Source organism: Bombina bombina, chromosome 8, assembly GCF_027579735.1.
Source record: "Bombina bombina isolate aBomBom1 chromosome 8, aBomBom1.pri, whole genome shotgun sequence".
Classification (NCBI taxonomy): domain Eukaryota; kingdom Metazoa; phylum Chordata; class Amphibia; order Anura; family Bombinatoridae; genus Bombina; species Bombina bombina.
The window spans coordinates 281,740,225-281,812,313 of record NC_069506.1 but is presented as its reverse complement, the minus strand read 5'-3'; the positions used below and the strand labels follow the sequence as shown (position 1 = coordinate 281,812,313).

Sequence of the window (72,089 nt, the reverse complement as noted above, 5' to 3'; positions counted from 1 at the left end):
TTCCGTAGAGGGGTCATTGTGTGAGCTAGCTGTGGTGAAATTTTAGTGGCACAATGGGTGATTTCTTTTTTATTCTAAGTGAATTTGCTGAAAAGGGCCAATTTATGCAATTCGAGGGACATTTGGGGCCCAATATTTTTTAAATTCCACAGTAAAAAGTCTCCAAACTTTGTGTTATCGTAGAGGGGTCATTGTGTGAGCTAGCTGTGGTGAAATTTTAGTGGAAGAATGGGAGATTTCTTTTTTATTCCTAAGTGAATTTGCTAAAAAGGGCCGATTTATGAAATTCAAGGGACATTTGGGGCCCAATATTTTTAAAATTCCACAGTTAAAATGGTCCAAACTTAGTGATACCGTAGAGGGGTCATTGTGTGAGCTAGCTGTGGTGAAATTTTAGTGGAACAATGGGAGATTTCTTTTTTATTCTAAGTGAATTTGCTGAAAAGGGCCGATTTATGAAATTCAAGGCACATTTGGGGCCCTATATTTTTAAAATTCCACAGTAAAAACTCTCCAAAATGTGTGATATCGTAGAGGGGTCATTATGTGAGCTAGCTGTGGTGAAATTTTAGTGGAACAATGGGAGATTTCTTTTTTTATTCCTAAGTGATTTTGCTGAAAAGGGCCGATTTATGAAATTCAAGGGACATTTGGGCCCAATATTTTTAAAATTCCACAGTATAAATGGTCCAAACTTAGTGATACCATAGAGGGGTCATTGTGTGAGCAAGTTGTGGGGAAATTTTAGTGGAACAATGGGAGATTTCTTTTTTATTCCTAAGTTAATTTGCTGAAAAGGGCCTATTTATGCAATTCGAGGGACATATGGGTCCCAATATTTTTAAAATTCCACAGTAAAAAGTCTCCAAACTTTGTGATATCATAGAGGGGTCATTGTGTGAGCTAGCTGTGGTGAAATTTTAGTGGAACAATGGGAGATTTCATTTTTTTTCCTAAGTGAATTTGCTGAAAAGGGCCGATTTATGAAATTCAAGGGACATTTGGGGCCCAATATTTTTAAAATTCCACAGTAAAAATGGTCTAAACTTAATGATACCATAGAGTGGTCATTGTGTGAGCTAGCTGTGGTGAAATTTTAGTGGAACAATGGGAGATTTCTTTTTTATTCTAAGTGAATTTGCTGAAAAGGGTCAATTTATGCAATTCGAGGGACATTTGGGGCCCAATATTTTTTAAATTCCACAGTAAAAAGTCTCCAAACTTTGTGTTATCGTAGAGGGGTCATTGTGTGAGCTAGCTGTGGTGAAATTTTAGTGGAAGAATGGGAGATTTCTTTTTTATTCCTAAGTGAATTTGCTAAAAAGGGCCGATTTATGAAATTCAAGGGACATTTGGGGCCCAATACTTTTAAAATTCCACAGTTAAAATGGTCCAAACTTAGTGATACCGTAGAGGGGTCATTGTGTGAGCTAGCTGTGGTGAAATTTTAGTGGAACAATGGGAGATTTCTTTTTTATCCCAAAGTGAATTTGCTGAAAAGGGCTGATTTATGAAATTCAAGGCACATTTGGGGCCCTATATTTTTAAAATTCCACAGTAAAAACTCTCCAAAATGTGTGATATCGTAGAGGGGTCATTATGTGAGCTAGCTGTGGGGAAATTTTAGTGGAACAATGGGAGATTTCTTTTTTTATTCCTAAGTGATTTTGCTGAAAAGGGCCGATTTATGAAATTCAAGGGACATTTGGGGCCCAATATTTTTAAAATTCCACAGTAAAAATGGTCCAAACTTAATGATACCATAGAGTGGTCATTGTGTGAGCTAGCTGTGGTGAAATTTTAGTGGAACAATGGGAGATTTCTTTTTTATTCCTAAGTGAATTTGCTGAAAAGGGCCGATTTATGAAATTCAAAGGACATTTGGGGCCCAATATTTTTAAAATTCCACAGTAAAAGTGGTCCAAACTTAGTGATACCATAGATGGGTCATGGTGTGAGCTAGCTGTGGTGAAATTTTAGTGGAACAATGGGAGATTTCTTTTTTATTCCTAAATTAATTTGCTGAAAAGGGCCTATTTATGCAATTCGAGGGACATATGGGTCCCAATATTTTAAAAATTCCACAGTAAAAAGTCTCCAAACTTTGTGATATCGTAGAGGGGTCATTGTGTGAGCTAGCTGTGTTGAAATTTTAGTGGAACAATGGGAGATTTCTTTTTTATTCCTAAGTGAATTTGCAGAAAAGGGCCAATTTATGAAATTCAAGGGACATTTGGGGCCCAATATTTTTAAAATTCCACAGTAAAAATGGTCCAAACTTAGTGATACCGTAGAGGGGTCATTGTGTGAGCTAGCTGTGGTGAAATTTTAGTGGAACAATGGGAGATTTCTTTTTTATTCCTAAGTGAATTTGCTGAAAAGGGCCGATTTATGAAATTCAAGGCACATTTGGGGCCCTATATTTTTAAAATTCCACAGTAAAAAATCTCCAAAATGTGTGAAATCGTAGAGGGGTCATTGTGTGAGCTAGCTGTGGTGAAACTTTAGTGGAACAATGGGAGATTTCTTTTTTATTCCTAAGTGAATTTGCTGAAATGGACCGATTTATGAAATTCAAGGGACATTTGGGGACCAATATTTTTAAAATTCCACAGTAAAAATGGTCCACACTTAGTGATACTGTAGAGGGGTCATTGTGTGAGCTAGCTGTGGTGAAATTTTAGTGGAACAATGGGAGATTTCTTTTTTATTCCTAAGTGAATTTGCTGAAAAGGGCCGATTTATGAAATTCAAGGGACATTTGGGGCCCTATATTTTTAAAATTCCACAGTAAAAATGGTCCAAACTTAGTGATACCATAGAGGGGTCATTATGTGAGCTAGCTGTGGTGAAATTTTGGTGGAACAATGGGAGATTTCATTTTTATTCCTAAGTGAATTTGCTGAAAAGCGCCGATTTATGAAATTCAAGGGACATTTGGGGCCCAATATTTTTAAAATTCCACAGTAAAAGTGGTCCAAACTTAGTGATACCATAGAGGGGTCATGGTGTGAGCTAGCTGTGGTGAAATTTTAGTGGAACAATGGGAGATTTCTTTTTTATTCCTAAATTAATTTGCTGAAAAGGGCCTATTTATGCAATTCGAGGGACATATGGGTCCCAATATTTTAAAAATTCCACAGTAAAAATGGTCCAAACTTAGTGATACCGTAGAGGGGTCATTGTGTGAGCTAGCTGTGGTGAAATTTTAGTGGAACAATGGGAGATTTCTTTTTTATTCCTAAGTGAATTTGCTGAAAAGGGCCGATTTATGAAATTCAAGGCACATTTGGGGCCCTATATTTTTAAAATTCCACAGTAAAAATGGTCCAAACTTAGTGATACCATAGAGGGGTCATTATGTGAGCTAGCTGTCGTGAAATTTTAGTGGAACAATGGGAGATTTCTTTTTTATTCCTAAGTGAATTTGCTGAAAAGGGCCGATTTATGAAATTCAAGGCACATTTGGGGCCCTATATTTTTAAAATTCCACAGTAAAAATGGTCCAAACTTAGTGATACCATAGAGGGGTCATTATGTGAGCTAGCTGTGGTGAAATTTTAGTGGAACAATGGGAGATTTCTTTTTTATTCCTAAGTGAATTTGCTGAAAAGGGCCGATTTATGCAATTCGAGGGACATATGGGTCCCAATATTTTTAAAATTCCACAGTAAAAAGTCTCCAAACTTTGTGATATCATAGAGGGGTCATTGTGTGAGCTAGCTGTTTGAAATTTTAGTGGAACAATGGGAGATTTCATTTTTATTCCTAAGTGAATTTGCTGAAAAGCGCCGATTTATGAAATTCAAGGGACATTTGGGGCCCAATATTTTTAAAATTCCACAGTAAAAATGGTCCAAACTTAATGATACCATAGAGTGGTCATTGTGTGAGCTAGCTGTGGTGAAATTTTAGTGGAACAATGGGAGATTTCTTTTTTATTCCTAAGTGAATTTGCTGAAAAGGGCCGATTTATGAAATTCAAAGGACATTTGGGGCCCAATATTTTTAAAATTCCACAGTAAAAGTGGTCCAAACTTAGTGATACCATAGAGGGGTCATTGTGTGAGCAAGTTGTGGGGAAATTTTAGTGGAACAATGGGAGATTTCTTTTTTATTCCTAAGTTAATTTGCTGAAAAGGGCCTATTTATGCAATTCGAGGGACATATGGGTCCCAATATTTTTAAAATTCCACAGTAAAAAGTCTCCAAACTTTGTGATATCATAGAGGGGTCATTGTGTGAGCTAGCTGTGGTGAAATTTTAGTGGAACAATGGGAGATTTCATTTTTTTTCCTAAGTGAATTTGCTGAAAAGGGCCGATTTATGAAATTCAAGGGACATTTGGGGCCCAATATTTTTAAAATTCCACAGTAAAAATGGTCCAAACTTAATGATACCATAGAGTGGTCATTGTGTGAGCTAGCTGTGGTGAAATTTTAGTGGAACAATGGGAGATTTCTTTTTTATTCTAAGTGAATTTGCTGAAAAGGGCCAATTTATGCAATTCGAGGGACATTTGGGGCCCAATATTTTTTAAATTCCACAGTAAAAAGTCTCCAAACTTTGTGTTATCGTAGAGGGGTCATTGTGTGAGCTAGCTGTGGTGAAATTTTAGTGGAAGAATGGGAGATTTCTTTTTTATTCCTAAGTGAATTTGCTAAAAAGGGCCGATTTATGAAATTCAAGGGACATTTGGGGCCCAATATTTTTAAAATTCCACAGTAAAAGTGGTCCAAACTTAGTGATACCATAGAGGGGTCATGGTGTGAGCTAGCTGTGGTGAAATTTTAGTGGAACAATGGGAGATTTCTTTTTTATCCCAAAGTGAATTTGCTGAAAAGGGCTGATTTATGAAATTCAAGGCACATTTGGGGCCCTATATTTTTAAAATTCCACAGTAAAAACTCTCCAAAATGTGTGATATCGTAGAGGGGTCATTATGTGAGCTAGCTGTGGGGAAATTTTAGTGGAACAATGGGAGATTTCTTTTTTTATTCCTAAGTGATTTTGCTGAAAAGGGCCGATTTATTAAATTCAAGGGACATTTGGGGCCCAATATTTTTAAAATTCCACAGTAAAAATGGTCCAAACTTAATGATACCATAGAGTGGTCATTGTGTGAGCTAGCTGTGGTGAAATTTTAGTGGAACAATGGGAGATTTCTTTTTTATTCCTAAGTGAATTTGCTGAAAAGGGCCGATTTATGAAATTCAAAGGACATTTGGGGCCCAATATTTTTAAAATTCCACAGTAAAAGTGGTCCAAACTTAGTGATACCATAGAGGGGTCATGGTGTGAGCTAGCTGTGGTGAAATTTTAGTGGAACAATGGGAGATTTCTTTTTTATTCCTAAATTAATTTGCTGAAAAGGGCCTATTTATGCAATTCGAGGGACATATGGGTCCCAATATTTTAAAAATTCCACAGTAAAAAGTCTCCAAACTTTGTGATATCGTAGAGGGGTCATTGTGTGAGCTAGCTGTGTTGAAATTTTAGTGGAACAATGGGAGATTTCTTTTTTATTCCTAAGTGAATTTGCAGAAAAGGGCCAATTTATGAAATTCAAGGGACATTTGGGGCCCAATATTTTTAAAATTCCACAGTAAAAATGGTCCAAACTTAGTGATACCGTAGAGGGGTCATTGTGTGAGCTAGCTGTGGTGAAATTTTAGTGGAACAATGGGAGATTTCTTTTTTATTCCTAAGTGAATTTGCTGAAAAGGGCCGATTTATGAAATTCAAGGCACATTTGGGGCCCTATATTTTTAAAATTCCACAGTAAAAAATCTCCAAAATGTGTGAAATCGTAGAGGGGTCATTGTGTGAGCTAGCTGTGGTGAAACTTTAGTGGAACAATGGGAGATTTCTTTTTTATTCCTAAGTGAATTTGCTGAAATGGACCGATTTATGAAATTCAAGGGACATTTGGGGACCAATATTTTTAAAATTCCACAGTAAAAATGGTCCAAACTTAGTGATACTGTAGAGGGGTCATTGTGTGAGCTAGCTGTGGTGAAATTTTAGTGGAACAATGGGAGATTTCTTTTTTATTCCTAAGTGAATTTGCTGAAAAGGGCCGATTTATGAAATTCAAGGGACATTTGGGGCCCTATATTTTTAAAATTCCACAGTAAAAATGGTCCAAACTTAGTGATACCATAGAGGGGTCATTATGTGAGCTAGCTGTGGTGAAATTTTGGTGGAACAATGGGAGATTTCATTTTTATTCCTAAGTGAATTTGCTGAAAAGCGCCGATTTATGAAATTCAAGGGACATTTGGGGCCCAATATTTTTAAAATTCCACAGTAAAAGTGGTCCAAACTTAGTGATACCATAGAGGGGTCATGGTGTGAGCTAGCTGTGGTGAAATTTTAGTGGAACAATGGGAGATTTCTTTTTTATTCCTAAATTAATTTGCTGAAAAGGGCCTATTTATGCAATTCGAGGGACATATGGGTCCCAATATTTTAAAAATTCCACAGTAAAAATGGTCCAAACTTAGTGATACCGTAGAGGGGTCATTGTGTGAGCTAGCTGTGGTGAAATTTTAGTGGAACAATGGGAGATTTCTTTTTTATTCCTAAGTGAATTTGCTGAAAAGGGCCGATTTATGAAATTCAAGGCACATTTGGGGCCCTATATTTTTAAAATTCCACAGTAAAAAATCTCCAAAATGTGTGAAATCGTAGAGGGGTCATTGTGTGAGCTAGCTGTGGTGAAACTTTAGTGGAACAATGGGAGATTTCTTTTTTATTCCTAAGTGAATTTGCTGAAAAGGGCCGATTTATGAAATTCAAGGGACATTTGGGGCCCTATATTTTTAAAATTCCACAGTAAAAATGGTCCAAACTTAGTGATACCATAGAGGGGTCATTATGTGAGCTAGCTGTGGTGAAATTTTAGTGGAACACTGGGAGATTTCTTTTTTATTCCTAAGTGAATTTGCTGAAAAGGGCCGATTTATGCAATTCGAGGGACATATGGGTCCCAATATTTTTAAAATTCCACAGTAAAAAGTCTCCAAACTTTGTGATATCATAGAGGGGTCATTGTGTGAGCTAGCTGTTTGAAATTTTAGTGGAACAATGGGAGATTTCATTTTTATTCCTAAGTGAATTTGCTGAAAAGCGCCGATTTATGAAATTCAAGGGACATTTGGGGCCCAATATTTTTAAAATTCCACAGTAAAAATGGTCCAAACTTAATGATACCATAGAGTGGTCATTGTGTGAGCTAGCTGTGGTGAAATTTTAGTGGAACAATGGGAGATTTCTTTTTTATTCCTAAGTGAATTTGCTGAAAAGGGCCGATTTATGAAATTCAAAGGACATTTGGGGCCCAATATTTTTAAAATTCCACAGTAAAAGTGGTCCAAACTTAGTGATACCATAGAGGGGTCATGGTGTGAGCTAGCTGTGGTGAAATTTTAGTGGAACAATGGGAGATTTCTTTTTTATTCCTAAATTAATTTGCTGAAAAGGGCCTATTTATGCAATTCGAGGGACATATGGGTCCCAATATTTTTAAAATTCCACAGTAAAAAGTCTCCAAACTTTGTGATATCATAGAGGGGTCATTGTGTGAGCTAGCTGTGGTGAAATTTTAGTGGAACAATGGGAGATTTCATTTTTATTCCTAAGTGAATTTGCTGAAAAGCGCCGATTTATGAAATTCAAGGGACATTTGGGGCCCAATATTTTTAAAATTCCACAGTAAAAATGGTCCAAACTTAGTGATACCGTAGAGGGGTCATTGTGTGAGCTAGCTGTGGTGAAATTTTAGTGGAACAATAGGAGATTTCTTTTTTATCCCAAAGTGAAATTTTTGGAAAGTGACTATTTTTGCAATTTGAGGGACATTTGGTGCCCAATATTTTTAAAATTCCACAGTAAAAATAGTCCAAACTTAGTGATACTGTAGAGGGGTCATTGTGTGAGCTAGCTGTGGTGAAATTTTAGTGGAACAATGGGAGATTTCTTTTTTATTCCTAAGTGAATTTGCTGAAAAGGGCCGATTTATGAAATTCAAGGCACATTTGGGGCCCTATATTTTTAAAATTCCACAGTAAAAAATCTCCAAAATGGGTGAAATCGTACAGGGGTCATTGTGTGAGCTAGCTGTGGTGAAACTTTAGTGGAACAATGGGAGATTTCTTTTTTATTCCTAAGTGAATTTGCTGAAATGGGCCGATTTATGAAATTCAAGGGACATTTGGGGACCAATATTTTTAAAATTCCACAGTAAAAATGGTCCAAACTTAGTGATACTGTAGAGGGGTCATTGTGTGAGCTATCTGTGGTAAAATTTTAGTGGAACAATGGGAGATTTATATTTTATCCCAAATTGAAATTTTTTGAAAGTGACTATTTTTGCAATTTGAGGGACATTTGGGGCCCAATATTTTTAAAATTCCACAGTAAAAATAGTCCAAACTTAGTGATACCGTAGAGGGGTCATTGTGTGAGCTAGCTGTGGTGAAATTTTAGTGGAACAATGGGAGATATCTTTTTTATTCCTAAGTGAATTTGCTGAAAAGGGCCGATTTATGAAATTCAAGGGACATTTGGGGCCCTATATTTTTAAAATTCCACAGTAAAAATGGTCCAAACTTAGTGATACCATAGAGGTGTCATTGTGTGAGCTAGCTGTGGTGAAATTTTAGTGGAACAATGGGAGATTTCTTTTTTATTCCTAAGTTAATTTGCTGAAAAGGGCCTATTTATGCAATTCGAGGGACATTTGGGGCCCAATATTTTTAAAATTCCACAGTAAAATGTCTCCAAACTTTGTGATATCGTAGAGGGTCATTGTGTGAGCTAGCTGTGGTGAAATTTTAGTGGAACAATGGGAGATTTCTTTTTTATTCCTAAGTGAATTTGCTGAAAAGGGCCGATTTATGAAATTCAAGGGACATTTGGGGCCCAATATTTTTAAAATTCCACAGTTAAAATGGTCCAAACTTAGTGATACCGTAGAGGGGTCATTGTGTGAGCTAGCTGTGGTGAAATTTTAGTGGAACAATGGGAGATTTCTTTTTTATTCCTAAGTGAATTTGCTGATAAGGGCCTATTTATGCAATTCGAGGGACATATAGGTCCCAATATTTTTAAAATTCCACAGTAAAAAGTCTCCAAACTTTGTGATATCATAGAGGGGTCATTGTGTGAGCTAGCTGTGGTGAAATTTTAGTGGAACAATGGGAGATTTCATTTTTTTTCCTAAGTGAATTTGCTGAAAAGGGCTGATTTATGAAATTCAAGGGACATTTGGGGCCCAATATTTTTAAAATTCCACAGTAAAAATGGTCCAAACTTAATGATACCATAGAGTGGTCATTGTGTGAGCTAGCTGTGGTGAAATTTTAGTGGAACAATGGGAGATTTCTTTTTTATTCTAAGTGAATTTGCTGAAAAGGGCCAATTTATGCAATTCGAGGGACATTTGGGGCCCAATATTTTTTAAATTCCACTGTAAAAAGTCTCCAACCTTTGTGTTATCGTAGAGGGGTCATTGTGTGAGCTAGCTGTGGTGAAATTTTAGTGGAACAATGGGAGATTTCTTTTTTATTCCTAAGTGAATTTGCTGAAAAGGGCCGATTTATGAAATTCAAGGGACATTTGGGGCCCAATATTTTTAAAATTCCACAGTAAAAATGGTCCAAACTTAGTGATACCGTAGAGGGGTCATTGTGTGAGCTAGCTGTGGTGAAATTTTAGTGGAACAATGGGAGATTTCTTTTTTATTCCTAAGTGAATTTGCTGAAAAGGGCCTATTTATGCAATTCGAGGGACATATAGGTCCCAATATTTTTAAAATTCCATAGTAAAAAGTCTCCAAACTTTGTGATATCATAGAGGGGTCATTGTGTGAGCTAGCTGTGGTGAAATTTTAGTGGAACAATGGGAAATTTCATTTTTATTCCTAAGTGAATTTGCTGAAAAGGGCCGATTTATGAAATTCAAGGGACATTTGGGGCCCAATATTTTTAAAATTCCACAGTAAAAATGGTCCAAACTTAGTGATACTGTAGAGGGGTCATTGTGTGAGCTAGCTGTGGTGAAATTTTGGTGGAACAATGGGAGATTTCTTTTTTACTCCTAAGTGAATTTGCTGAAAAGGGCCTATTTATGCAATTCGAGGGACATATGGGTCCCAATATTTTTAAAATTCCACAGTAAAAAGTCTCCAAACTTTGTGATATCGTAGAGGGGTCATTGTGTGAGCTAGCTGTGGTGAAATTTTAGTGGAACAATGGGAGATTTCTTTTTTATTCCTAAGTGAATTTGCTGAAAAGGGCAGATTTATGAAATTCAAGGGACATTTGGGGCCAAATATTTTTAAAATTCCACAGTAAAAATGGTCCAAACTTAGTGATACCGTAGAGGGGTCAATGTGTGAGCTAGCTGTGGTGAAATTTTAGTGGAACAATGGGAGATTTCTTTTTTATCCCAAAGTGAAATTTTTGGAAAGTGACTATTTTTGCAATTTGAGGGACATTTGGGGCCCAATATTTTTAAAATTCCACAGTAAAAATAGTCCAAACTTAGTGATACCATAGAGGGGTCATTGTGTGAGCTAGCTGTGGTGAAATTTTAGTGGAACAATGGGAGATTTCTTTTTTATTCCTAAGTGAATTTGCTGAAAAGGGCCGATTTATGAAATTCAACGCACATTTGGGGCCCTATATTTTTAAAATTCCACAGTAAAAACTCTCCAAAATGTGTGATATTGTAGAGGGGTCATTGTGTGAGCTAGCTGTGGTGAAACTGTAGTGGAACAATGGGAGATTTCTTTTTTATTCCTAAGTGAATTTGCTGAAAAGGGCCAATTTATGAAATTCAAGGGACATTTGGGGCCCAATATTTTTAAAATTCCACAGTAAAAATGGTCCAATCTTAGTGATACCGTAGAGGGGTCATTGTGTGAGCTAGCTGTGGTGAAATTTTAGTGGAACAATGGGAGATTTCTTTTTTATCCCAAAGTGAAATTTTTGGAAAGTGACTATTTCTTTCATGTAATTAACAAGAGTCCATGAGCTAGTGACGTATGGGATATACATTCCTACCAGGAGGGGCAAAGTTTCCCAAACCTTAAAATGCCTATAAATACACCCCTCACCACACCCACAAATCAGTTTTACAAACTTTGCCTCCAAGGGAGGTGGTGAAGTAAGTTTGTGCTAGATTCTACGTTGATATGCGCTCCGCAGCAAGTTGGAGCCCGGTTTTCCTCTCAGCGTGCAGTGAATGTCAGAGGGATGTGAGGAGAGTATTGCCTATTGAATGCAGTGATCTCCTTCTACGGGGTCTATTTCATAAGGTTCTCTGTTATCGGTCGTAGAGATTCATCTCTTACCTCCCTTTTCAGATCGACGATATACTCTTATATTTACCATTTCCTCTACTGATTCTCGTTTCAGTACTGGTTTGGCTTTCTACAAACATGTAGATGAGTGTCCTGGGGTAAGTAAGTCTTATTTTCTGTGACACTCTAAGCTATGGTTGGGCACTTTATTTATAAAGTTCTAAATATATGTATTCAAACATTTATTTGCCTTGACTCAGAATGTTCAACTTTCCTTATTTCCAGACAGTCAGTTTCATATTTGGGATTATGCTTTAATTATCATATTTTTTCTTACCTCAAAAATTTGACTTTTTCCCTGTGGGCTGTTAGGCTCGCGGGGGCTGAAAATGCTTCATTTTATTGCGTCATTTTTGGCGCGGACTTTTTTGGCGCAAAAATTCATTTCCGTTTCCGGCGTCATACGTGTCGCCGGAAGTTGCGTCATTTTTTGACGTTATTTTGCGCCAAAAATGTCGGCGTTCCGGATGTTGCGTCATTTTTGGCGCAAAAAAGCATTTAGGCGCCAAATAATGTGGGCGTCTTTTTTGGCGCCAAAAAATATGGGCGTCGCTTTTGTCTCCACATTATTTCAGTCTCATTTTTCATTTGCTTCTGGTTGCTAGAAGCTTGATGTTTGGCATTTTTTTCCCATTCCTGAAACTGTCTTATAAGGAATTTGATCTATTTTGCTTTATATGTTGTTTTTTCTCTTACATATTGCAAGATGTCTCACGTTGCATCTGAGCCAGAAGATACTACAGGAAAACCTCTGCCTGCTGGATCTACCAAAGCTAAGTGTATCTGCTGTAAACTTTTGGTAGCTATTCCTCCAGCTGTTGTTTGTATTAAATGTCATGACAAACTTGTTAATGCAGATAATATTTCCTTTAGTGATGTACCATTGCCTGTTGCAGTTCCCTCAACATCTAAGGTGCAGAATGTTCCTGATAACATAAGAGATTTTGTTTCTGAATCCATAAAGAAGGCTTTGTCTGTTATTTCTCCTTCTAGTAAACGTAAAAAGTCTTTTAAATCTTCTCTTTCTACAGATGAATTTTTAAATGAACACCATCATTCTGATTCTTTGGACTCTTCTGGTTCAGAGGATTCTGTCTCAGAGATTGATGCTGATAAATCTTCATATTTATTTAAGATGGAATTTATTCGCTCTTTACTTAAAGAAGTACTAATTGCTTTAGAAATAGAGGATTCTAGTCCTCTTGATACTAATTCTATACGTTTAGATAAGGTTTTTAAAGCTCCTGCGGTTATTCCAGAAGTCTTTCCTGTTCCTAATGCTATTTCTACTTTCAAGGTTAGTGTAGACCAATGGTAGAATAACCAGACTTGCCTACCTCCTAATTGCACCTCTCACAATTGTGCAATTGATTTAAAAAGATTTAAAAGAAACAAGGGGTGGAGGCGGCGCCAAAAGAGGCGATCTAGCACTTTGAAAATTTTTTTTTTTTTTTTTTTTTTTTTTTTTTTTTTTTTTTTTTTTTTAAAAACCTGGGTAGGTATCGAATCTAAATAGTCTAATAATAACTATATCTGTTATACATATCCCCAATAAATCAGACTGAATACAATTAGACCTTATGATTAAAATAATTCAATATGTATTTCTCTGGACTAACCCAAACCACTTTTATCAGATTTTGAACTTCTTAGGAAATTCTTAAAAAATTCTTAAAAAAATTCTTAAAAAAAATGCAAGGTGCTGCAGGTTTCAATATCAAATAACAAATTTTATTACACAAAATCCTGATAATTCTAGAAAAATTCAGAATATTCAAATAAGTATAAAATCACTTAAATACTGTGACACCGGTGTCCATTAATCTAAAAAATGAAAAATAAAAAAATAAATGAGAATTTAAAATTACTAATGTCCTTAAAAGACTTTCGAGCAAACTTTAAACAAATAAATAAATGTAACGCTCTAATCAGGTTCTAGAACAGTTTCCAACCACTATGTATAGCTGTTAGCAAAAAACCAGTATTTGGAACTCTGTGCATTAATACTCAATGTTGACTGTGAAAAAAAGCCTTAAATAAAGCTATTGTGTTGTTATAAAAACAACCAGACTGGTTAACAATTGCGGTAACTTCTTATGGCAGTAACACAGTTCTTTATATATAAAAGCGCTATTGGGAGTCTGTTTGCAGCAATGTTAGTTTGATCATATAAGTGCTGTTTTATAACATTCTTCCGTGAGGGCTTTTAAAATCTCCTAGGTGGCAATGGCTGTAATAGCTTCCACAGGTGCAAACCAGTGCTTCAGCACCTCAACGGCAATCAGTGAGTCTTTTGAAAATACATTCAGAGTACCTTTAATAAGTGCTGGTAGTCTTCTCTTGGTATCCTTAGTGTGCACACTAGTAGAAGAAACGGTTGATCTGTACTCCTACCGTATAGCCAGGTCCTCCAAGTCTTACTGGCGTGACGGTTCTGGGAGTGAATGTGAATGTGTCTCTGTAGTCTTTTTCCTTTCTGCAGGGCTGGATAATAGACAAGTCTACGCGTTTCAGCTCACCAGGGAGCCTTTGTCAAGGCTTGACAAAGGCTCCCTGGTGAGCTGAAACGCGTAGACTTGTCTATTATCCAGCCCTGCAGAAAGGAAAAAGACTACAGAGACACATTCACATTCACTCCCAGAACCGTCACGCCAGTAAGACTTGGAGGACCTGGCTATACGGTAGGAGTACAGATCAACCGTTTCTTCTACTAGTGTGCACACTAAGGATACCAAGAGAAGACTACCAGCACTTATTAAAGGTACTCTGAATGTATTTTCAAAAGACTCACTGATTGCCGTTGAGGTGCTGAAGCACTGGTTTGCACCTGTGGAAGCTATTACAGCCATTGCCACCTAGGAGATTTTAAAAGCCCTCACGGAAGAATGTTATAAAACAGCACTTATATGATCAAACTAACATTGCTGCAAACAGACTCCCAATAGCGCTTTTATATATAAAGAACTGTGTTACTGCCATAAGAAGTTACCGCAATTGTTAACCAGTCTGGTTGTTTTTATAACAACACAATAGCTTTATTTAAGGCTTTTTTTCACAGTCAACATTGAGTATTAATGCACAGAGTTCCAAATACTGGTTTTTTGCTAACAGCTATACATAGTGGTTGGAAACTGTTCTAGAACCTGATTAGAGCGTTACATTTATTTATTTGTTTAAAGTTTGCTCGAAAGTCTTTTAAGGACATTAGTAATTTTAAATTCTCATTTATTTTTTTATTTTTCATTTTTTAGATTAATGGACACCGGTGTCACAGTATTTAAGTGATTTTATACTTATTTGAATATTCTGAATTTTTCTAGAATTATCAGGATTTTGTGTAATAAAATTTGTTATTTGATATTGAAACCTGCAGCACCTTGCATTTTTTTTAAGAATTTTTTTAAGAATTTTTTAAGAATTTCCTAAGAAGTTCAAAATCTGATAAAAGTGGTTTGGGTTAGTCCAGAGAAATACATATTGAATTATTTTAATCATAAGGCCTAATGCTATTTCTGCAGTAATTGCTAAGGAATGGGATAGATTGGGTAATTCATTTACTCCTTCTAAACGTTTTAAGCAATTATATCCTGTTCCGCCTGACAGGTTAGAATTTTGGGACAAAATCCCTAAAGTTGATGGGGCTATTTCTACCCTTGCTAAACGTACTACCATTCCTACATCAGATGGTACCTCGTTTAAGGATCCTTTAGTTAGAAAAATTGAATCTTTTCTAAGAAAAGCTTATCTATGTTCAGGTAATCTTCTTAGACCTGCTATATCATTGGCTGATGTTGCTGCAGCTTCAACTTTTTGGTTGGAAACTCTAGCGCAACAAGTAACAAATCGTGATTCTCATGATATTATTATTCTTCTCCAGCATGCTAATAATTTCATCTGTGATGCCATTTTTGATATTATTAGAGTTGATGTTAGATTTATGTCTCTGGCTATCTTAGCCAGAAGAGCTTTATGGCTTAAGACTTGGAATGCTGATATGGCTTCTAAATCAACTCTACTTTCCATTTCTTTCCAGGGAAACAAATTATTTGGTTCTCAGTTGGATTCTATTATTTCAACTGTTACTGGTGGGAAAGGAACTTTTTTACCACAGGATAAAAAGTCTAAAGGTAAAAACAGGGCTAACAATCGTTTTCGATCCTTTCGTTTCAACAAAGAACAAAAGCCTGATCCTTCGTCCTCAGGAGCAGTTTCAGTTTGGAAACCATCTCCAGTCTGGAATAAATCCAAGCCTGCTAGAAAGGCAAAGCCTGCTTCTAAGTTCACATGAAGGTACGGCCCTCATTCCAGTTCCGCTGGTAGGGGGCAGGTTACGTTTTTTCAAAGAAATTTGGATCAATTCTGTTCACAATCTTTGGATTCAGAACATTGTTTCAGAAGGGTACAGAATTGGTTTCAAGATGAGACCTCCTGCAAAGAGATTTTTTCTTTCCCATGTCCCAGTAAATCCAGTGAAAGCTCAAGCATTTCTGAATTGTGTTTCAGATCTAGAGTTGGCTGGAGTAATTATGCCAGTTCCAGTTCCGGAACAGGGGATGGGGTTTTATTCAAATCTCTTCATTGTACCAAAGAAGGAGAATTCCTTCAGACCAGTTCTGGATCTAAAATTATTGAATCGCTATGTAAGGATACCAACGTTCAAGATGGTAACTGTAAGGACTATATTGCCTTTTGTTCAGCAAGGGAATTATATGTCCACAATAGATTTACAGGATGCATATCTGCATATTCCGATTCATCCAGATCATTATCAGTTCCTGAGATTCTCTTTTCTAGACAAGCATTACCAATTTGTGGCTCTACCGTTTGGCCTTGCTACAGCTCCAAGAATTTTCACAAAGATTCTCGGTGCCCTTCTGTCTGTAATCAGAGAACAGGGTATTGTGGTATTTCCTTATTTGGACGATATCTTGGTACTTGCTCCGTCTTTACATTTAGCAGAGTCTCATACGAATCGACTTGTGTTGTTTCTTCAAGATCATGGTTGGAGGATCAATTTACTAAAAAGTTCTTTGATTCCTCAAACAAGGGTAACCTTTCTGGGTTTCCAGATAGATTCAGTGTCCATGACTCTGTCTTTAACAGACAAGAGACGTCTAAAATTGATTACAGCTTGTCGAAACCTTCAGTCACAATCATTCCCTTCGGTAGCCTTATGCATGGAAATTCTAGGTCTTATGACTGCTGCATCGGACGCGATCCCCTTTGCTCGTTTTCACATGCGACCTCTTCAGCTCTGTATGCTGAACCAATGGTGCAGGGATTACACGAAGATATCTCAATTAATATCTTTAAAACCGATTGTTCGACACTCTCTAACGTGGTGGACAGATCACCATCGTTTAATTCAGGGGGCTTCTTTTGTTCTTCCGACCTGGACTGTAATTTCAACAGATGCAAGTCTCACAGGTTGGGGAGCTGTGTGGGGATCTCTGACGGCACAAGGAGTTTGGGAATCTCAGGAGGTGAGATTACCGATCAATATTTTGGAACTCCGTGCAATTTTCAGAGCTCTTCAGTTTTGGCCTCTTCTGAAGAGAGAATCGTTCATTTGTTTTCAGACAGACAATGTCACAACTGTGGCATACATCAATCATCAAGGAGGGACTCACAGTCCTCTGGCTATGAAAGAAGTATCTCGAATTTTGGTTTGGGCGGAATCCAGCTCCTGTCTAATCTCTGCGGTTCATATCCCAGGTGTAGACAATTGGGAAGCGGATTATCTCAGTCGCCAAACGTTGCATCCGGGCGAATGGTCTCTTCACCCAGAGGTATTTCTTCAGATTGTTCAATTGTGGGGGCTCCCAGAGATAGATCTGATGGCCTCTCATCTAAACAAGAAACTTCCCAGGTATCTGTCCAGATCCCGGGATCCTCAGGCGGAGGCAGTGGATGCATTATCACTTCCTTGGAAGTATCATCCTGCCTATATCTTTCCGCCTCTAGTTCTTCTTCCAAGAGTAATCTCCAAGATTCTGAGGGAATGCTCGTTTGTTCTGCTAATAGCTCCGGCATGGCCTCACAGGTTTTGGTATGCGGATCTTGTCCGGATGGCATCTTGCCAGCCATGGACTCTTCCGTTAAGACCAGACCTTCTGTCACAAGGTCCTTTTTTCCATCCGGATCTGAAATCCTTAAATTTAAAGGTATGGAGATTGAACGCTTGATTCTTGGTCATAGAGGTTTCTCTGATTCCGTGATTAATACTATGTTACAGGCTCGTAAATCTGTATCTCGAGAGATATATTATAGAGTCTGGAAGACTTATATTTCTTGGTGTCTTTCTCATCATTTTTCTTGGCATTCTTTTAGAATACCGAGAATTTTACAATTTCTTCAGGATGGTTTGGATAAGGGTTTGTCCGCAAGTTCTTTGAAAGGACAAATCTCTGCTCTTTCTGTTCTTTTTCACAGAAAGATTGCTATTCTTCCTGATATTCATTGTTTTGTACAAGCTTTGGTTCGTATAAAACCTGTCATTAAGTCAATTTCTCCTCCTTGGAGTTTGAATTTGGTTCTGGGAGCTCTTCAAGCTCCTCCGTTTGAACCTATGCATTCATTGGACATTAAATTACTTTCTTGGAAAGTTTTGTTCCTTTTGGCTATCTCTTCTGCTAGAAGAGTTTCTGAATTATCTGCTCTTTCATGTGAGTCTCCTTTTCTGATTTTTCATCAGGATAAGGCGGTGTTGCGAACTTCTTTTGAATTTTTACCTAAAGTTGTGAATTCCAACAACATTAGTAGAGAAATTGTGGTTCCTTCATTATGTCCTAATCCTAAGAATTCTAAGGAGAAATCATTGCATTCTTTGGATGTTGTTAGAGCTTTGAAATATTATGTTGAAGCTACGAAATCTTTCCGTAAGACTTCTAGTCTATTTGTTATCTTTTCCGGTTCTAGGAAAGGCCAGAAAGCTTCTGCCATTTCTTTGGCATCTTGGTTGAAATCTTTAATTCATCTTGCCTATGTTGAGTCGGGTAAAACTCCGCCTCAAAGAATTACAGCTCATTCTACTAGGTCAGTATCTACTTCCTGGGCGTTTAGGAATGAAGCTTCGGTTGACCAGATCTGCAAAGCAGCAACTTGGTCTTCTTTGCATACTTTTACTAAATTCTACCATTTTGATGTATTTTCTTCTTCTGAAGCAGTTTTTGGTAGAAAAGTTCTTCAGGCAGCGGTTTCAGTTTGAATCTTCTGCTTATGTTTTTTGTTAAACTTTATTTTGGGTGTGGATTATTTTCAGCAGGAATTGGCTGTCTTTATTTTATCCCTCCCTCTCTAGTGACTCTTGTGTGGAAAGATCCACATCTTGGGTAGTCATTATCCCATACGTCACTAGCTCATGGACTCTTGTTAATTACATGAAAGAAAACATAATTTATGTAAGAACTTACCTGATAAATTCATTTCTTTCATATTAACAAGAGTCCATGAGGCCCACCCTTTTTTGTGGTGGTTATGATTTTTTTGTATAAAGCACAATTATTCCAATTCCTTATTTTATATGCTTCGCACTTTTTCTTATCACCCCACTTCTTGGCTATTCGTTAAACTGATTTGTGGGTGTGGTGAGGGGTGTATTTATAGGCATTTTAAGGTTTGGGAAACTTTGCCCCTCCTGGTAGGAATGTATATCCCATACGTCACTAGCTCATGGACTCTTGTTAATATGAAAGAAATGAATTTATCAGGTAAGTTCTTACATAAATTATGTTTTTTGCAATTTGAGGGACATTTGGGGCCCAATATTTTTAAAATTCCAAAGTAAAAATAGTCCAAACTTAGTGATACCGTAGAGGGGTCATTGTGTGAGCTAGCTGTGGTGAAATTTTAGTGGAACAATGGGAGATTTCTTTTTTATCCCAAAGTGAAATTTATTGGAAAGTGACTATTTTTGCAATTTGAGGGACATTTGGGGCCCAATATTTTTAAAATTCCACAGTAAAAATAGTCCAAACTTAGTGATACCGTAGAGGGGTCATTGTGTGAGCTAGCTGTGGTGAAATTTTAGTGGAACAATGGGAGATTTCTTTTTTATTCCTAAGTGAATTTGCTGAAAAGGGCCGATTTATGAAATTCAAGGGACATTTGGGGCCCTATATTTTTAAAATTCCACAGTAAAAATGGTCCAAACTTAGTGATACCATAGAGGGGTCATTGTGTGAGCTAGCTGTGGTGAAATTTTAGTGGAACAATGGGAGATTTCGTTTTTATTCCTAAGTTAATTTGCTGAAAAGGGCCTATTTATGCAATTCGAGGGACATATGGGGCCCAATATTTTTAAAATTCCACAGTAAAAAGTCTCCAAACTTTGTGATATCGTAGAGGGTCATTGTGTGAGCTAGCTGTGGTGAAATTTTAGTGGAACAATGGGAGATTTCTTTTTTATTCCTAAGTGAATTTGCTTAAAAGGGCCGATTTATGAAATTCAAGGGACATTTGGGGCCCAATATTTTTAAAATTCCACAGTAAAAATAGTCCAAACTTAATGATACCGTAGAGTGGTCATTGTGTGAGCTAGCTGTGGTTACATTTTAGTGGAACAATGGGAGATTTCTTTTTTATTCCTAAGTGAATTTGCTGAAAAGGGCCAATTTATGCAATTTGAGGGGCATTTGCGGCCCAATATTTTTAAAATTCCACAGTAAAAAGTCTCCAAACTTTGTGATATCGTAGAGGGGTCATTGTGTGAGCTAGCTGTTGTGAAATTTTAGTGGAACAATGGGAGATTTCTTTTTTATTCCTAAGTGAATTTGCTGAAAAGGGCCAATTTATGCAATTCGAGGGACATTTGGGGCCCAAAATTTTTAAAATTCCACAGTAAAAACTCTCCAAAATTTATGATATCGTAAAGGGGTCATTGTGTGAGCTAGCTGTGGTGAAAATGTAGTGGCACAATGGGAGATTTTGCTTTTTTCCCTAAGTGAAATTGCTTGAAAGTGATGATTTTTGCAATTTTAGGGAAGTTTGGGGCCCTATATTTTTAAAATTCCACACTAAAAAGTTTCCATACTTTGTTATATCTTAGTGGGGTCATTGTTTGAACTAGCTGTGGTGAAAATGTAGTGGCACAGTGGGGAATTTTGTTTTTAACGCTTAGAGAAATGCTGGAATATGACTTTTTTTTTACATTTGAGTGACATTTACAACAAAAATGCTTGTGGTATTCATTAAAACATTTCTTATTAGCATATATGTATGGTACAGCCTTTAATAGTCTTAAGAAAGTACTAACAAATAAGTGTCTGATAGCTTGACTACTGTTTTAAACCTGTCTGATAGCTCCAAAACAGTGTCTGATAGCTTGACTTGGATTTTTAAACTGTCTGATAGCTTGACTCCAGTCATATATTGCACATGTATCAAACACATTACACATGTATCAAACACATTACACATATATCACACACATATTGCACAGTATCACACGTATTGCACATGTATCAAACACATTACACATGTATCAAACACATTACACACATATTACACATATATCACACACATATTGCACAGTATCACACACGTATTACACATGTATCACACACATTTTTCACGTATCACACACATTACACATGTATCACACATATAATATGCATGTATGTCACACGTATTTTACCCATGTATCACACACACGTATAACACATATGTATCACACAATCACACATGTATCACACACACATCATAATACAATTTCTCAAGCAGCTGGTGTCAGTACCGGTTATCACCGCTAGGGGTCAGTACCAGATATTAACACTAGGGGGCAGTACCAGATATCACATGAAGCTCTTTCCCTCCCTGTCTATAGAGGTACGTGCTGTCGTCATTACGTTCGAGCGTGATGACGCATTTGGGTAGGCGGCATGTTTGGATTTGCCTGAGCGCGGGTACTGAACTGTGACTGCACGAGCAGCGCGTTACCTTATGCTGTAAGTCCCGTGCGCGCGCCAGGCCGCTTTTACCGGTTGTGTATGAGCGGTAGAGATTATCCGTAGTGCAGAGCGTGTGACAGGAGGAGCTTGTGCGGTAATGTAATTTTATTGTTATGTAGTGAGTGGCCCTTGACAGACCTTTGTACACCACGTCTGTTGTATGCATAGGATAACATAGGGACTAGTGAGGCCAGAGGAGCTTTAGTGAATCAGCTACACTGGATAACATAAGGACTGGAGAGTCTGGATAAGCTTTAGTGAATCATCTACATAGGATAACATAGGGACTGGAGAGCCTGGAGGAGCTTTAGTGAATCAGCTACATAGGATAACATAGGGACTGGTGAGACTGGAGGAGCTTTAGTGAATCAGCTATATAGGATAACATAGGGACTGGTGAGACTGGAGGAGCTTTAGTGAATCAGCTATATAGGATAACATAGGGGCTGGTGAGACTGGAGGAGCTTTAGTGAATCAGCTATATAGGATAACATAGGGACTGGTGAGACTGGAGGAGCTTTAGTGAATCAGCTATATAGGATAACATAGGGACTGGTGAGACTGGAGGAGCTTTAGTGAATCAGCTATATAGGATAACATAGGGGCTGGAGGAGCTTTAGTGAATCAGCTACATTGGATAACATAAGGACTGGAGAGGCCGGAGGAGCTTTAGTGAATCAGCTGTATAGGATAACATAGGGACTGGAGAGCCTGGAGGAGCTTTAGTGAATCAGCTATATAGGATAACATAGGGGCTGGAGGAGCTTTAGTGAATCAGCTACATTGGATAACATAAGGACTGGAGAGTCTGGATAAGCTTTAGTGAATCAGCTACATAAGATAACATAGGGACTGGTGAGGCTGGAGGAGCTTTAGTGAATCAACTACATAGGATAACATAGGGACTGGAGAGCCTGGAGGAGCTTTAGTGAATCAGCTGCATAGGATAAAATAGGGACTGGAGAGCCTGGAGGAGCTTTAGTGAATCAGCTGCATAGGATAACATAGGGACTGGAGAGCCTGGAGGAGCTTTAGTGAATCAGCTGCATAGGATAACATAGGGACTGGTGAGGCCGGAGGAGCTTTTGTGAATCAGCTGCATAGGATAACATAGGGACTGGAGAGGCTGATAGAGCTGGAGAGGTTGGAGGAGCTTTAGTGAATCAGCTATATAGGATAACATAGGGACTGGTGAGACTGGAGGAGCTTTAGTGAATCCGCTATATAGGATAACATAGGGGCTGGAGGAGCTTTAGTAAATCAATCCTTATGTTATCCTATGTAGCTGATTCACTAAAGCTCCTCCGGCCTCTCCAGCTTTATCAGTCTCTCCAGTCCCTATGTTATCCTATGCAACTGATTCACTAAAGCTCCTCCGGCCTCTCCAGTCCCTATGTTATCCTATGTAGCTGGAGAGGCCGGAGGAGCTTTAGTGAATCAGCTACATAGGATAACATAGGGACTGGGGAGACTGGAGGAGCTTTAGAGAATCAGCTACAAAGGATAACATAGGGACTTGTGAGGTCGGAGGAGCTTTAGTGAATCAACTGTATAGGATAACATAGGGACTGGTGAGGTCGGAGGAGCTTTAGTGAATCAATTGTATAGGATAACATAGGAACTGGTGAGGTCGGAGGAACTTTAGTGAATCAATTGTATAGGATAACATAGGAACTTGAGAAGCTGGAATGAGGTTTGGTACATGTTACTGGAGTGAGTCTAATGAAGATTTCCAGTTGCCCTTTTGTGTTGTGTATCCCATCATGCATTTTGATTTACACCATGTTATATTTTGTGTGCAGCACTATGGCGATTCCCTTTGTGGAGGACTGGGATTTGGTGCAGACGTTGGGAGAAGGGGCTTATGGAGAGTGAGTATTTAATAAATCATCCCTTATACGTTTCCTTGCGGTGAGTGCGTTACTTATTCTCGCTGCTTTCGGTTAGGGTCCAGCTGGCAGTAAACCGGATCACAGAGGAAGCTGTTGCAGTGAAGATTGTTGATATGACCCGAGCAGTTGATTGTCCGGAAAATATTAGGAAAGAAATTTGCATCAATAAAATGTTGAATCATGCAAACGTGGTGAAGTTTTACGGACATCGCAAGGAAGGCAACATTCAGTACCTGTTTCTAGAGTATTGTCGAGGGGGTGAGCTATTCGATCGAATTGGTAAGAATCTCACACCTTTTATTTAGGTTTTATAAATCTGTATGAGAAGTTCAGAAATTCTGACAATGCTGGGGGGGGTGTTTAGCGTGACAGTGCACGGAATGGGCGGGTGTTTAGCGTGACAGTGCACGGAGCCCCTGTGTACGCCCTAAACATAACACACACCACTCAGCCCTTATTGGGCTCCTTTTCCTGTGATTTCACTCTGTGTAACTCTGCTACATATCTGTCCCCAAGTGACTTCAGCAGAGGTAATAAGATACTAGCAAAATGAGTTCCAGCTGTGTCTGCTCTAGTAACAAGTTCAGATTTGTTTCTGCAGATAAGTCTAGTAGTGGGGTCAGTTTGACAGTTATAAAACAATTGTATCAAACAATTTATTTAATTCAAAATGTTTTCACACTCGCCTAGTTTGTTAATCTTTTGCAAGATTGTGATTACTGTAGTTTCTTGTGAGAGCATGACGGAGATGCAACCTCACATCTTGTGTGATTCAGTTTGAAAGGGATATTAAACAGTGCTCTCTCAGTGAAGCCGCCACCCTCATTGTGCTATGGGAGCTGAAAATCTGGATGTGACAGTGTGGCGGGGGTGTGTGGTTTGTTTAGCGTGACAGTGCGGGGGGGGGGGTTGTGTAGCGTGACAGTGCGGGGGGGGGGTTGTGTAGCGTGACAGTGCGGGGAGGGGGGTTGTGGGGCGTGACAGTGCGGGGAGGGGGGTTGTGGGGCGTGACAGTGCGGGGAGGGGGGTTGTGTGGCGTGACAGTGCGGGGAGCCCCTGTGTACGCCCTAAACATAACACACACCACTCAGCCCTTATTGTGCTCCTTTTCCTGTAATTTCACTCTATGTAACTCTGCTACATATCTGTCCCCAAGTGACTTCAGCAGAGGTAATAAGATACTAGCAAAATGAGTTCCAGCTGTATCTGCTCTAGTAACAGGTTCTAAGTCTAGTAGCGCGGTCAGTTTGACTGTTATAAAACAATTGCATCAAACAATTTAATTCAAAATGTTTTCACACTCGCCTTGTATGTTAATCTTATGCAAGATTGTGATTACTGTAGTTTCTTGTGAGAGCATGACGGAGATGCAACCTCACATCTTGTGTGATTCAGTTTGAAAGGGATATTAAACAGTGCTCCTTCAGTTAAATCAAAGTAAACCTAAAGAGATTGTGTAAAATAACAACTAACTTACTGGTTTTATTGCATAATTCTCAGTGAAGCCGCCGCTCTCATTGTGCTATGGGAGCTGACATCTTTGAAACTTAGAGACACTAAAGTCAAAACGATACTTTCATGATTCTGATAGAGCATACAGTTTTTTTAATAGACTTTACAATTTACTTCTATTATCAAATTGTGCACTTTTCTTTTTTTAAGACACGATGAGTCCACGGATCATCTTAATTACTAATGGGATATTCACCTCCTGGTCAGCAGGAGGAGGCAAAGAGCACCACATCAGAGCTGTTAAATAGCTTCTCTCTTCCCTCCCACCCCAGTCATTCTCTTTGCCTACATTAGTGATAGGAAGAGGTAAAGTGAGGTGTTAGTTTTAGATTCTTCAATCAAGAGTTTATATTATTTTAAAAGTAGTGCCAGAGTGTGCTGCTTTGTCCTAGGGTGTAGCCGTAGTCCAGATCAGTCTCTACAGGAGAGCTTTGGTGGCTTTAGAGCAATGGGAACTTGTGGGACATAATTCTCGCTGTGCCTCCCATACTAATGCTGCCCTTACCAAGAAAATCTGAGGGATAATTACTCAGGACTTTTGTTTTCCATTACAGGCCCATGTGAGGGAGAGGACCTCACAAACCTGGGAACTGCCTTACTGTCCGGCAGAAGATAATGAGGTAAGTGCTAACTTTATTCTGGGGGTTGCAGAAGGAGACTCAGAAGAAAGTTGGGCACTTCATTTTATTCCTCATCAGATGTAATTTCCTTTTTAGATTCCCTTAGAGTTTCAGAGGACACTTTGGGACAGTTAGACGCAGGCTCTCGGCCTGTTTGGCACATAGGCTCTCATTTCATAACTACAGAGCCATACATAGAAAGAGCTATACATCAGATGGGCTCAGTGGCATGTGACTGGTGTTATATCTCCCGGCGGTTTATTAATAGCCAACCGGGAGATCTTATATTGCCATGGTTGATGTTTTGACGTTCCATTGCGCTATGCATCAGATATAGAGCGCATGGTACTCGCATTCTTATCTCCCGGCGGTTTGATTATTGCCGACCGGGAGATCTCATTTTGACAAAATTGTTAAATTGGCATTTCCGTTTAGCTAGATATCAGAAGCTCAGTGTGAGGCAATGTACAGGATTTATGTTCTTATCTCCCGGCGGTTTAATAGCAGCCGACCGGGAGATCTCTTGTGGCCACAGTTGAGGAGCTATGCTTGAGCGAGCTCAGTATGGGTGATTCCACATTGGTTTATCAGTCCGTTGCTATACCCCCGAAGGCCTTTTTTTTTTTTTTTTTTTTGCGCTAATGGAAACCGGGAGAGGATTATCATAACACCCACGATGGGTGGAGTTATGTTTGGCGCCATTTTAGTTGCGCACATCTGTGTTTGTTCTTCCTGGTACCAGAAGATTTAGTAGAGAATGGTTCTCTCTTAGGGTGAAGGTATTGCACCGGACAGTGTTTTCAAAAGAGGCTTAGTCAGGAATATCTAACCCGTTTCTGCACACAAATAAAAAGTAGGAATTTCAGCTGTTTAATGCTTATTTCATCCTTGTGTCTTAGGATGGAACAAGAGCACACATAAAATAAAGTTACCTTTTTAAGATTTAAAGTGAAAGTAACGTTTTTTTAAGGTGTCAAATTTTTTCTTAAAAGATTGCACTCTTTTTCTGAACCTTATCCTTTTACAGCGTTTGCTGTTTAGGAGTCTGACAATGGTCACTTTATGCCACAAATTTTTCCTATAGGGTCCACAAAATGTTATGGCTCACATGCAGTGCCCTGCGTTTCCTCTCACACTCCATCCGGAGTTGCACTGCATTTCATGCATTATTTGTTTTTCCCAAGTGGAAGAAAACATTTCTAGAGGAATCATTTTCAATCGTTTAGTGCGATTGCTTCAGTTGTTGCTTTTCCGATTGGGTATTCCCTGTGCCTGACAGAGGAAGATACTTCGGGGTTATATATGAGAGAATTCTCAGTCTCAGAAAAATAGTATCTTTATTTGATCCTGAGGTTGTTTTTTATTTCAGTTTTTCAGCTTGAACACCTTCATTCGCATTCCCTATATTTCAATATATGTTTCCCATAGCCGACTCAGTTAAGGAGGCTGGGCAAACATTCCCTAGGGTAGAAGGAGTAGTTTCCAGCTTAGCTAAGAGACCTACTATGCCCTTAGAGGATAGTTGGTTTTTCTAAGGTCCTATGGACAAAAAAAATCAGAAATGGATGTACACCAGGGCTTACAATGACAACCAGCGTGTACTTTGCTACCGTCTCTAGTGCGATGACATATTGATTTGATGCGTGGTCTGATACTAAGTCAGAATCTCCCCTGGATATAATCCAGGATAGGATAAAAGCTTTCAGATTGGCTAATTCCTTTATTTAAATTTCTTCCCTTCAAGTTTTCAAACTGGGAGCATAGGTTTTAGGTTTCTCTGTTCCAGCTCACAGAGATTTATAGTTAGAGCCTTGCTCTTCGGATGTATGCTCTAAGTCTAAGCTTTTAGCGATTCCTTACAAGGAAAGGACAGAGACAGCATGAAGGATATGCCCCCGATCCGAGATCGGATCTTGTAGGGGGCAGACTTTCTGTCTTTGCTCTGGCTTGGATTCGAGATGTTCAGGCTCCCTGGGCAATAGAAAATAGTGCCCCAGGGATACAAATTAGAGTTCAAAAGTTTCCTCCCAGAGGCAGGTTTCTGCTTTCAGGAATTTCTGCAGATCAGACAAGAGGAGAGGCGTCCTTACACTACGTAGGAGACCTCTCAGACCTGGGAGTGATTGTTCCAGTTCCAATACAGGTACAGGTTTTTTTTTTATCCCAATCGGTTTCTAATTTCCAAAAAAGAGGGAGTTTTCAGACCACTTTTTAGATCTCACGAGTCTAAACAAAGTTCTTAGTGTACCATTCTTCTTGATGGAAACTATTCGTTCCATTCTTCCCTTGATCCAAGAGGGTCAATTTATGACAACAGTGGGTTTAAAGGACATGTACCTTCATGTGCCATTCTCAAGAATCGTCTCAAGTTCTAAGGTTTGCCTTTTTGGACAAACGCTTCCAGTTCGTGGCTCTTCCTTTTGGTCTTGCCACAGCTCTGAGTTTTCACAAGATTTCACACAGACATGGTGTTATCCTTTCCGCAATCTCACGGGTGGCAGGTTAATTTGGATGAAGTTCCTTAGTACCAAGCACAAGGGTAACTTTCTTTGGTACCATAATTTATTCCATGTCTATGAAGATTTTTCTGATAGAATGTCAGGACATCAGAGATCATCGATACTTGTCTAATCATTCAGTCCACTCCTCGGCCTTCAGTGGTTCAGTACATGGAGGTAATCGGGTTGATAATGGCGGCAATGGACATCTTCCCGTTTACTCGGTTCCATCTCAGACCTCTGCAGTTAAGCATGCTCTGGCAATGGATCGGAGATCCTACAGATTTGTCTCCTCAAATACTGCTGGAGCTGGAGACAAGGGATTCTCTTCAATGGTAGTTATCTCTGGATCATCTCTCCCAGTGAACCTGCTTTCGCATCTTGGGTGTTTGTGACAACAGCCGCCAACCTTTTAGGGTGGGGAGCAATCTGGGGCTCCCTAAGGGCTCAGGGGGTTTGGACTCGGTCTGTTTTTCCTATAAACATTCTGGAGCTGAGAGCGGTCTACAGGGTTCTTCTGTCCTAGGCCTCAGTTAGCCTCGGTCCAGTTTATCAGGTTGCAGTCGAACAATATAACGTCAGTGGCTTACGTCAATCATCAGGGAGGAACGAGGAGTTCCTTAGCGATGACAGAGGTATCCAAAATAATTCAGTGGGCGGAGGCTCATTCTTGCGGCCTGTCGACAATCCACATCCCAGGGGGGGTCAACTGGGAGGTGGATTTCCTGAAGCAGGGAGTCTTTTCATCCGGGGGAGTGGGAACTCCACCCGGAAGTGTTCTCCAGTTTTTCTTTCCCGGTCATTGCTCGAATCAAGTAGGAGAGGGCATTGGTGATCCTTATAGCACCAGCTTCACCTCGCAGGATTTGGTATGCAGACCTGGTGGACATGTCATCTCTTTTGCAAATAAGGTTTTTTGAGTGCGCCTGAGATATTTCTAAAATAGAAATTACTCAGTATAAATTTGCATAGCTTGTATATGAAGTTTATAAATTTACATATATTTATAAATTATAGAATGTATTGTGTGATTATATGTATTAAGTATATGATAAAATTGATGGAACAAACACTAGAAATAATATGAAAAAATAATTTTACTAATTGATTTAAAAAGACAATAATTAAAACATCATACATAAAAATATAAATAAAAATGGGTTATTCATTATTCTTAAGGAAATGATTGTTGCGCTATATCCTTGATGCAATTTGAATGTTTAAAACCAAAATACGGTAAATTATGGTAAAAATGGATCTGATGCTAAAACAATTTAATATGAATCGCATAAATTAACCTTTATAGCTGTATAAAAAACCCTCTTAAACAATTTCATATACACAACAGATGAACCTTTCTAAATTGACATGTATTTTTGTGATATAAATCTGTGTGTCTTAGTTGTAGTTACTGTTGCAAAATAAAAGAACAGGTAAACCTAAATACATAAACAAATAGATGTATCTCTTACAAATAGAGACAATGTATTTTAAATGCTTTATCAACAGTAGTTAGAAAACAAAGGGAAATGAGGGTTTTGTCTCTAGACTAGAGCATATGCGAGGGATTAAACACTGATTATATATAGAGCGCTCTATATTTCAGGCTTATCTGAATAACGATATTTTCCAAAAAATATATATATATAAAGTTATTTTGCCTGGGGCTTATGGACACTTAATGTTACCTCAAGTTAACGCAGAATGATATAGGCAGGAGAATCCTTCCCTCTATACCGGTATAGATCTCTTCTTTGTTGTTAGTGAAATTGGGTATTGCATTCCTTAGGAACCAGAGGTATTTTTCATGTGTTTTACCTCTGGCTATGATCCTCGTATTTTCTTTATAATTTTTCAAGTGGGAGAAAGGAAACCTTGGTGTAGAAATATGCAGACCAGGGTACGTCCTAGGGGCCAAACTGATATTCTCCTTGTATTTTTCTTTGGCTCACAATAGGCTTCGTTTCCTTTTTGGTTCCTGCAGTGCTCTGGATGTAATCCTGGTGTTTTTTGGTGTTTTTCCTAGCAGCTCCTCGGATAATGGGATATGCAGACCAGGGTACGTCCTAGGGCCAAACAAATATTCTCCTTTTACTTTTTTCCTTTTGGCTAACAGTGGACTACTTTCCCTTTTCGGTTCCTGCAGTGTTGTACAAGCTTTGTAATTAGGACACAGTAATATATGTCCACAATAGCAATATGAATGCGTTTCGGCTGTCACCTGCAGCCTTTTTCAAACATACTGCTTTTCTCTATTTTGGCGGTCTTATTTAAACTGTTAGATCATATTACATTGGTTGATGTGGAACAATGTCTCATTTGTTTAAAATTCAAATTTCAATCCATTTAGAGTGGTATAATATCCCTTTGCTAGATACTTTCGTTCATTTATTGTTGTCATTAAGATGAAGGAGAAAAGATGGAATATATCCCATGTGAAAGATTGTGTTATTTATATCTTGAGAATAAAAACCCATAATTAGGTATTTTCTATATATACAGTGGGGCAAAAAAGTATTTAGTCAGCCACCAATTGTGCAAGTTCTCCCACTTAAGAAGATGAGGCCTGTAATTTTCATCATAGGTATACCTCAACTATGAGAGACAAAATGTGGAAACAAATCCAGACAATCACATTGTCTGATTTGGAAAGAATTTATTTGCATATTATGGTGTAAAATAAGTATTTGGTCACCTACAAACAAGCAAGATTTCTGGCTCTCACAGACCTGTATCTTCTTCTTTAAGAGGCTCCTCTGTCCTCCACTCATTACCTGTATTAATGGCACCTGTTTGAACTTGTTATCAGTATAAAAGACACCTGTCCACAACCTCAAACAGTCACACTCCAAACTCCATTATGGTGAAGACCAAAGAGCTGTCGAAGGACACCAGAAACAAAATTGTAGACCTGCACCAGGCTGGGAAGACTGAATCTGCAATAGGTAAGCAGCTTGGTGTGAAGAAATCAACTGTGGGAGCAATAATTAGAAAATGGAAGACATACAAGACCACTGATAATCTCCCTCTAGCTGGGGCTCCACGCAAGATCTCACCCCGTGGGGTCAAAATGATCACAAGAACGGTGAGCAAACATCCCAGAACCACATGGGGGGACCTAGTGAATGACCTGCAGTGAGCTGGGACCAACGTAACAAAGGCTACCATCAGTAACACACTACGCCGCTAGGGACTCAGATCCTGCAGTGCCAGACGTGTCCCCCTGCTTAAGCCAGTACATGTCCGGGCCCGTCTGAAGTATGCTAGAGAGCATTTGGATGATCCAGAAGCGGATTGGAAGAATGTCATATGGTCAGATGAAACCAAAGTAGAACTGTTTGGTAGAAAAACAACTTGTCGTGTTTGGAGGAGAGAGAATGCTGAGTTGCAACCAAAGAACACCATACCTACTGTGAAGCATGGGGGTGGCAACATCATGCTTTGGGGCTGTTTCTCTGCAAAGGGAACAGGGCGACTGATCCATGTACATGAAAGAATGAATGGGGCCATGTATCGTGAGATTTTGAGTGCAAACCTCCTTCCATCAGCAAGGGCATTGAAGATGAAACGTGGCTGGGTCTTTCAGCATGACAATGATCCCAAACATACCGCCCGGGCAACGAAGGAGTGGCTTCGTAAGAAGCATTTCAAGGTCCTGGAGTGGCCTAGCCAGTTTCCAGATCTCAACCCCATAGAAAACCTTTGGAGGGAGTTGAAAGTCCGTGTTGCCCAGTGCCAGCCCCAAAAACATCACTGCTCTAGAGGAGATCTGCATGCAGGAATGGGCCAACATACCAGCAACAATGTGTGACAACCTTGTGAAGACTTACAGAAAACGTTTGACCTCTGTCATTGCCAACAAAGGATATATAACAAAGTATTGAGATGAACTTTAGATATTGACCAAATACTTATTTTCCACCATAATTTACAAATAAATTCTTTCCAAATCAGACAATGTGATTGTCTGGATTTGTTTCCACATTTTGTCTCTCATAGTTGAGGTATACCTATGATGAAAATTACAGGCCTCTCTCATCTTCTTAAGTGGGAGAACTTGCACAATTGGTGGCTGACTAAATACTTTTTTGCCCCACTGTATATATAAAACATATTTACACAAGTATTGGGAAATTGTTGTTGAACATTTGGGTACTTCGACATTAGATGGTTATTGTCACAGATCGAAAATTAGCATTAAGAGTTAAAAATTTAGAAATTTGAAATAAAAGGTGGATTGTTTTCGTTATTCTATAATCGAAATACCCTGTAACATATATCTGTTTTTTTGGGGGGGGATCATAATCTTCATTTATATTGTTTATTTTACTAAGTCCCCTTCGGTTTTGTAGAAGATATTATTTATTCGTATTACATATGCCAGATTAACTAATATGCTTGTCCTTTTTTAAATTATTTATCAATTGGCTTCAGAGGTATTTCATGATCTATTGGGATAATACATAGTAATAGGAGGGAGTCTGGGATTCCTTACTGTAATATTTGAAGATAAGGATATATCAAATTAAATAAATTCATTTAATTCACGGGTTTACTAAGATCATAAGGTGTAGTGTGTTTCAAATTAGAATTACAATATAATGTAGGATGTTATAAAGATCTATCTATGTGTAGTGTCCATATGTCAATAGTTGTACATGCATGACTAAATTATACTTCTACAAGTACCAGTGTATGTGCACATATGTATAGAAATTTTATTTAAATTTTTAATGATTGGTGAATGTAGTTATTATTTTATTAATATTAGTATTTTAGGAACGGTGGTATACTGAATTCAATATTTAGTCCTTTTGGAGTTTTTGTTTCTAATTCATATATCCATTTGTATTCTAATTTTAATAATTCGTTCTCCACATCTCCTCCTTTCCAATTTTGCTTAAAGGGACAGTCTACAACAGAATTTTTGTTTAAAAAGATAGATAATCCCTTTATTACCCATCCCCCGGTTTTGCATAACCAGCACTGTTATATTAATATATGTTTTACCTCTTTGATTAGCTTGTATCTAAGCCTCTGCAGACTGCCCCCTTATCTCAGTGCTTTTGACAGACATACAGTTTAGCCAATAAGTGCAGACTCCTAAATAACTCCACAGGAGTGAACACAATGTTATCTATATGATACACATGAACTGGTACTGTCTAACTGTGAAAAACTTTCAAAATGCTCTGAGCTAGGAGGCGGTTTTCAACGGTTTAGAAATCAGTTTGAGTCTACCTAGGTTTAGCTTTTCAAAAATACCACCAAGGGAACAAAGCAAATTTATTGATAAAAGTCAATTGGAAAGTTGTTTAAAATTGCATGCCCTGGGGGGGGGGGCGCGTCTAACCACGGCCATGAGAAGTTGCCTTTCTAATAAGCTCCTGCAGTTATATGAAGAACCCGTTAAATACTTGTTGATCCCATCAGAATTCTACACTACTGAAGATGTTTTTGGATGTCTAAGCATAGACAGATCAGATGTATATGAAAACTTTGCAGATCGGGGCTTCCTTGAACTGTGGGTAGCAGAATATATACTCGTGTGCGGCCTACAACATTTTTCAGAACCCCCCCCCCTGTGAACGGGGGTAACGTAGTTCAGTATGGCTATTCCTGAGAGAGGGAACCTAAGTAACGCTATGTATATCCTCCTGAATAATTATGAGAAACAGATGTGCTATAGACTGGACAAACTAATCAATCTCATACAAAATGGGGCCTGTGAAGAGCCCTATGAGGAAACAGCGCACTTGGCAGCTCCCGCAATACCCGGCACCCGAACGCAGCTGCTTACAGTGGAGACAACAGCGCAACCGTTGGAAGCCCCTATCGTGGGCCTTGAGCAAACACCTTGGTTGGAGGGGGTTCCGGAGGGGCCCAGACCTGTAGCTGGGTGCAGAGAGTCGGGAGCGGAGCGGACCGGATCGAACGTAGCCGCGACACAAGAGGAGGGCTTCCTGAAGCAGAGTGTTGTACTGCCGCAATCAATTATGAGCCCGATGGCTGGCCCTCACCTGGCCTGTTGTGACTGGCCGCGCTTGACTTGGTTTTCGGCCCCTCTGGAAAGATCCCATCTGTCAGCTGGGGGGCATCTCCTCCATCTTGGAGTCCTACTCTGTGATGGGGGGTTAGCCTTGTAATGGCGGTCTAAATGCTGGTCTTTTCTCTTCAACCCAATAGATGTGGGATGAATGTGTCATCCTAAGGCGAGCTGCTGACTATTTCTATGATCAGGTCCAGTTTTTTGGTTGCTTCGTTGATGATACTGCCTAGTTCCCCACAGCTATAATTAGGTTTTTTTTTGTTCTCCCTGTTTTTCTTTACCATGAGACTATAATCTATCAAGCAATCTAAAGACCTGTTAATAGTGTTTACTTAGATTTGTTTCCTTGTCTGTATTTCATATTTGATATCATGTCTTGGGTTCCACAATACAACTAGTAGTATATATTAATTCCAGGAGGTTTAACACAAACTGACACTGAATATATATGCCTGCATGCGTTATTATGTATTTACTATACGTTTAGCTTAATTTAGATTTACCAGGGGCATCACTGGGCTTGAAGTGGAGGAAGTCCAAATCTTTAGAAATTATTCACTAAGCTGCTCTGAAGTGATGGTATGCTTTTTACAGAGCCCTTGGATCATTACCTTATTTAAGCACCTTGTAAAATATCTTTGGATACACTCCCTCTTCCTCAATCTAGAGCTTATGACAGGATATATGCCTCTATAGACAGTATCCATGGCTAAGATGAGGTACTTGCGTAGTGTGCCATAGGAGTTCCTATTTTGATTAGGAGTGGGAGATGTTCCCTACCTCCCACATAAAGTAGAAAGTTATACCCACTTGCCCCCATGAGGTTTACATATTATATAGACTTCGCCCAAGCAACATAGCTAATGCAGGCCCCTAATCCTTAACACTTCACAACTATAGAGTGCCATTTGGAATAGCCCATGCCAGGATTTACTGGTTTTAATTCTTAGGCAGAGTTAGGTAGTCTCTGCCCAGTCCAAAGAGCCTTGAGCTCGCTCTTTGGGCCTCACCAATCTTATTATTTACATTGTGTGTCATTACTTTCATATTAGCAGTTTGCAGTGCTGACACTAAATAATTGTTATATGAAATTGTACATGAATGTTATGTGTATATGCTGTGGCCTTGAGTTTATACTTATGCCCTGACATCAAATTACTATGTGTTCAAATAACAACTAATATATATGTCAAGGAACCCTTCTGTGTCTTCCACGGAACTTTAGAAAATGGGTCCCATGTGTGGACCGGGAAGGCAATGAAGACGCAACAGAATCTATATGTAACCAACATAAAATGAGGTACAGAGGACTGCAATCTGAGGTTTGATACCTTCTCAGCTTTTCTGAGTCTAATCCTCACTACAGCAATATGTGTCCATGTCAATATTGTTTTCTGAAATGTTGTTTTATATGCATATACTACTGCTTACTTTGTGAATTTGTTGTTACCTCAATAAAAACAGTTAAACAAAAAAAAAAAAAATTGAATGCCCTATCTGAATCATTAAAGTTTAATTTTGACTAGACTGTCCCTTTAAGTTTATCAATTGCAGTATATTTAAACTTTTTTAAATTAGTTATTGCATGTCAGAAAATGTTGTGGTACTGGAAGATCTTTATTTCTATCTTCCTTTGTGTTTTCTATTGAGAGTATGTTCTCTCGCTCTCGCACACACAAGCTCGCTCTCGCGCTCTCTCTCTCGCACGCACACACACACACACACGCTCACTCTCTCCGGTCTAGTGGATTCACCTACATATTAGACAAAAACATTCTAGGAGATAAATTATATTCCTATCAGTATTAATTGTTTGATTTCATACTCTTTGCCTGTACTATTAGATTTAAACTTCTTTCTTTTTTCTGAATGTCTACAGGATTTACACGCACAACATGGAAAAAAACCTTTTATGTCTTTTCCTTCAAGATCCTTAACTAACTTCTTTTTCTTTCTTAGATATGTTGGAGCTAATCTGGTCTTTAAATTATTGGCCCTTCTATAAATGATTTATGGATTTTCTCCTATTACACCTTTCAATTTCTCATCTAATTTTAGTATATTCCAATGTTTCTTTATTATTTTTTCTACCTTTTTGTTATCTTGATTGTATTGAGTTATAAATGGTACCTTTTGGGGTTTTTTCATTATTGGATTTCTTTTTAGGATTATATAGTATATCGTTCCTATTTTGGTTCTTCATTATTTCGATTTGTTTCTCTATTATTTCACTCTTATATCTCCTATCTAAAAACTTTTTTTTTTAATACTTCTGATTGTTCCAAATAATCCTGTTCTTGTGAGCAATTTTTCTTTATCCTCAATAGTTGCCCCTTTGGAATGTCGTTTTTCCATCGAGCATGGTGACAGCTTTCTGCATGTATGTAATTGTTGCTGTCAACCTCTTTAAAATGTGTTCTATTGTTCAGTTGGTTGCCATTAGTATATATTTCCAAATCTAGAAAAATATTTTTTTCTTTACTGATCTCAGGTGAATTTTAACTTTATCATTCATTCTTTTATAAAATTCCTCAATTTGACATGTCATCTCTGCCACTTTGGAGACTTCCGTTGAGGAAGGACCCTCTAATTTAGGGGGCCCCTCCTTCACCCACCTCGGGTTTCTCTGAAACTGATTGCTTGGGGATTGAACGCGTAATATTATCCAAGCGGGTTTTCCGACGCGGTCATTGTGACCATGATTCAGGCTTGTAAGCCTGTCTCGGGGGGGGGGGGGGGGGGGGAATATTTCTTTTGGTGTGAATCCATGGGCTACTCATGGAGTAGAGTTAGGATTCCTAGAATGTTGTCTTTTCTCTAAAATGGTTTAGAGAAAGGGTTTATCGTCAAGTTCTATCAGATGTCTCTGTTGTACAATCTTTTTGTCAGGCCTTGGTTGGTTCAGGCCTGTGTTCACACCAGTTACTCCTACATGGAGTCTGAATTGAGTTCTCAGAGTTCTTCAAGGGGCTCCATTTTGAGCCTATGTATTCTTTGGATATTGCGTTATCTGGGAAAGTTTTATTTCTTGTTGCTCTCTGGCGTAGCCTAGTGGCTAGCACACAATAAGAGGAGCAGAAGGTTGAGAATTCAAGTCTAACCACGGGTACTGTTCATTTACTGGAGTGTCAGAGCTCTCTGCATTACAGTATGAGTCTCCTTATCTTATTTTCCATTCAGATAAGGTAGTTTTACGTACTAACTTAGGATTTCTTCCTAAGGTTATTTCTGTTCGGAACACTGATCAGGAGATTGTTGTTCTTTTCCTGTGTTCTAATCCTTCTCAGAAGGAAGGACTTCTGTACAATTTGGACGTGGTCCGTGCTTTAAAGTTTTACCTGCAGGCTACTAAGGACTGTCAGTCTTATTTGTGTTTTTCTCAAAAAAAACGCAAGGGGCAGAAAGCTACGGCTCCTTCTCTTTCTTTTTGACTTAAGAGTATCGTACGTTTTGCATATGAGATTGCTAGGCAGCAGCCTCCCGGGAGAGTTACGGCTCATTACATGAGGGATGTTGCTTCCTCATGGGAATTCAAAAATGAAGCTTCTGTGGAACAGATTTGCAATGCTGCAACTTGGCCTTTCTTCATTCTTTTTCAAAGTTTATACAAATTTGTCACTTTTGCCTCGGCTGAGGCCACCTTTGGGAGAAGGGTTCTTCAAGCAGTGGTGCCTTCCGTTTAGGTTTCCTGTCTTGTCCCTCCCGTATCATCTGTGTACTCTAGCTTGGGTATTGAATCCCATTAGTAATTTAAGATGATCCGTTGACTCATCGTGTCTTAAAAAAAGAAAAGAAAATCTATGCTTACCTGTTAAATTTATTTCTTTTTTGACACGATGAGTCCACGGCCTGCCCTGTTCTTTTAGACAGGTTGTGGGTTATTGTAAACTTCAGACACACCTGCACCTTGGCTTTTTCTTTCTCTTCTTAACTTCGGTCGAATGACTGGAGTGGGAGAGAAGTAAGGAGCTATTTAACATATCTGCTGTGGTGCTATTTGCCTCCTCCTGCTGACCAGGAGGTAAATATCCCATTAGTAATTAAGATGATCCGTGGACTCATCGTGTTAAAAAGAAATAAATTTATCAGGTAAGCATAAATTTTCTTTTTTATACGCACACTTTCTGAGGCTGCAGCTCCTCCTGAGCATGTGCACAAGTTCAGAGTATACGTATACTAGTCTGTGATTGGCTGATGGCATCAAATGATACAGGGGCAGGCAAATGGGGGGGGGGGGGAATACATTTTTCAGGAGAAAAAAAATCTTATTTGAAATTATTGCATTTTCTTTTCATTATGCACTTGTTAATTATGCAAGTTTACTGTATTTAGTGGTCCTTTATATTACATTGTGACTGATCTAGGTATGAGCAAGTCTGACTCTGTTATCCAGCCTAGAAGTTTTATGACATCAGGCTAAGATAAACCTTCCTGCAGAGGCCTTTCCTCCTTGTAGGGCTGTGACAGGAAGTAAAGGACACTGCACAAATGTAGGAAAATAAAAGGTAAAAACCATTTAAATAGATGAATAGTACATAGTGTAAGTATAAGACTCAGCTTAGTGCTTTTTTTATTACAACAATGAAACTGATTAACATCCTTTCATTTCCACTTTCATTGTCCATTGAATTTAGTTAAAATATTGTTCTGCAGATTGTATTTTTCTCTTACACAGAGCCAGATGTTGGGATGCCTGAGAAGGATGCTCAGAAGTTTTTCCAGGAGCTCATAGCTGGGGTGGTAAGGCAGCGTATTATTGTTTTAGATTACAGTGAGAGAGTATAACAATGTAAATACTGCCGCTTAATGCAGCTTTAGGTAAATCCCCCTTTCTCTTCATCAGTATGTTCTAAACTCATTGTCTTCTCTTCCTCATAAACCTTTGTCCCAGTTCTCCGGTATCTCAAGTGCAGTTCCTTCTGTGAAACATTTAGAAATCCCCTGGTAGGGTTACAGCTGTGTATAGCCTCTCTACTTTTGGTGTGTAATCTCTGCACCTATTTGTGTTATTTCTCCTACTTTTCATTGATAATAATGGATGATTCTGTCTGACTGTAACTTTTATTTTTTCAGGAATATTTGCACAGCATTGGAATAACGCACAGAGACATAAAACCTGAAAATCTTCTTTTGGATGAACACGGTATGTATATTTAATAAATATTTTTTTCTTTTCAAATTACAAAACCGTTCATAAAGTTGCCACAAACATAACACCATCTTTTACTCCACTTGAAATCTGGCCAAACTATTAATTTTGTGTAGTTTTGCCTGTTCTAGGTGTGATGTTAGTTACAGGTCACATGGGTGATGTAGCCAATACTAATATCATTAGTATAGGCGCTGTTCCTGGTGCACGTAAGCCTTCCTTGTGTCTCTGAAGATATTTCTTTCATGTAATTGGCAAGAGTCCATGAGCTAGTGACGTATGGGATATACAATCCTACCAGGAGGGGCAAAGTTTCCCAAACCTCAAATGCCTATAAATACACCCCTCACCACACCCACAATTCAGTTTTACAAACATTGCCTCCCTATGGAGGTGGTGAAGTAAGTTTTTTCTACGATAAGCGCTTCTCAGCATATTGAAGCCCAATTCCTCTCAGAGTACAGTGTTCGAGGGATGTGAAGGGAGTATTGTCTATTGATTTTATGGTTTTCCTCACTGCAGATCTTTTCAAGGGTTCTCTGTTATCGGTCGTAGAGATTCATCTCCTACCTCCCTTTTCAGATCGACAATATACTCCTATATACCATTACCTCTGCTGATACTTTTTCAGTACTGGTTTGGCTATATGTGGATGGGTGTCTTTCGGTAAGTACGTATTATTATTTAAGACACTCTCAGCTATGGTTTGGCGCTTTATGTATTAATATAAAGTTTTAAATATATTTACTTATTTGCCATGAGTCAGGTCTATGTGTATTTCCCTTTTGCAGTCTAAACAGTTTCAGTATAGGAATCATTTTTGGGAAGTTTATTTAAACTTTTTTCTTACCCGGGGTTCAGTCTTTTTCAAATTGACCCATTTTTTCATTGGCAAATCTAGGCTCGCAAGGGCGCAAAATGCTGTTTTTTATTGCGTCATTCTCGGCGCAAACATTTTTTGGCACGAAGTTGCGCTGTTGATGGTGCAAAGTTTGTCATTTCTGGTGTCTTTGTTGACGCTAGTTGTTTTGGCGCGAAATTGCGTGTTAGTATGCAAATTGTGTCAATTCCTGGTGATAGTTTTGCGTCAATTTTTCATTCCTTTTCTCTTGCAAGATGTATCGAGTCCACGGATTCATCCAATACTTGTGGGATATTCTCCTTCCCAACAGGAAGTGGCAAAGAGAGCACCCACAGCAGAGCTGTCTATATAGCTCCTCCCCTAACTCCACCCCCCAGTCATTCTCTTTGCCGGCTCTAAGCAATAAGGAAGGGTAAAGTGATTGTGGTGACAAAATATTAGTTTTATTTTCTTCAAGCAAGAGTTTATTTTAAATGGTACCGGTGTGTACTATTTACTATCAAGCATAAAAAAGATGAAGATTTCTGCCTGGAGGATAATGATCTTAGCATTTGTAACTAAGATCCACTGCTGTTCCCACAGATGCTGAGGACTACAGGAAACTTCAGTTGAGGAACGGTTTGCAGGCTATGCTGCACTGAGGTATGTTCAGTCATTTTTTTCTAGAAAGACTGTGATATTTCAAGAAAAGGGCTGACATTATCCCCATGAGGGGAAGGGTAAGCTGTAATCAAAGACTTATGGTAGTATTACAAGCTTGCATAAAGGCTAAGTTACTTTGCTGGTTGACACTTATATAATAGAGCAAACGTTTTTTTGAGAAGTATGGTAAAACGTTTTTGAGACACTTTATTTAGAGGGTTCATTTGGCTTATTTTGAGGGTTACATCCCACATGGCTGTTTGAAACACTTGAGGTGTTATTTTAAGGCCCAACAGACATCGCGTAAGTGGTGGGTGGGGCCTAATTTCGCGCCTTAGATGCGCAGTTTTTCATTCTGGACAGCAAGCTGCAACACAGGACTCTATTTTGGGGCCAAAACGAAGCTTTATTCCCTCAAATTAAACCCCTAAGGGCAGGTAGGCGCCACAGCAGAGCTGTGGCAAGGTGCTGACTGTGTATTTTCCGTTTTTTTTTATTCTTGTCAATCCTGTTTTGTTGTTAAGGGGTTAATTTCATTTTTTACTAGTGGTGCAACCTTACTAAGGCTTACTACATATACTGTAAAAAATTTGAAGGATTTGTGTCATTTTTAAGCAGTTTTGCAGAACGTGTACATGTTTTTTTCTCTTTAAGGCACAGTACCGTTTTTTTGAAATTGTTACATTGAATAAAGTGTTTTCCAAGCTTGCTTGTCTCATTACTAGCCTGTTAAACATGTCTGACATCAAGGAAACTCCTTGTTCAATATGTTTAGAAGCCATTGTGAAACCCCCTCTTAGAATGTGTCCCACTTGTACTGATATGTCTATAAATTTTAAAGAGCATATTGTAGCACCTAAAAATGTGGCGCTAGAGGATTCTCAGACAGAAAGAAATGAGGTCATGCCATCTAGTTCTCCCCAAGTGTCACAACCAGTAACGCCAAGTACCTCTAGTGCGTCTACTTCATTTACCTTACAAGACCTGGCAGCAGTTATGAATTCTACCCTCACAGAGGTTTTATCTAAACTGCCTGGGTTGCAAGGGAAGCGTGATAGCTCTGGGTTAAGAACAAATGCTGAGCTTTCTGACGCTTTAGTAGCCGTATCCGATATTCCCTCACAATGTTCTGAGGTAGCGATGAGGGATTTGTTGTCTGAGGGAGAGATTTCTGATTCAGAAAAGACGTTCCCTCAGACAGACTCTTCTATGACTGCCTAAATTCAAATTCAATTGGCGACTCTGGATGATTGTGACCCTATTGTGGTTCCAGAGAAATTGTGTAAAATGGACAAATACTTAGAGGTTCCTGTTTACACTGATGTTTTTCCGGTCCCTAAGAGGATTGCGGATATTGTTTCTAAGGAGTGGGATAGACCAGGTATACCGTTCGCTCCCCCTCCTACTTTTAAGAAAATGTTTCCCATATCTGACACCATGCGGGACTCGTGGCAGACGGTCCCTAAGGTGGAGGGAGCTATTTCTACACTAGCTAAGTGTACAACTATACCTATTGAAGACAGTTGTGCTTTCAAAGATCCTATGGATCCTTTTTGGTTCGAGGCTCTAGAAGAGGCTCTCCAGGGGGAGACCCCATTAGATGATATTCTGGATAGAATTAAGGCTCTTAAGCTGGCTAATTCTTTCATTACAGATGCCGCTTTTCAACTGGCTAAATTAGCGGCAAAAAAATTCAGGTTTTGCCATTTTAGCGCGTAGAGCGTTATGGCTTAAGTCCTGGTCAGCTGATGTGTCATCAAAATCAAAGCTTTTGACCATCCCTTTCAAAGGAAAGACCCTATTCGGGCCTGAACTGAAGGAAATTATTTTAGACATCACTGGAGGGAAGGGCAATACTCTGCCTCAGGATAACACAAATAAAGACCAAACAAAATAATTTTCGTTCCTTTCGAAACTTCAAGAGTGGTCCCACTTCAGCTTCCTCTGCTGCAAAGAAAGAGGGGAATTTTGCTCAATCCAAGTCAGTCTGGAGACCTAACCAGGCTTGGAACAAGGGTAAACAGGCCAAGAAGCCTGCAGCTGCCTCCAAGACAGCATGAAGGGGTAGCCCCCGATCCGGGACCGGATCTAGTAGGGGGCAGACTCTCTCCCTTCGCTCAGGCTTGGGCAAGAGATGTTCACGATTCCTGGGCTTTAGAAATTGTTTCCCAGGGACTTAAAAGATTCTCCCCCAAGGGGGAGATTTCACATTTCTCAATTGTCTGCAAACCAGACAAAAAGAGAGGCGTTCTTACGCTGTGTAGAAGACCTACATACCATGGGAGTGATTCACCCAGTTCGAAGAGCGGAAAAGTGGCAAGGATTTTACTTCAACCTGTTTGTGGTTCCCAAAAAAGAAGGAACTTTCAGACCAATCTTGGATCTCAAGATCCTAAACAAATTCCCCAGAGTCCAAGTTCAAGATGGAGACTATTCGGACTATTCTGCCACTGATCCAGGAGGGTCAATATTTGACCACCGTGGACTTAAAGGATGCATATCTGCACTTCCCTATCCACAGAGATCATCACTGATTTCTCAGGTTCGCCTTTCTGGACAGACATTACCAGTCCGTGGCCCTTCCCTTCGGGTTGGCCACGGCTCCCAGAATTTTCACAAAAGTGCTAGGGTCCCTTCTAGCGGTTCTAAGACCGCGGGGCATAGCAGTGGCGCCTTATCTAGACCTCTTAATTCAAGCGTCAACTTTCCAACTAGCCAAGTCTCACACGGACATCGCGTTGGCCTTTCTGAGATCTCATGGGTGGAAGGTGAACATAAAAAAGTTTTCTCTTCCCTCTCACAAGTTTCCTTCCTAGGAACTCTGATAGACTCGGTAGAAATGAAAATATTTCTGACGGAGGTCAGGAAATTAAAACTCGTAAACACCTGCCGAGCTCTTCATTCCATTCCTCGGCCGTCAGTGGCTCAGTGTATGGAGGTAATCAGACTAATGGTAGCGGCAATGGACATAGTTCCGTTTGCTCGCTTACACCTCAGACCACTGCAACTATGCATGCTCGAACAGTGGAATGGGGATTATGCAGGTTTATCTCCTCAGATAGATCTGGATCAGGAGACCAGAGTTTCTCTTCTCTGGTGGTTGTCACAGGTTCACCTGTCTCGGGGAATGTGTTTCCGCAGACCAGAGTGGGTCATAGTTACGACAGATGCCAGCCTGCTGGGCTGGGGTGCAGTCTGGAACTCCCTGAAAGCTCAGGGGTTATGGTCTCAGGAGGAGACTCTCCTTCCGATAAACATTCTGGAACCGAGAGCGATATTCAATGCGCTTCAGGCGTGGCCTCAACTGGCTGCGGCCAAATTCATCAGATTTCAGTCGGACAACATCACGACTGTAGCTTATATCAATCATCAAGGGGGAACAAAGAGTTCTCTAGCGATGATAGAAGTTTCCAAAATAATCCGATGGGCAGAGACTCACTCTTGCCATCTTTCAGCAATCCATATCCCAGGGGTAGAGACCTGGGAGGCAGATTTCCTAAGTCGTCAGACTTTTCATCCGGGGGAGTGGAAGCTCCATCCGGAGGTGTTTGCCCAACTGATTCGGCTATGGGGCACACCAGAATTGGATCTGATGGTGTCTCGCCAGAATGCCAAGCTTCCTTGTTACGGGTCTAGGTCAAGGGATCCCAAGGCAGTGCTGATAGATGTTTTAGCAGTGCCCTGGTCCTTCAACCTGGCCTATGTGTTTCCACCATTCCCTCTCCTTCCTAGTCTTATTGCCAGAATCAAGCAGGAGAGAGCTTCAGTGATTTTGATAGCACCTGTGTGGCCACGCAGGACTTGGTATGCAGACCTGGTGGACATGTCATCCGTCCCACCATGGACTCTGCCGCTGAGGCAGGAACTTCTGCTTCAAGGTCCATTCAAGCATCCAAACCTACTTTCTCTGCGTCGGACTGCTTGGAGATTGAACGCTTGATTTTAGCAAAGCGTGGTTTCTCTGAATCGGTTATTGATACCTTTATTCAGGCTCGAAAGCCTGTCACCAGAAAAATCTATCATAAGATATGGCGTAATTATATCTTTACTGGTGTGATTCCAAGGGTTACTCATGGAGTAAGATCAGGATTCCTAGGCTATTATCTTTTCTCCAAGAAGGATTGGAGAAGGGATTATCTGCTAGTTCCTTAAAGGGACAAATATCTGCTTTGTCCTTTTACACAAGCGTCTGGCGGATGTTCCAGACGTTCATGCGTTTTGTCAGGCTTTAGTTAGAATCAAGCCTGTGTTTAAACTTGTTGCTCCGCCATGGAGTTTAAATTTGATTCTTAAAGTTCTTCAAGGGGTTCCGTTTGAACCTATGCATTCCATAGATATTAAGCTCTTATCTTGGAAAGTTCTGTTTTTAGTAGCTATCTCTTTGGCTCGAAGAGTTTCTGAGTTATCTGCTTTACAGTGTGACTCACCTTATCTTGTTTTCCATGCGGATAAGGTGGTTTTGCGTACCAAACCTGGTTTTCTTCCTAAGGTTGTTTCTAATAGGAATATCAATCAGGAAATTGTTGTTCCTTCTGTGTCCTAATCCTTCTTCCAAGAAGGAACGTCTGTTGCACAACCTAGATGTGGTTCGTGCTTTAAAGTTCTACTTACAAGCAACTAAAGATTTCCGTCAAACATCTTCATTTTTTGTTGTCTATTCTGGAAAGCGGAGAGGTCAAAAGGCTACGGCAACCTCTTTCTTTTTGGCTGAAAAGCATCATCCGTTTGGCTTATGAGACTGCTGGCCAGCAGCCTCCTGAAAGGATTACTGCTCACTCTACTAGAGTGGTGGCTTCCACATGGGCTTTTAAAAATGAGGCTTCTGTTGAACAGGCTATTTTTGGGAGAAAGGTTCTACAAGCAGTGGTGGCTTCCATTTAGGTCTGGCTCTTATAGACATAGACAGGAGACATATTTAGAACGAACACCCTCTGAGGAAGGAGCAACAAATTAAGCTTTGAAACGTGTAAGGGACCTTTTATTACTCCATCTGTGAGAATTTGTTTTACTTTTCAAGTGCTATATGCACTTTGTCCATTTGTTTTATAACATTGACTGACTTGTGCTGAAAAACGGATATTTCTGGAACTGTGCATGGGAGAAACTTCTCTGTCGTGATTAAAGACACAGCGTCTTCAGTTCCTATCTACATATTTGTGAACCACAGGTTATCATTAAGTGTTTATCGCATGCCTCATATGTTTGAGGACTTTTAATGTGAGTGGCCATTTGTCTATTTTAATTATAGTTTTTAAACTTAAACAGTTTTACGCTATGTATTTTTCTTCTGCATCTCATTTTGCATAATACTGCGTGGAACTTGGAGAATATCTATCACCAGTATACACCTGAATGCTGAACCCATACTCTGAGAGGAGAAGGCAGGACACAGAAGGCCAAGCGACTATCAGCACTACAGAGCTCCGGAAGTTTCTCACTTACAGAGGCGGCAACTTACCTCATATGATTGAGGTTTGTTCTAGTAAGTGCAATACCTACTGGATTTAAAGTGTGATAAGCGTTACCTCACTTTTAGATTCCTTATACCCACATATTCTGTGGTTGGACTTTCTTTTATATATTTACATTTTTATTCTCTATAATTTTTTCTTTTTATGTATGGGATACAATAACAATTTCTGTGATCATATGTATTGTATACATATCTACTATCAAAAACATAATTCTGAACACAGTCCACTAATAACTATTACTTGAACACACATTTGTTGTTCTTCCAGTGTGATCTTTAACAAACGATTACATTTATTATTCCTTGATATATATACGTATGGTACACTAACTATACAATATATAGGTTATGTGGGATTAGATTCCTGTAAAGGCGCTCTTCTCAACCCCTACTCTTTTTCACATTCCTGTTGGAGGGATACCCCTACCCTCTCTTTGGATAGGATCTCCTTCCATCTCCTGAGATATTATAGCAGCCACCACAGGATCCCCAACCAACTTTGCAACTGATCTCACAATCAGCGCTAACTTGGTTTTGTGGGGTTTATCCCGCACAAACCACTCCCGTTCATATATATATATATATATATATATATATATATATATATATTCATAAACAATATTTTAGCTCAGCTTTATCTGTGGCTGACATTGCTGTTTTCTCAACCTTTGTTGAACATTTAGTATAAGCAGTTTCAGATTCTCATGTATATAACTCTGTTTATCTACTTCAGAAGTAATCATGTAATTGTTTGCTATATCTATTATTATGATTTCAAATATATTTTATCTCTATCAAGTGCAGCTCGCTCCTGCTGTCAGACAGAGCAGGAGAGAGCTGCACTTAGTGTTATGGCGCGGCCGGACTGCGACTATACAGCTGGCCCGATGCGCTGTGTAATAAAAACAGACCCGCTCTCTGTACTCTTCTGAGCGGGTCTGACATATTTTAAAAAAATGCAAAGGAAATCTAAGGTTTTATAACGATAGCACTAATATAATGTTACATAATTCTGCACTATGTGCAGAATTATATAACATTATTTTTTAGGTTTACTGTCCCGTTTTTTTTAAGGCTTTGCAGGCTCTTTCATTTGAGCCTATGCATACTTTAAATATAAGACCACTTTCTTGGAAAGTATTGTTCATTTTTAGGCTGTCTCTTCAGCTAGAAGAATTCTCTGATTTGTCTGCTCTCTCTTGTCAGTCTCCTTTTCTGATTTTTCATCAGGATAAGTCTGTTTTGTGGACTTCGTTTAAATTTTATCCTAAGAATTCTTTTTAGAGATCTTTAAATTCTTTGGATATTCTAAGAGCTTTGAAATATGTCGAAGCTACTATAGGTTTTTTTTTTTTTTTTCTGGTCCTAAGAAGGTCAGAAAAACGTCTACCATTTCTTGCCATCTTATTTAAGCTTTTGTTTCTTAAAGCTTATTTGGAGGTGGGACAGTCTTCGCTTCAGAGTATTACAGCTTATTCTACTAGTTCAGTTGTCACTGCTTGGACTTTTAATAATAAAGCTTTGGTTGTTTAGTTTTGCAAAGCAACAACTTGGTCTTCTTTGCATACATTTACTAAATTTTACCTTTCTGAGGTTTTTCTTCTTTTGAAGCAGTTTTTGGTAGAAAAGTTATTCAGGCAGCTGTTTCAGTTTGATTCTTCTGCTTATGTGTTAAGTTTTTTTTCTTCAATTTATGAGAAACTTTTGTGTTGATTTAATTTTTTTCAGCGGAAATGGCTGTTTTTATTTTATCCCTCCCTTTCTAGTGACTCTTCTGTGGTCTTCCACATCTTGGGTATCTGCTATCCCATACGTCACTAGCTCATGGTCTCTTGCCAATTACATGAAAGAAAACATATTTATGTATGAACTTACCTGATAAATTAATTTCTTTCATATTGGCAAGAGTCCATGAGGCCCACCCTTTTTAGTGGTTATGATATTTGTATAAAAGTACAATTTTATTTCCAGTTCCTCTTCTTGTATGCCTTTTTTACTCATTTTATCACCCCACTACTTGGCTATTCATTAAACTGAATTGTGGGTGTGGTGAGGGGGGTATTTATAGGCATTTGAGGAAACTTTGCCCTCCTGGTAGGAATGTATATCCCATATGTCACTAGCTCATGGACTCTTGCAATATGAAAGAAATGAATTTATCAGGTAAGTTCTTACATAAATGATGTTTTACAGTAGTGGAACACAATATACAGTGTATGGTATAGACCGCCTGTACCGCGGCACGGTGCAGAATTACGGCTTTATTATTGGTTAGATGTAGGCACTGTGTTTTCCACAGAATATTTTGCCTTCTGGGTTGCATTAGGAAGTAGCTGCGTGTTATAACATTTTCTTCTATCTAATGCTCTAACGAATTGCATAATTAAATATTATTTTATGTAGTGATAATCTGTGCAATAAATTAGTTTTTTTTTTTTTAATATTGAGCCATTTTACCTAAATACTGACTTATATTTTAGCCTGGTGGTCAGTAAAATCAGTCGGGTGGTGCACCCATTAAACAGGTCCTTGGGAGAGCACAGCTTTTATTCTGTGTAATGCGTTGTGTGTCCAGTGTCAGTCCTTGCTCAGGTAGTTGCTACTCCTGTGTTTCCTTGGGTGTAACCCTAATAAATACATTATTCCCAAAGCAAATGTTACCTCCCCTACAGTGAAAGGTGGAACTGGCCCTGGACATTGTCGTGTGCGGCTTCAGTAGACATGTGTGAATGACTTTTGTTGGTTATTTTCCTTAGATCATCTAAAACTTTCAGATTTTGGATTAGCAACTGTGTTCAGACATAATGGAAAAGAGAGGTTACTGAGTAAAATGTGTGGGACGCTGCCATACGTAGCTGCAGAACTAATCAAAAGGAAAGCGTTTCATGCAGAGCCTGTGGATGTCTGGTCCTGTGGGATAGTGCTGACGGCCATGCTAGCAGGAGGTGAGAGAATCTCTTGTTTTATTCCAATGTTCTTATTTTACCCTCCTGAGATGCAGGACACAGCTTCATCACTTAGCCCCTAAAGGAAAGCTCAGTTCTGTGCGGTTAGCAGTAATGCCACCTCTTGTGTACAACAAGAGAAATATCTCACTGCTGTGTGTAAATGTAATCGGCCTGCTGTGTGTAAATGTAATCGGCCTGCTGTGTGTAAATGTAATCGGCCTGCTGTGTGTAAATGTAATCGGCCGGCTGTGTGTAAATGTAATCGGCCGGCTGTGTGTAAAAATAAGCAGTGTGATTTACACGCTCATATTTTCCCTTAGAATTGCCGTGGGATCAACCCACTGACACGTGCCAGGAATATTGTGACTGGAAGGAGACAAAGCACTACCTGACTCCCTGGGCAAAGATAGATTCCACCCCTCTTGGTAATTGACTTTCTCTTTCTTAATTTGTTGCACTTTTGTTAAAGACTACTAAATATAAATACTTTTTCTATAGGTAAAATAGATATTAAATATGTAAGTCCTTTAGTCAGTGATGGTCTAAGCATAGGGAGCCACATGTGAGGCCACGTGACCCTGACAGAAAGCTAGGGGCCAGTGAGTGGCAGAGTTGGAGCAGCAGTTTTATACCACAAGCGAATGCCCTCCAGAAAGAGTCTTGGACTTGAGTAAGTCGCTTGGGGCCTCTTTAGCTATGAGAAGGGTCTTGTAAGCTTACAGCAGGAAAGGAAGACAATGGCTCATTGCATTTATATAAACACGTGTATAGGCTTGTTGCATTTATATAAACACGTGTATAGGCTTGTTGCATTTATATAAACAAATGTATAGGCTTGTTGCATTTATATAAACACGTTTATAGGCTTGTTGCATTTATATAAACACGTGTATAGGCTTGTTGCATTTATATAAACACGTTTATAGGCTTGTTGCATTTATATAAACACGTGTATAGGCTTGTTGCATTTATATAAACACGTGTATAGGCTTGTTGCATTTATATAAACCTGTGTATAGGCTTGTTGCATTTATATAAACACGTGTATAAGCTTGTTGCATTTATATAAACACGTGTATAGGCTTGTTGCATTTATATAAACACGTGTATAGGCTTGTTGCATTTATATAAACCTGTGTATAAGCTTGTTGCATTTATATAAACACGTGTATAAGCTTGTTGCATTTATATAAACACGTGTATAGGCTTGTTGCAGTTATATAAACACGTGTATAGGCTTGTTGCAGTTATATAAACACGTGTATAGGCTTGTTGCATTTATATAAACACGTGTATAGGCTTGTTGCATTTATATAAACACGTGTATAGGCTTGTTGCATTTATATAAACACGTGTATAAGCTTGTTGCATTTATATAAACACGTGTATAGGCTTGTTGCAGTTATATAAACACGTGTATAGGCTTGTTGCAGTTATATAAACACGTGTATAGGCTTGTTGCATTTATATAAACACGTGTATAGGCTTGTTGCATTTATATAAACACGTGTATAGGCTTGTTGCAGTTATATAAACACGTGTATAGGCTTGTTGCAGTTATATAAACACGTGTATAGGCTTGTTGCAGTTATATAAACACGTGTATAGGCTTGTTGCATTTATATAAACACGTGTATAGGCTTGTTGCATTTATATAAACACGTGTATAGGCTTGTTGCATTTATATAAACACGTGTATAGGCTTGTTGCATTTATATAAACACGTGTATAGGCTTGTTGCAAATAGCGGCTAAGGCTTTATTCTCTCAATACTCTTATAGCTTTGCTGGGCCGGATGTTAACGGAAAACCCATCCAGCAGGATTACCATCCCCGAAATCAAAAAGGAGCGGTGGTTCACAAAAACAATAAAAAAAGGTATGTTTGCCTATTGTACGTATTTGTATTTGTTAGTGTTAAAGGGATAGTAAAGTCCAAATTAAACTTTTATGTAATTTTAAACAACTTTCTAATTTACTTTTATCAAATTTGCTTTGTTTTCTTGTTGTTCTTAGTTGAAAGCTAAACATAGGTAGGCTCATATGCTAATTTCTAATCCCTTGAAGACTGCCTCTGCATTTGACAGTTTTCACAGCTAGAGGGCGTTAGTTCATGTGTTTCATATAGATAATACTGTGCTCATGCATGTGAAGTTATTTAAGAGTCAGCACTTATTGCCTGAATTGAAAGTCTGTCAAAAGCACTGAGATAAGGAGACAGTCAGCAGAAGCTTAGATACAAGGTAATTACAGAGGAAAAAGTATATTTATATAACAGTGTTGGTAATGCAATACTGGGGAAAGGTAAATGAAGGGATTATCTTTCTTTCCAAACAATAACATTTTTGGTGTTTACTATCCCTTTAAAGGGACAATGTACACCAATTTACATACAACTGCATGCAATGGACAGTAGTACTATAAAGAATAATATGCGCAGATACTGATATAAAAATCCAGTATAAAACAGTTTAAAAACTTAGAAGCTTCCAGTTTAGCTCTGTTTAAAAGGTTACTGGAACACCCACTGCAAGTGGGAAATATCAGACACTCCCCCCTCCCCCTTCCTCTGCATATGAAAAGACTCTTTACACAAACAGAAGCAAGCTGGAGTAGGTATACGTCAGTATTCTCCTAAAACTTTGGGGCTTGGTTAGGAGTCTGAAACTCAGAGCAATGTTATTAAAATAAGCAAAACTATCCATTTAAAAAAAAAAAACAAAAAAAAAAAACTTCTTTATGGGCTGTATAAATAGATCATCTACAAAACATTTATGCAAAGAAAAAACGTGTATAATGTCCTTTTAACAAGTAGCACTTACAAGTGTTTTGTTTTTAAGGTATAAAGAGAAGTCGTTTGTCCTCTGGAGGAGCAGCTGAAACAGATGGATTGTTGTCTAAACATTTCCGATCTGATACAGACATTACCCAGATCTCTCACAGGTAGGTTTGAGTGTGAAGGGGATGAGCGTTTGTAATTGGGGGGGGTAGGTAGGAGTGTGTCTGTATGGGTTGGCATTGATAGGGGTGTGTATGTGTAAGTGACCATATGGATAGGTAGGGGTGGGTCTTTATGGGTTGGCATTGGTAAGGGTGTGTCTATGGGTTGGCATTGATAAGGGTGGGTCTGTATGGGTTGGCATTGGTAAGGGTGGGTCTGTATGGGTTGGCATTGGTAAGGGTGGGTCTGTATGGGTTGGCATTGGTAAGGGTGGGTCTGTATGGGTTGGCATTGGTAAGGGTGGGTCTGTATGGGTTGGCATTGGTAAGGGTGGGTCTGTATGGGTTGGCATTGGTAAGGGTGGGTCTATGGGTTGGCATTGGTAAGGGTGGGTCTGTATGGGTTGGCATTGGCAAGGGTGGGTCTGTATGGGTTGGCATTGGCAAGGGTGGGTCTGTATGGGTTGGCATTGGCAAGGGTGGGTCTGTATGGGTTGGCATTGGCAAGGGTGGGTCTGTATGGGTTGGCATTGGTAAGGGTGGGTCTGTATGGGTTGGCATTGGTAAGGGTGGGTCTGTATGGGTTGGCATTGGTAAGGGTGGGTCTATGGGTTGGCATTGGTAAGGGTGGGTCTATGGGTTGGCATTGGTAAGGGTGGGTCTATGGGTTGGCATTGGTAAGGGTGGGTCTATGGGTTGGCATTGGTAAGGGTGGGTCTGTATGGGTTGGCATTGGTAAGGGTGGGTCTGTATGGGTTGGCATTGGTAAGGGTGGGTCTGTGTGGGGGTTGACAATGGTAGGTGTGTGTACGTGACATTAAAGTTAAAGACCTCCAGCTGGTATATGCAGTATGTTAGATGCCATTTGCTTGAAGCCTCAGGTTGAAGCAGGAAGCACCACAGCTCATTTGTTAAACTGCAAGTTGTTTTTTTTTACATGATCCTGAGCAGCAGTTTGGAAAAAGTAAAGGTATTTGCTGTGATAAGGAAAGGAATTGATCTCCCTAACATTTAACCCCTTACATTCTGCAACATACCCACTACATCACGTGTTGCAAGGGTTTTAAAGTCCCCTTATAGCACTGGCCTGGCTAGCTGAGGCATGCAGAGGTACGTCAGCTGTCATTAAGGGGTTAAAGGGAAATAAAACCCAATTTTTTTTTCTTTTATGATTCAGATAGAACATAACAATTTAAAAAACGTTCTAATTTACTTCTATTATCATATATTCTTTGTTTTCTTGTTATCCTTTGTTGAAAAGCAGAAATGTAAGCTCAAGAGTGTGCACGTGTCTGCAGCATTATATGGCAGCAGTTTTGCAACAATGTTATACATTAGCAGGAGCACTAGATGGCAGCACTATTTCCTGTCATATAGTTCCTCAGGCATGTGCACGTTACCTACCTAGGTATCTCTTTAACAAAGAATAACATAAGAATAAAATAAATTTGATAATAAAAGTAAATTGGAAACTTTAAAAAAAAAATTGTATTCTCTTTCTGAATCATGAAAGAAATTTTTGGGTTTAATGTCCCTTTAATAAAGACAATACAGTCGATAAACTGACGCATTTTCAAAGCTTCTGAAAATAAAAGGAATTGCTTGTGAACTGGTTTTGTTGCCCTAATCTTTCTTATTATAGAACTAGAGCAGTTAGCTTTAGAATTAGCAATCATGTGGCACACGGTAAACTTTATTTCTTTTTTTGTTTTCCAGTGAAGAGAAGGTGAGATTTTCCAGCACACAGCCAGAGCCACGCACTGCGCAGACCTGGGATGGCCCTTCTCTTATCGATAAGCTTGTACAGGGAAAGGGAATCAGCTTCTCGCAGCCAGCCTGTCCAGAGAATATGCTTCTCAGCAGCCAACTGATTGGCACGCCGGGATCCTCCCAGGTAAACACATGTTTAGTGCACAAGTGGTTTCCCACTAATAAGAGGGTTATTTGAGGAGTAAAAAGAGATAGTGTGAGTGCGTGAAATAAAAAGGCTCTCTGTGCAGCCTTTACATAGGTGTGAGATGTCCTGGTACTTTCTGATTGTCTAGTGACATCATTACTTAATTCCGTAGTAACAGCTGTTTTAATAAGTCAGCTCATTAATTAGACATTAACGGATGTGCTCCTTGTTATACCACTAAAAGTCATTAATCAGCAATCTGCCTCCCCAACAGTAACCAGCCATTAGTGTGTGTATGGCAATGTACAGCTGTGACATCTAGATTTAGTGTGGCGCATGTGTGTGTACCTGTGTGTATGGCGCACACTAATATACAGCTGTGACGTCTAGACGTAGTGTGGTGCATGTGTGTATGGCGCACAGTAATGTACAGCTGTGACGTCCTAGATGTAGTGTGGCACGTGTGTGGCGCACAGTAATGTACAGCTGTAACATATAGATGTAGTGTGGCGCGTGTGTGTGGCGCACAGTAATGTACAGCTGTAACAGGCGCGTGTGCGTATGGCGCACAGTAATGTACAGCTGTAACAGGCGCGTGTGCGTATGGCGCACAGTAATGTACAGCTGTGACGTCCTAGATGTAATGTACAGCTGTAACATATAGATGTAGTGTGGCGCGTGTGTGTATAGCGCACAGTAATGTACAGCTGTAACATATAGATATAGTGTGGCGCGTGTGTGTATAGCGCACAGTAATGTACAGCTGTGGTGCATGTGTGAGCTTTTTCATGGAGAATGTTGTAATGTTGATGTGAGTATCAAGGGCAGTAGTCTTGTCATAGGCTTTGGTTTATTGAGCTTCTTTAAATGTAAGATGATTAAATCAGATTGCAAATGATCAGCCAGTTTCTAAGCCATGAGCAGAAATAAAAAAAGTGATTGCACCCCATAAATATATGATCACATGACCATAAAGTTAGCCTCTTTCATTTTATTGTATGTCCTGTTGATCTCAGTGTAGCACACGCCTCATCCTGACCCACTACACCACCTGACTCATGCAGTTTGGGTGATTGGCAATCTATGGTAGGCAGTTATGGCTTAGTATTGCCTCCTAGTAATCAGCTATAATCTCATCACCCTAAGCTAGAAGGTAATAGTTATATTCAATGAATCCACGGGTAGAAATATGAAATAGTCCTTGTGCAGTGCTCATCTATTTGGCCTCTCATTCCAGATGACCAGAGTCTGTGTTCCATCCTGGGAGAGTTTTCTGTACGTGATTCTGCCTCTATTTCCTCAGTACCTGACATGTTTTATTACTCCTTACCCCAGAACCCGTGGCAGCGCCTGGTTAAGAGGATGACGCGCTTCTTTACTAAGGTGGATGCGGAGAGATCTTACAGCAGTCTGAAGAATACATGTGAAAAGCTTGGTTATTCCTGGAAGAAATGTTGTGCTAACCAGGTATGGGACTAAGCACCCCCCCCCCCATGTGTCTGTGAGACATGACAGCTGATGCACTTGTCACTCTTTATGTAAACAGAAGTATAACCAGGTATGGGACTAAGCAACCCCCCCCCCCCCCCATGTGTCTTTGTGACATGACAGCTGATGCACTTGTCGCCCTTTATGTAAACAGAAGTATAACCAGGTATGGGACTAAGCAACCCTCCATGTGTCTGTGTGACATGACAGCTGATGCACTTGTCGCTCTTTATGTAAACAGAAGTATAAACAGGTATGGGACTAAGCACCCCCCCCCCCCCATTTGTCTGTGTGACATGACAGCTGATGCACTTGCCGCTCTTTATGTAAACAGAAGTATAAACAGGTATGGGACTAAGCACCCCCTCCCATGTGTCTGTGTGACATGACAGCTGATGCACTTGTCGCTCTTTATGTAAACAGAAGTATAAACAGTCACTGAACAGCTCTGTGATTCCCGTTTGTTGCCTCGCTCACACATCTGCTACAGGATGTACCACTGTGTTAATATTAAGCCCTGCACGTGTGCTAGCAGCCTAGCTAAACTCTATTCAAGGTGGCACCAACTATAGTTCCTAGTGAGGATAACTATGGCTCCTTGACAGTTTCCTTGGTTGGTTGTGGATGTAGTGTTGAAGCTGTGGAGCAGCGTTATGGGCGTAGGTTACAAGATTGTTGATGCCACGGAGTTTTGAAGGTGGGGATAGAACTGGGAGAACAGAACACTGATGCATACTGTTTGGCGATAACCACTTAAACTGTGGAGAGGTTGAAGATGTTGGCAGTGGTACCAAAGTCACATTTAATAAATGAGATAATAGGCTCAATCTCCTGTAACCTCTGGTAAAGCAGAGAGAGGCTGGGAGATTATGTGGTTTCTTTAAAGTTTCGGGAGTGTTCCTGGTACAGCAAGATGAAGCTAGACACCGCTTTCCCTTCTATTTGATCAGTAGGTCTTTTTGTTGGGCCTCTGCCCTGGATCTGCCCAGCAGAAGTTAATATTAGATGATAGTAGTAGATGGCGCTGGTCTATTGAATGATTTTCTCTAGTAAGTGAAGAGAAAAAAGGCTTGATGCATATATTGAAGCCAATTAATATGGGTGCTGTATACTTACTCCATAAGATGAATCTTTATAGCTGAAAGGGAACGTAGCGTCAGATGGCAAGAGTCCACAGGTTCCTGGGGTCAAATACTGAATTTTCAGGTTTATCCAAAAGTGGACTATAAATGAAATGATAAAAGTATCCAGTGTATAATTGAAAAAATGTAGTAACTTACTCCATAAATAAGGAGATTCCAGCTCAGCACAGCAAAACAAGATCTTGACAATCTTTCAACAAAGGATAAAAGGTTTTATTTGCTCAACGCGTTTCAACGTATTACACGTCTTTATCAAGAGCATACATTAAAATAAGTAAAACAGGTAAGTAAAACCAAGTGTGACACTCAATACTTGGTTTTACTTACCTGTTTAATATTGCACTATTTGCTAAGCTTTGCAAGGGTTAAACACTTTATGATCTCACATTGGGTGGAACTGCTTAACCTATGAATTAAGAACATAGAGAGAAAGCTAAAGCTATTTATTATCTGTATATCCTAGTGCGTCAGTCTCACAAGTCTACAAAAGGGGGGGAGGTTTTATCCTGGTTGTGACACCACTGGTTGTGTGCAATTACAGAAGCTCTGCCAATAACACAGTCTAATCAAGCCTCTAGAAACAAGCAGAGGGTACTAGGGCATTAGATGCACAGGATACAGACGTATGTTACATGAGCAGCTTGGTGTTAATGTTCCTGTACATGTAACAATTTATTGGGAAACTTTAGTGTAAAAAAAAAAATCATTTAAATAAATAAAATAAAAAAGCATTTTATTTCTTGCTTTTACTATGGATTTAACCCGTATAAACCCAGGCCATATCCTCAGATTAGGAATTAAAGGGAAATAATGCTCTGAGCAGGGTCCCATGGGGCATAAACAATTTAGTGCTGATAGGTTGATGCCAGTAAAAGAGAGGTAGTGATGAATTGCATTTGATTGAGTACATTTGTCACCTGACGTCCCCCCAGTAGATGTGATATTTAATGCTGTTGCAGGAGGTGAGTTTAGTGTTTGTCATAAGAGGTGAACAGACTGTGTCACATGTGAATTTCTGCAGCTTTTCAAATCATTTGGTGTCATAAAAGAAACCGCACTTTTAACAATTATGTTTTGCTCCAGGTGACACTTTCCACTATGGACAGAAGAAATAACAAGTTAATATTCAAAGTGAACCTGGTAGAAATGGAAGAGCGAGTTCTGTTGGATTTCCGACTTTCAAAGGTATTTTGTAAACTCCTATTTAAGTTTTGCGTCTTTCCAACAACAGACTTTTTTAAAATTAATCACACTCAGTAAATTCAGTTAGTCACTAATTTTTTATGTTAGAGATGTTTCATTTAAAACATGATTGAAACCACCACCCATAATGGCAATATTCGTACCTTACCATTGGCTTTAGTGTATAGAGAGGATAAGCAGGGCTGCTCTTCCTGCAGTCTCGGAATGTTTATATGGGGCATGTCTTTAAGAACAATGGGTTGTGGTTTCAATGAGCAAAAACAGATATTTCATTTAACTCGGCAAACAGTAGATGCACAAAATTTCAGCTTATAAGGAGATAGTAAATAAACACCACAACAGGTCAAATAACTTTTTAGTAAACAGACATCACTTGTTCATCAAAGTATACAAGCAACAGCATATGTATAGTTACAGTGAAAAGCTGTACATCCCTGATGAAGTGCTTGTAAAGCAGGAAACGCGTTGAGTGCAGCTCCTGTATGTCTGTCGGTGTGCCGTATGTTTTTACACTGCTCGAAATACAGATGGACTTTTAACCTTTTCATTTGGATGTCGCCTCTATACTCCGCTTCTGTCTGTATTTTCAGATATTTCATATAAAAAAATAAACCTGAAGGATCACTTCCTATCATTTAAATCTGCAGCTTAAACCGTAAATAGATGCTAGAAATGTTTTATTCAAAACAAAGAATATGCAGATATAGTTTTAATAAGTGTAAAGTTGTCGGTGTCCTGGCAGTGTAGAATCTAGTAATGTCAGAAAACTTTATCAACAGGTGTTACGGGATAAGCACGTGCTCCTAAATCTAGGTTAACTAAGTTACAACTCAAATTACAGAATCTCACTTGTAAACCCCACAATTAGAGTGAAAAGCGGACAAAATAATGACTTTTGTTGCTAAGTTCATTTTCTGTATATAACTAAACATTTTGTATTAAAATCTCAAGATGTTTAGTTTCCCTTTAGAGTGTTACAGATTTAACGTTACGTTGTGCGAATGTTAAGTATTGAAACAAACAGGAAGGGCATATTTGTGTACAACCTGACCCTGGAGGCAACGCCCACTGCTCTTTGTGGCGTGGTCAGCAAGCAAAAAACAAGAATCCTTTTATTTTTTTAGCTTTAATTTTAATCTCTCTTTAGATCCAACAAATTAAAAAAATCTGACTTCCATGCAGGTGTAATGCTATAAATGCCAGTTCCCTCTATGGCCTTAGAACAACACATACGTTACAGGAATAAAACCGTATTGATGCGGCCGGTGTCTAACATCTCCCTGCTCCTATGCTGCACATATTGCTTCCTGATAGCCGTCTGTAATGTCGCCAAGCGCTGATTATTTAATCATTTTGCTAATTCTTCATTTGATTCTTAACATAACTGAACTGTTTAAAGCTTATTTAATCCGCAAATGTCAGAATGAGTTTAAAAAATAAAATAAATAGTGGCTGCAATAACAGGACAAAGTGCCAAACAGGGTGTCTGTCATTATTTACATATTTTATGTTCCACATGATTAATATATAACTGTTTCTGAACTTGCTCTCCCTTTCCTCATGCTGAAATATACAAAATATACAAACCTTTCAAATTGTGTTAATTTTTTTTTAATTCTCTTTCTTTACAGGGAGACGGCTTGGAGTTTAAGAGGCATTTCTTGAAGATCAAGAAGAAATTGGATGATATAGTTGTTACCCAGAAGGTATCGCTGCCGACTACATGACTGGTCCCTTGAGGAGCTTTTGGAAAAGTAATTCTGCTGCACTCAACACACCCGGACAGTTTAACTCCTGTGCAGGTTGTTGTTCACCCACAAGTCTACAACTTTTTTTTTTTTTTAAGCAGTGTAAACCATTGGTGACCACAAAAGTGGGTGTACGTGACGACGGCTGAGCCCAGCGACACGTCAGCATTTGGCGGCTCAGGAGGTGGAGGCGTGTTAATTTTTTTAGGAAGCACAATTGTATTAATGAATGCAGATCACATTTTTTAAGCACTTCATTTTTTTTCCACTTATACTTTTTTCTATTAGCCAAAAAAACAACAATCATTGTTCATTGCACAATTTTTGGGATTGATTTTACAAAGACGCAAATGATACCGAAGTAAAACGATCATTGCTAGTTATGGAATAAAATCTGTTATGCAGAAAAATCCGGAACTGTAACTAGTGAACGTGCTCATTTTAGGGCACATTATTTGTGTTTCAGAAACTGATTGTAACTGGAGCAAATCCCTATAGAAAGGCTAATATATATATATATATATATCTATCTATCTATATCTATATATATATATATATATCTATATCTAGCTGTAAGTATCATATAGACTAGCTGTAAGCAACATATAGGAGTTTTGATAAATAAAAAACATAGGTATTTAATGAATACTAATAAGATATCACAAAGATTCCTGTAAAACCTCAGGGACGTCATTGTGACGATTTAACTCTCGTAACCAGAGGATGAAACTTTAATACCTGTATTAGGAAATTCATTATCCAGTTTTTCAATGTCCTGATGTTTTATTTGTCCATCCTGGTAATTCTCCTGACGCGGTCTCTTCTCATTAAGTAACCTCACAATATTTCAAAAATATATTTAGTACTGTTCACGTATGGTCAGATTAATATGTAAAAAAAAAAAAAAAAGTTTTAAAATATTTTGTAAATTACCAGTAACTTTTTTTTTTTTTTGTGATAAAAAGTAAAATTTTCAAAAAATAAAGCAGAGAAACTGATTTTATTCTTAATCCTCTTCCAGTATCAAAGATTATTCCTTTCCTAAGATATGAGTCCACGGCTTGAGTTATTTCTGTTGGGAATATCACTCCTGGCCAGCAGGAGGGGGCAAAGAGCACCACAGTTAAAACTTACCCACAACCCCAGTCATTCTCTTTTGCCTTCAGTGCATGGAGGAGGTGAAGTTTAGGTGTCTGAAGAAAAATTTTGATTTTATCTACAAGCAAGTTTTGGGGTATAGCCGTATTCCACGTCATTCCTTGCAGTTGGGTAGTAGTGGCTTTAACCCTTTGAGTGCTAATGATGGCTCTGAGCCGTCAGTGTTTCCCACTCTGGTGCTAATGACGGTTTAGAGCCGTCACTACAGACTCCCAAGACCCACTGTTGGAAAGGGAATCGCCTAACATTTCCAACAGTGTAAGTCTTGGGGGTCTGAAAAAAAAAAGTTAAAAAAAAAAATTGTTCAAAAATAAAAAAAATTTTAAAAAATCTTAGCACCCACTTACTTAGGTATTCAATTGTCCACAAACGTCCAAACTCTATACCATGCTAACATTACGCAGGTGTGCCGTGACATTGAACGGACTCTAGAGGGTTGGAAGAACTTACCTGTTTCTCTTACGGTACGTGTTAACTTAATAAAAATGGTAATTCTGCCACAGAATCTGTACCCTCTCCTAATGGTACCCTTCTTAATAACTAAGAAGGACATGACACTATACACCCGGGCCCTCAAACTTCTTATGGAGGGGGGGTAGGCCTAGGGTGGCACTCACTAAACTGTATGCTCAGTCCTCGCATGGCGGATTGTGTCTACCCAATCTTAAACTGTACAACTGGGCTGTACTCAATCGCCTCATGCTAGACTGGCAGTTAAAAACAAGGCACTTCTATTCACCTGAATTGGAGAGTCATGCCCTGGAGGCGTTTGATCTTTCGTTCTTGCCCTATGCCCCACTTAACAACATCCCCGCGGTGATTAGGGATAATCTTCTTTACAAAGATGTACTGAGGGTGTGGCGGCTAACCCTCGGCCATGTGGGTCGCCGATGCGTGTCCTCGAGAATGATTCCGTTGCAGAATACTGGCTCCCCCCCCCCGGGATTGACACCTCCGTTTGTTGCTTGGGAGGGCAGGGGACTATGTCTTGTAGGACGCTCTGGATCTTTCTAGAAAATGCATAAAATCATTTGCTGAACTGCAAACTCAGTTCGGGCTACCGAGCGTTCACTTCTATGCTTACCTCCAAGTGCGACATTACATTGCCCAGCTGATTAGGGATGACCCACATTTCTGGGAGCCGCATGCATTTGGTGCATCAGTGACCTCATTTAGAATAGGCAATTTTACAATCTCAGAGATCTACAAAACATTGCTAAGTCAAATTGAAGCTACAAACTTAGTCTTATTAGAGAATAAGTGGAACGGAAGCCTGGAAAGGGAGGACTTGACGGTAGTGATACAACAGAGTATAGAGAATGTTAAAAGAGCGACATTATCCATGACCCTTAGAGAATCACAGATTAGAATGATACATAAAGACTATATTATCCCACGGAGGTTATCTAAATGGGACCCCAGGGTGGTGAATGAGAGTAGTAAGTGTAGAATTGGTGACCCAGATTTTTTTACCTGCCAACGGGTTAGGCAGTTTTGGGGTAAGATTACCTTTTGGATCACTGTCATTAAGCTCAGAGTTCAGATTGATGTGGAACAAATTTGCTTTTTGGAATGGAGAGAACAGAGCCCCAGACTTGTCCCTTTGCTTACCACTATAATCTTGATAGCTAGGAAGGTTATCTTGAGGGTGTGGACAGAGTGCGCTGCCCCTGCCTTTAACATGTTTAAACACACTTTACACAAGAAACTGCTCATAGAACAATTGGATACTAGGATGGACACTAATAAAAGACTTCACTTCATAAATGGCGGGAATATATTGTGACATTGAGCTTTGACTCCCAAAGACAAATATTGTCTCCTTTCGCACATACTGAATACATGCTCACAGCCTCTCTGAGGGGTGAGTGGGGATTTCTACACCAGATGCAGGGTGGGGCGGGGGGAGCGAGAGAGAGAGAGAATTGCTATATAGTGAGCAGATTCTGCTTGCCTCTTCTAATCCCCCCCCCCTTTTTTTTTTCCTTTTTTCCACAAAGAGCGTATCTAAGACTTATGCACTCCACTTTGATAGATCAACCATTAACTAGTTTAAAAGTTTAATGTTGTAGGTTGGGTTTTGTTTATGTTAAATACGTTTGTACAATTTGCTATTCCACAGAAAGAGGAAGGGTGTTAAAGATAAAAGGAAGGGGGACTGAGAAGTTGATTCATGGCTTTGTTACTGTATACATTGTGATGTACAAAAGATGATTTTGTGTTATGCTTCCATGGATATATCACTTCAAATTGTATTTGCTTACCTTCTCTTTTCCTCAATAAAAAAAGTATTTTAAAACAAAAAAATCTTAGCACCCAGGTGGGAAAGTGCTTAGCACTCAAAGGGTTAAAGCAGTTAGGAACTTGTAAAGAGGTACTGCGTTTTCCTAGCAATTGCTGCCCTAGTTTAGAAAGCCAGAGTTGGCTACTCTGTTCTTTCTTTTTCAAAGGTTTCTGTGAAGAACTGTGTCCCCTTATACCAACTGTCTACATGCCGGACAGCGGAGCAGGTAAGTGCTTTTTCTTCCAGTTGGGGAGACCGTGCACTTAACAAATTAAGACACTGCTTTTTTATTGGGACATAGATAATCCTGTTGTATGGGTTACACTGGGTCATGAAGCTGGCACTGTAGCATGTGTGAGAATAACATTTAAACTCTTTTAAAAAGAAAGGGTAAAATGTTTTCTCTTGTAAGGTGTATCCAGTCCACGGATCATCCATTACTTGTGGGATATTCTCATTCCCAACAGGAAGTTGCAAGAGGACACCCACAGCAGAGCTGTAATATAGCTCCTCCCCTAACTGTCATAGCCAGTCATTCTCTTGCAACTCTCAACAAGTAAGGATGTTGTAGGAGAGAGTGGTTAAATATAGCTAGTTTATTTTCTTCAATCAAAAGTTTATTTTTAAATAGTACCGGAGTTGTGCTATTTTATCTCAGGCAGTAAATAGAAGAAGAATCTGCCTGAGGTTTCTATGATCTTAGCAGGTTGTAACTAAGATCCATTGCTGTTCTCACATATGTCTGAGGGGATTACACAGATGAGGTAACTTCAGCGAGAGAATGGCGTGCAGTTTATTCTGCTATCAGGTATGTGCAGTTATAATTTTTTCTAGAGATGGAAAACACTAGAAAATGCTGCTGATACCGGATTAATGTAAGTTAAGCCTGAATACAGTGATTTAATAACGACTGGTATCATGCTTACTCCCAGGGGTAATACCCTTATGATATTGCAATATAAAACGTTTGCTGGCATGTTTAATCGTTTTTATATATACTTTGGTGATAAAACTTTATTGGGGCCTAGTTTTTTCCACATGGCTGGCATAAATTTTGACTAGAAACAATTTCCACTGTTGTAGTATAAAAGTTACAGTTGGTGCAGTTAAAATTACAAACTGTGACATCCAGCTTCCCTCAAAGGCCCTCTGTATGCTATAGGACATCTCTAAAGGGCCCAAAGGCTTTCCAAAGTCGTTTATTGGGGAAGGTAGGGCCACAGCTTGCTGTGGCAGTTGGTTGTGACTGTTAAAAAAACGTCTATTTCGTTTTTTTGATCCGTTTTTTGAACTAAGGTGTTAATCATCCATTTGCAAGTGGGTGCAATGCTCTGTTAGCCTATTATAAACACTGTAAAAATTTCGTTTGATTTACTGCATTTTTTCACTGTTTTTCAAATTCTGACAAAATTTGTTTCTCTTAAAGGCACAGTACCGTTTTTTATATTTGCTTATTAACTTGATTTAAAGTGTTTTCCAAGCTTGCTAGTCTCATTGCTATTCTGTATAAACATGTCTGACATAGAAGAAACTCCTTGTTTATTATGTTTAAAAGCCATGGTGGAACCCCCTCTTAGAATGTGTACCAAATGTACTGATTTCATTTTATGCAATAAAGATCATTTTCTGTCTTTAAAAAATTTATCACCAGAGGAATCTGACGAGGGGGAAGTTATGCCGACTAACTTTCCCCACGTGTCAGACCCTTTGACTCCCGCTTAAGGGACTCACGCTCAAATGGCGCCAAGTACATCTAGGGCGCCCATAGCGTTTACTTTACAAGACATGGCGGCAGTCATGGATAATACACTGTCAGCGGTATTAGCCAGACTGCCTGAACTTAGAGGTAAGCGAGATAGCTCTGGGGTGAGACAAAATGCAGAGCATACTGACGCTTTAAGAACCATGTCTGATACTGCCTCACAATATGCAGAAGCTGAGGAAGGAGAGCTTCAGTCAGTGGGTGATGTTAATGACTCAGGAAAGATACCTGATTCTAATATTTCTACATTTAAATTTAAGCTTGAACACCTCCGCGTGTTGCTTAGGGAGGTTTTAGCTGCTCTGAATGACTGTGATACCATTGCAGTGCCAGAGAAATTGTGTAGACTGGATAAATACTTTGCAGTGCCGGTGTGTACTGATGTTTTTCCAAATACCTAAAAGGTTTACATAAATTATTAATAAGGAATGGGATAGACCAGGTGTGCCGTTCTCTTCCCCTCCTATTTTTAGAAAAATGTTTCCAATAGACGCCACCACGCGGGACTTATGGCAGACGGTCCCTAAGGTGGAGGGAGCAGTTTCAACTCTAGTAAAGCGTACTACTATCCCTGTCGAGGACAGTTGTGCTTTTTTTTTTTTTTTTTTTAGATCCAATGGATAAAAAATTAGAGGTTACCTTAAGAAAATATTTATTCAACAAGGTTTTATCCTACAGCCCCTTGCATGCATTGCCCCTGTTACTGCTGCTGCGGCGTACTGGTTTGAGTCTCTGGAAGAGGCTTTACAGGTAGCGACTCCATTGGATGACATACTTGGCAAACTTAGAGCACTTAAGCTAGCCAATTCTTTTATTCTGATGCCATTGTTCATTTGACTAAACTAACTGCTAAGAATTCTGGTTTTGCTATACAGGCGCGCAGAGCGCTATGGCTTAGATCATGGTCAGGTGACGTGACTTCAAAATCTAAGCTACTTAACATTCCCTTCAAGGGGCAGACCCTATTCGGGCCTGGTTGAAGGAGATAATTGCTGATCTCACTGGAGGAAAAGGTCATGCCCTTCCTCAGGACAGGTCCAAATCTAGGGCCAAACATTCTAATTTTCGTGCCTTTCAAAACTTCAAGGTAGGTGCGGCATCAACTTCCTCTAATAATAAATAAGAGGGAACTTTTGCTCAATCCAAGACGGTCTGGAGACCAAACCTGACCTGGAAATAAGGTAAGCAGGTAAAAAAGCCTGCTGCTGTCTCTAAGACAGCATGAAGGAACGGCCCCCTATCCGGGAACGGATCTAGTAGGGGGCAGACTTTCACTCTTTGCCCAGGCGTGGGCAAGAGATGTTCAGGATCCCCGGCGTTGGAAATTATATCCCAGGGATATCTTCTGGACTTCAAAGCTTCCCCCCCAAAAGGGAAATTTCACCTTTCACAATTATCTGCACACCAGATAAAGAGAGAGGCATTCTTACACTGTGTACGAGACCTCCTAGTTATGGGAGTGATCCATCCAGTTCCAAAGGAGGAACAGGGACAGGGTTTTTACTCAAATCTGTTTGTGGTTCCCAAAAAAGAGGGAACCTTCAGACCAATTTTGGATCTAAAGATCTTAAACAAATTCCTCAAAGTTCCGTCGTTCAAGATGGAAACTATTCGTACCATCCTACCACTGATCCAGGAGGGTCAATATATGACTACAGTGGATCTAAAGGATGCTTATCTTCACATTCCGATACACAAAGATCATCATCTGTTTCTCAGGTTTGCCTTTCAAGACAGGCATTACCAGTTGTAGCTCTTCCCTTGGGATTAGCTACAGCCCCAAGAATCTTTGCAAAGGTTCTAGGGTCGCTTATGGCGGTCCTAAGGCCGCGGGGAATAGCAGTAGCCCCTTATTTAGACGACATCCTGATACAGGCGTCAAACTTCCAAATTGCCAAGTCTCATACGGGCGTAGTACTGGCATTTCTGTGGTCGCATTGGTGGAAAGTGAACGAGGAAAAGAGTTCTCTATCCCCACTCACAAGAGTTTCCTTTCTAGGGACTCTGATAGATTCTGTAGAAATGAAAATTCACCTGACGGAGTCCAGGTTATCAAAGCTTCTAAATTCCTGCCGGGTTCTTCATTCCATTCCGCGCCCTTCGGTGGTTCAGTGGTTCAGTGTATGGAAGCTTAATGGTAGCGGCAATGGACATAGTGCCGTTTGCACGCTTACATCTCAGACCGCTGCAACTATGCATGCTCAGTCAGTGGAACGGGGATTACACAGATTTGTCCCCTCAACTGAATCTGGACCAAGAGACCAGGGATTCTCTTCTCTGGTGGCTATCTCGGGTCCATCTGTCCAAAGGTATGACCTTTCGCAGGCCAGATTGGACAATTGTTACGACAGATGCCAGCCTTCTAGGTTGGGGTGCAGTCTGGAACTCCCTGAAGGCTCAGGGATCGTGGACTCAGGAGGAGTCTCTCCTTCCATTAAACATTCTGGAACTAAGAGCGATATTCAAGGCTCTTCAGGCTTGGCCTCAGTTAGCAACTCTGAGGTACATCAGATTTCAGTCGGACAACATCACAACTGTAGCTTACATCAACCATCAAGGGGGAACGAGAAGTTCCCTAGAGATGTTAGAAGTTTCAAAAATAATTCGCTGGGCAGAGATTCACTCTTGCCACCTATCAGCTATCCATATCCCAGGTCTAGAGCACTGGGAGGCGGATTTTCTAAGTCGTCAGACTTTTCATCCGGGAGAGTGGGAACTCCATCCGGAGGTATTTGCACAACTGATTCATTGTTGGGGCAAACCAGAACTGGATCTCATGGCGTCTCGCCAGAACACCAAGCTTCCGTGTTATGGATCCAGGTCCAGGGATCCCAAGGCGACACTGATAGATGCTCTAGCAGCGCCCTGGTCTTTCAACCTGGCTTATGTGTTTCCACCGTTTCCTCTGCTCCCTCGACTGATTGCCAAGATCAAGCAGGAGAGAGCATCGGTGAATCTGATAGCACCTGCGTGGCCACTCAGGACCTGGTATGCAGATCTAGTGGACATGTCATCCTTTCCACCATGGTCTCTGCCTCTGAAACAGGACCTTCTACTTCAGGGTCCTTTCAACCATCCAAATCTAATTTCTCTGAGGCTGACTGCCTGGAGATTGAACGCTTGATTTTATCAAAGCGTGGCTTCTCCGAGTCAGTTATTGATACCTTAAGACAGGCACGAAAGCCTGTCACCAGGAAAATTTACCATAAGGTATGGCGTAGATCTTTATTGGTGTGAATCCAAGGGTTACTCATGGAGTAAGGTCAGGATTGCTAGGATATTATCTTTTCTCCAAGAAGGTTTGGAAAAAGGATTGTCAGCTAGTTAAGCGTCTGGCAGATGTTCCAGACGTTCAGGCATTTTGTCAGGCTTTAGTTAGAATCAAGCCTGGGTTTAAACCTGTTGCTCCACCATGGAGCTTAAACTTGGTTCTTAAGGTTCTTCAAGGAGTTCCGTTTGAACCTCTTCATTCCATAGATATCAAGCTTTTATCTTGGAAAGTTCTTTTTTGGTAGCTATTTCCTCGGCTCGTAGAGTCTCTGAGCTATCTGCCTTACAATGTGATTCTCCTTATCTGATTTTTCATACGGATAAGGTAGTCCTGCGTACCAAACCTGGGTTCTTACCTAAGGTGGTATCTAACAAGAATATCAATCAAGAGATTGTTGTTCCATCCTTGTGTTACACAATCTGGACGTGGTCCGTGCTTTAAAGTTTTACTTACAAGCTACTAAAGATTTTCGTCAAACATCTGCTTTGTTTATCTACTCTGGACAGAGGAGAGGTCAAAAGGCTTCGGCAACCTCTTTTTCTTTTTGACTAAGAAGCTTAATCCGCTTAGCCTATGAGACTGCTGGACAGCAGCCTCCTGAAAGGATTACAGCTCATTCCACTAGAGCTGTGGCTTCCACTTCGGCCTTTAAAAATGAGGCTTCTTTTGATCAGATTTGCAAGGCGACGACTTGGTCTTCGCTTCATATTTTTTCAAAATTTTACAAATTTGATACTTTTTCTTCTTCGGAGGCTATATTTGGGAGAGAGGTTTTACGGGCAGTGGTTCCTTCCATTTAAGTTCCTGCCTTGTCCCTCCCTTCATCCGTGTACTTTAGCTTTGGTATTGGTATCCCACAAGTAATGGATGATCCGTGGACTGGATACACCTTACAAGAGAAAACACAATTTATGCTTACCTGATAAATTTATTTCTCTTGTGGTGTATCCAGTCCACGGCCCGCCCTGTCATTTTAAGGCAGGTAATTTTTAAATTTAAACTACAGTAACCACTGCACCCTATTGCTCCTCCTTTCTCAGCTTGTTTTCGGTCGAATGACTGGCTATGACAGTTTGGGGAGGAGCTATATTTCAGCTCTGCTGTGGGTGTCCTCTTGCAACTTCCTGTTGGGAATGAGAATATCCCACAAGTAATGGATGATCCGTGGACTGGATACACCACAAGAGAAATAAATTTATCAGGTAAGCATAAATTGTGTTTTTATTAGGCTTTATATTCTGACACATATTTACTTGATAAAAACACGTTTAAACTGAAAGTAAGGGTGAATTTTCTATTTCAGCAGTTTATTCATTTCCCAGGGCCTATGAATACCCAAAAACTCCCCTTGCCCACCGGGCGAGTAAATGACAAAACTTACCAGCCCGCAAGAAACTTTAGTCGCCCGTGCGTATCTGCATGTAGTGTGTATATATCTTATGTAAAAAGGCAATATAAATAGTGTTATTGTAATCCCACAAAGCATTGCAGACAGAGGTCCCAATTTGAATGCCCTGCAAGCTGCTTAATATTTGGGACTTAATAAAAAGGCTTTAACTTTAGAAAATATTTTTCTATCACTAGGTATAAAAAAACAGGGATATTATCTTTGTAATACTGTATGTACGTCTTGACTTTTTTCCCCCCTAAGGAAAAAAAGTTATAATTTTTTTTTTTTTTTTTTTACTTCAGCATATGTGGAGGGTTATGATTGACTAAGTATATTTAATGCTGCCACCCTTCACCCTATAGCGCTTTGAGCGGTACTGCATTTAGCTGGACAATGAACAGTGACATAACAAGCATTTTAAAAATACTTTTTTTTCCCCCTTTGTGCCCAGCTGTGTTTCAACTACTAGCGCGACTGTCAGTGCCGCGCTAGCAGATTTAACTGGGTGCATGGAGATGATATGTTCTCTACTAATTGGTAATGTCAGTTTTTGGAGCATTAATAGCATCCAGAAAAATTGTGCACTGCTCTATATTGTTATGGTAGGCAGCTTGCTCGTGTACATTGTGCTTAAGTACTGCAGAGGACCCTGGAGTACGTCAGCATAATGTACGTGAGAAAGCTGCCTACCATAACTATATAGTCACTTTAACCCATACTTCATTCATACACAGAGAAGAAACACTCACCATTCTAGCAGGATGTATTTCCGTGCAGACAACTTTAGGGGTGGGAAGTAGCAACTGACAAGGAAGAGACCAAGAGCCATGGAGATAAGGGGAGGTCTTTGAATGCATTTAACAGAAAGAACCTCCCCTTTCTACCCTCCTTTCCGTGTGTGCGCATATGTGAAAGGCAATTTTACATTTTTTATTATTGCTTCTTATATCCCACTTAAAATGTCAGGTCGCCACTCGGGCTGGTAACTTAAAAATTTTACTTGCCCGCAAGAAATTTAGGTCGCCATTGGCGACCGGACCGGTCTATTCATATTCCCTGATTTCCCCTTTGCTTTAAAATAAAACGATGCAACTTTTTAAACTGTCGGGTTTGAAAAAAGATATTTCTGGTACCAGGAAGCTATTTTTAGTACCTCTCTGTGTAGCAGCAGTAATTTGAGCTCGGCAGTTGCTGTTACATGACCGGCTTTACTTCATAAGTTTATTTGATGTTTATTAAAAGTTTTTATTTTTAACTTTTCTTATATAAATTTAGCTGGGCATCGATACTAATTTGGGATAAAATTTAAAGTGTATTTTTTCCTTGGCTTATTTTTATTGAATATTAAAGTCTTTGAAACTTATCTGTTTAAGTTTATTTACTGTTTCACAACATGTCTGATATTGAGCAAGAGCCTGCTATCATTAATTCATATTTGTGTTTAGATGCACAAATTGCAGCTCCCATGCAATTTTCTTCATGTGTCAAGAAAACCTTGCAAAATAAAGGTAAAAGTTTTGAGCATAATGTATCTCAGGATGATGCTGTACCTCGGGGTTCTCCTGCTACGTCCCAAGCCTCAATGGCGTCACATGCAGTGCCCTGCGGTTCCTCTAACTCCTAGTGGAGTTTATTTAAAATCAGAAATTGCTGCCCAGGTATCTTCAGCATTAGCTGCCATTCCCAGAATACAGGGAAAACCCACGAGGAAATCTAGAAATTCAGAAAGTAAGGTTGCCTGTCCTCAGTTCTGCTGCCCAAGTTGCCCTTTCTCATAAGGCTGATGAGGAAGATATATTGGGACTTTCTGAGGGTGAAATCTCAGATTCAGACAGTATAATTCCTTCTTCTAAAACTGAGGTGGCATCCTTCAGATTTAAGCTTGAACACCTTTGTGTATTGTTAAAGGAGGTTTTAGCTACTTTAGACAACTCTGATACCCCTGTCGTTATCACTCCTAAGAAATCTAATCATCTTAATAGTTTCTTTGATGAACCTTCCACTTAGGTTTTTCCTGTGCCGGACCGTGCTACTGTGTTTCCCCGAAAATAAGATGGTGTCTTATACTAATTTTTGCTCCCAAAGATGCACTAGGTCTTATTTTCAGGGGATGTCTTATTTTTCCAAGAATATGGTACACATTTATTGTTGAACAAAAAAAAGGAAATGTATTGCCTGTATACGGTACGGTAGGAAATGTAGTCCTCCTGTGTCATTTTGATTCCCCCCTCTGATCCTCCTGTGTCATTTTAAGTGATCCCCCCCTCCCCCCACCCCTTTATCAGACATTTCCCCCCTACCTCAGTCACCCCTGTGTGTCCACACAATGTGCCCGACTCCTGCCCCACTCACTGTCTAATTGTGAGTCAGTCAGACAAACTCCGTCAGGGCAGAGCGAGCAGCAGGCGGCAGCTTGTCCTGACGGCGGCGCGGGCTCTCTGATTAAAAGAGACCTTGTACTTCCTGTCTGCTCCGGCTGGGCCTTATGTTCGGGGGAGGTCTTATTTTCGGGGGGATGCCTTATATTTCAGCGAGAGGCAAAACTGTAAGTAGGTCTTATTTTCGGGGATGTCTTTCGGGGAAACACGGTAGGGAGATTATCTAACAGGAATGGGAGAAACCTGGGGTTTCTTTTTCCCCGTCTCCCATTTGTAAGAAAAAGTTTCCTGTCGAGGACTCCATTAAAGACCTTTGGTATACTGTACCCAAAGATGAAGGGGCCGTTTCCACTCTGGCTAAGAGAAACCACTATTCCTCTTGATGATAGCTGCTCTTTTAAGGATCCGATGGACAAGAAGCTGGAGGCTTATTTGAAAAAGATATGTTCATCAAGGTCTCCAATGGCAAC

The 72,089-nt window shown here is 39.6% G+C and overlaps 1 protein-coding gene across 2 annotated transcripts; it reads left to right on the top strand.

Moving 5' to 3' along the window:
- Positions 1–21,227: 21,227 nt before the first annotated feature.
- CHEK1 (checkpoint kinase 1) lies at positions 21,228–60,386 on the top strand. 2 transcript variants are annotated; one of them, XM_053691407.1, is made up of 13 exons: positions 21,228–21,312; positions 23,118–23,186; positions 23,263–23,486; positions 38,562–38,626; positions 38,960–39,029; positions 48,769–48,957; positions 49,281–49,385; positions 50,742–50,837; positions 51,799–51,901; positions 53,615–53,792; positions 55,131–55,262; positions 57,509–57,610; positions 59,260–60,386. In XM_053691407.1, exons 1-13 carry the CDS (start codon positions 21,308–21,310, stop codon positions 59,353–59,355), a joined length of 1,434 nt encoding a protein of 477 aa, XP_053547382.1. In that variant the 5' UTR covers positions 21,228–21,307; the 3' UTR covers positions 59,356–60,386. The 2 variants fall into 2 exon arrangements, with proteins under 2 accessions (XP_053547382.1, XP_053547383.1); XM_053691408.1 differs by having other exon boundaries at positions 21,300–21,409.
- The last annotated feature ends 11,703 nt before the right edge of the window (positions 60,387–72,089 follow it).

Bases quoted from the DNA above. Each gene is read 5' to 3' on its own strand.
- CHEK1 (XM_053691407.1), top strand. The intron at 39,030-48,768 runs GTATGTATATTT...TATTTTCCTTAG, and splicing joins TCTTCTTTTGGATGAACACG to ATCATCTAAAACTTTCAGAT. The intron at 53,793-55,130 runs GTAAACACATGT...TCCTTACCCCAG, and splicing joins GCACGCCGGGATCCTCCCAG to AACCCGTGGCAGCGCCTGGT.